This window comes from Equus asinus, chromosome 4, assembly GCF_041296235.1.
Source record: "Equus asinus isolate D_3611 breed Donkey chromosome 4, EquAss-T2T_v2, whole genome shotgun sequence".
NCBI lineage: Eukaryota > Metazoa > Chordata > Mammalia > Perissodactyla > Equidae > Equus > Equus asinus.
The window spans coordinates 46,909,783-46,981,871 of NC_091793.1; the positions used below are offsets into that span (position 1 = coordinate 46,909,783).

The window sequence follows — 72,089 nt, forward strand, 5'->3', positions numbered from 1 at the left end:
CGGATTTCTACTTTTGGGAATTCTATTTTGCTTTCGCTGCTAGCTTCTAGGAAATACATTCTCCCCTTTAGGCGATTTGAAAATTTCAAACTATTCAAAGCAGAAAGCCACTCTGCAACACTTCTTTTAAACTGACAATAGTCTTGATTACCTCACTTGTATACTGTTTCTCTCTCTTATTCCATGAACTTTTACTAGGATCCTTCTGGATGTATAGACCAGTACAATGTGTTAAGAATTTTCTATAAGGTAATTATGAGGCAAACATATTGTAAATAGCTATAGGTTATAAAAAATTAAAGTTAAGATATTATAAACTTTATGCATACCTTTGAAGTTAGAAAAGCAAAACCTATGCATAATTTCTACACTGCCTAAAATATTATGCTAAGACAAAGAACAGTTATAAGGAATTTGTTTATACATAAAGACATCAATGTTACGTCACAGAGCAAGTGCGCTCAGATAGGGTAGACAGTGATGAACAGAAGACATACGATCTCTGCCGTCATGGAAGTCACAGGTGGATTGCAATGTAGTAATACAGCAGATACTCTTAATTGATTGAGTGATCCATTGATTGATTGAAAAACATAAACCCTTTGAGCAGGCACTGTGCTTACAAAGATTAAAAAGACATAATCCCATTCATAAGTCACTCACACTCCATTGGAAAAGACAGACCAGTAAACATATATTACAATACAATGTACAATATAATGAAGGTTATCTTCAGAGTTTTATATGGGCAACCTTAAACAATGCCATTAACTTTCTTGTTGGAATCAGGCAATTTTTTCCCCAAAGTGTATCACATTTGACAGAGACTTAAAAATATAAGCAGATCATTTTCAGATAGAACAGAAAAGATATTTCAGGATGAGAGTTGCAATATGAATGTGAGCTTAGGAGTCATGGACTGCAAAGGCCAGATGGCAGAGAGTGAGCAGGAATGAAAAGGATGACAGGAGATAAGGCTGCCTTGGGTCCAGATGTTAAAGGACTGTGAGTGCCCTAAAAGAAGGTTAAAATCTTTCTCTATCTCAGTTTTGATGCAGATAATATTTTTAAAACAATATGACTGAATTTCACTTGAAATTTTATAAATGTTTGTCCTATAGCTGGGGCTCCATCTTATTCTTCTTTGCATTCCCAACCCTGAGCAATGCCTACATCACATTCTAGTGATGTTTTATTGTGGTTATCTTTAATAGAAATACCGTTTAGGGCACCCTGGATAAGCAAGGCTTCAGTGTGCAGTGTTAACACCTATGAGCTGAACTGAATGTGAGTCAGGTAACAATTTGCACATATTTGCATGGATGGGCTGAGAAATGGGTGAGAGGTCACAAGTCGCTTTATGTGTGAATGGGATTTTTGCCCAGTACATACTTATCTAAATAGTTTGCTCCTCACTGGGAATATAGTAGCTAAAACATAAAAATAGCTCTTCTGAAGAGAGGGAGAACATGGTGAATTGGTGGCTTTTTAAGAGGTATTATTATTGTTATTATTATTAACATTTTGAAACTGTTGGGCACACTCTACAATATGTTAGAATTAAAGACATTTTCCCAAAAGCTGGCCATCTCATTCCCGTAGAAGAGAAGCTGCCTTTCTGTAATCAGATAATTACTCACACTGGTAACTGAACACTTGGCTGGTGAGATCCTCTCCTTGAATTATTTCAAAACCTGTAGAGAATTGAAGAGTTTCCTCTTTTCTTTTATGTTAAGAAGGGCAGACAAAGGAGAGATTTTATCCATAGTCATTCTCTGTGAACACAATTCTATGAATCTTCCTCCTAGGGCGCTGACTTACTTTGCTCTTTTGTAACAGAGAAGATTGGAAATAATGACATTATTAATTCACAGCTTTTCCTTTTTTGTTTGTGTACTCTATTTTCAAATAGAAAGATCACCACTTAGTGAGAAGTAAGATAGTAAGACTTAGAGTATGCCTTGCTCATGATCTTTCCCTCTTATGTAACATAAAGATTATATCTTGAGAGAGAAACGGTCCAAATCATGCTTTTTCTAGTGACAGTTTATCAGTCTGTAATTATTTTTCCAGATGGAGAAAGAATTATCGAGGGCAAATGGTCAAAAAGTACCCCTGATCTGTGAGGCAGGAATGATGTAGGTTCCACTCACACAATGGTTCAAAGAACTCTTGATCTTTAGTGGTACCTGGCTTATTGTTAGGCTTTGCCACATTGTTGGGGAAGTTAAATTTACTCTATGTCATGTAGCATGGTTCTCCAGCCCCACGGTCTACTTTTGAGACAGGGCCATTTATAATCCATCCTCAGTGTAGCAATGAATGATACATTGTACATTAATCATGACTTTGTGACATACCTGAGTGAGATTTATGGTCAAACCAATTGCTCCAGCACACTGCCCTAGAGTGTCCACCTTGGGACTTACTGCACAGTAATTGATGAAAAGGTACTGATGGCCTCAGGGATCCAGAGCCTAGCCACATATTTCACAGATGGGAGTAAGCTGACCTGTTTATCCACGTATCTGGTTGAAATGCCCACTTGGATCCTAATAGGCATATTAAATATAACAAGTCCAAAATGACCTCCAGATGTTATCTCTCATTTCTGCTTTATCATAGACTTTCCTGTCTCTAGAAATGGCAATCTCGTTTTATTTTTGGCTCAGACCATAAAGCTTGGAATCATTTTTGACACCTTTTTATCTTCATTCTCCACATGTAATTCACCAACAAATTCTACCTAACTTTACCCTTCAAAATATATCCAGAAGTTTAAAAAATTCACCACTTCTCTGCAGCCACCTTCTCTCAAGCAGCTATCATGTGTGACTGCATTATTTTAATAGCTTCTCAATGTATCCCTCTGTTTCTCGTGTTGCCCACCTTTGATCTGTTCTTAACCTGGCAGCAGAATTACCCTGTAAAATATTTGCCTGATCATTTTTATTCCTCAGCTCAAAATCTCCAAGAGCTTGCTGACTCTCTCAAAGTGAAAGTAGCAGTGCTCATGATGACCTACCAGTCCTTACATAATTTATTCCCTTATATTCTTTCATATCTCCACCTCCTATCCTCCCCTCTTCCCTCCATTTGTTACAGTGACGCTGGTCGCCTTGCTGTTCTTTGAACTGACTGGTCATGCTCCTTCCTGAATGCCTATATACCTAGTAGTCCTTGTGCCTGGACTCCTCTTCCCCCAGATATCAACATGACTTGTATCCACATCTCAGTTCTTTACTCACATGGCGCCTTCTCTGTCATCTTCCCTGGCTACATTCACCCTTGTTTACAATTACATCTTACTGCTCTACCCCTGCCTACAACTCTTCCTAGCCCTAATTCTGGCTTTGATTTGTTTCCAGATGTGCTTATTACTACCCAGTATACTACATAATCTAATAATTTACTTCTTTTCTCTACCTTCTTCCCTAGAATGTAAGTTCCAGAGGACATATTTTTAACAAATATCTTTTGTTGTTCAATATTGTATCCATAGTGCTTAGAACAGTTCCTGACACATAGTAGGCATTCAATAAATATGCATTGAATAAATAACTAAACTTTAATGATCCATATCCTCAAATGTTCATTAAGAATTCCACATTTACATTTAAGATTTTATTTTGTACAATGTTCACTTAAAAACAGTGCTTTATGTAAGAATAAGTTGAGGAATGAGATACGCAGCTCACTATCATGTCCACTAATTATTTTTAAGTATACAAACAGAAATAAATATTTCATAGGAATACATACAAACATAAAGGTACACATATTAAAGAGGCTAGCTACCACGGTTGCCTGTGGGAGAATAGAGGCATGAGAGTGAAGTAATAGGACAATAGGAAATAGAGAGAACGAAAGAGGAAAGTTGTAGAGTTTGGTGATAGTGGTTAACTCAATCCTCAGCACTTGAAGATGTATGTATATGAGAGAGAGATACAGAGAGATAGAGATGGAGATGGAGATGAGAGAGAGAGACAGAGGGTGGACAAAGTTGTGGCCGACACTGAAGTTTGGCCAACGAGACCTTGATATTCAGCTCCCTTCTTCATTGCCCGATTCTGCTATGGAGACTGCAAGGCTGCAAATGATAAAAACGAAAACAAAGCACGTTAAAGTGAGAATTTTTGCACATAGTGGTGAGATGTTACATTCATTAAATTAAGGATATATATGTGAAATTTCATGGGAAGGATAACTCTTCCTAAAGAAAAAGCCAGATTGGGAGAAAGTCTTCCACTTTTGCACTCTGACGTTTCCTCTACTTCTTGAGAAATACAGACAAACTGCAGCCAGACTGCAAACTTGAGGACAAAATCCAGACAGTAAAGATTGTGTAGCACAGAGATAGAAAGAGCACAGGTCTTTTTTTGACGTTCTTGAACAGCTGTATAATCACAGGACTGCTTGCATGTGAAGTTCTTGTTACATGGAAAAATAAACCCTTATCTGTTTAACTCCTTATGATATTTTCTTCTATCACTTGATGTTTCTATCCACCTAGTTAGTTTACTGAATATCAGTGCTTCCTATTATTAAAATCTGATAACCATATCATTCACTGTCAGTTAAAATGAGGATTTATTTTGGCTCAGAGTCTCAAAAATATTACCTGTATTCGTCAGATGGTGGAGGAAAGCTTGATTGAATTTACTTGAATGACATGGATAAGCAGAAAGAGCAAAATGTGGACAATAAGTTTAAAATGCAAATTAATACAATTTTATTCCATTTCATGGTTGATTATTTATAAATATAAATAGATATTGAATAAATTTTGGAAAATTGCTGTCATGTAGGATAAGTTAGGTTGGATCATTTCTCCATAGCAGACTAAAATAGGCACAGATTTTTGACATAGATGATAAAGTATTTTGAGAGCTCCAAAGTCAAGAAAATATATACTTTGAACTATCTTTTTCTTGCCAAACTGTTTGAATATGTAGCTACTGTAAAACCATTCAATTAGATTTGTCCAGTGTATCTTCAATTGCAGTTTACCCTCCCATTATGCACAGTGTATGGCCATTTTTTTAATCTGATGTATTTCATTATGTATAACTTACAGCATCTCTAAAGAGAAGATGCAAATTTTATCAATTTTAGTCTAGCGCAAAAGATTTCATAAGTACACACTTTTGATTTACTCAATGTCAATATTTTAGTTTGTATGTACATTTTGCATGTAGATGTTGATACTGTGTATTTGAATGAGTTAAGGACTGTAAAATTTTTTTGGCCACTAGGAGAAAATAATCCGTATGAAAAATTGGTTTTTACTTTAAAAACATTAATGGGACCAATAAAGACACATTAGAACTGTTTTCTGTCCTTATTTAGTTAAAAAAAAGTGACCTAGGTGCAATCCAGCACTTACATACAGTCTGGACAAAACTGTATATTCACTTTCATTGCATAATATTTTTATGGATATTTATTTTATTTCTGTAATTAGATGCTGAATGTTTAAAGAAAAATGCCCTCTAGCTTGTCTTTCTTCTGTATCCTCATGAGAAGTTCATAAATTCACAAGAACTTCTATTCATATTGAAATTGGAGCTACGGTGCACTGTGAATATGGAAACTACACATTAACGTTCATTCATCTATTCAAAAATGTGCCAAATGAAGCGAAATGCTGATAAATCAGAGAGATAAAGAACCTGTCTTCATGGAGCTTCCAGTGTGGTCAGGAGGCAGCCATGTAAAGAGAAAATTATGCTACTAGGTAATTAGTCATGAGAAGGGAAGTCCGGTGTTCTGGAAAATTTAAGAGAAGGAACCTAATGTGGAGTTAGGGTAAGGGAAGTTTTCATGGGGAAAAGGATTATAAATTAAAATTTGAAAAATGAATAGGAATTAGCAGGGCAAAGGCAGGGTGGAATTGTAAGGAAACGGTTTCCATGTAAAGGTGCACCATAACTGAAGTGTTGGAGGCAGGAGAAAATATTGCTCTTTCCAGAAAGTGAAAATAATTGAGCACGAATGGAAAGTAGATAGGAGTTTGGAAGTGGGCTGGACAGCGAGGATAAAGTCTGATCATTTCTCCAATAACCAAGATTTCTGCATCCTGCCATCCTTTCTCTTCACTCTTCATCTTTAGTCTTTTCCTATTTATATTGGTTTGACTTTTCTTTAATCACTCAGCATTTCCTCATTAATCCATAGTTCCTTTTAAATTGGATGACATTACAATTTCATGCCAAATTTGAGCACATGGGCTTTGCCAAGTCTGGCAGCCCTGGTCCTACTGTTCAGAGTTACACAAAAGATTCCTGTCTACTCTCTGGCTTCCACAAACCGGGGATGTAAGTTTGGTATCCACCCTCAACCTGCCTTTAGGGAAACAGAAAAATGCTGTCCTTTTCCTGGGGATGCGGGTGAGGGCAGCAATGCTGACACCCTCCAGTTGTTCTTACTAACTCTGTTAACCCTAGTAGAGCAAAGTTTAGAATCAGACTGGTTTGAGACAGTCTCAGTCTTACTACTTGAAAACTGTGTAAACAAAGTCAAGCTAGTAATTTCTTTAAGGTTCAATTGTTTCTTCTGTAACAGTGGACACATAAAACCTACATCTTTGTGTTGTCATAAGATTAAAAATAATATATGGACAGATCTTAAAACAATATCTGGCAACTAGAAAGAGCTCAATACATAAAGGTATTGTTGTAAAAAATTTTTTCTGAACTTTTGTTTCTTCATCTTTAAAGTAAAGGTAATGTTGTCTGTATCAAATCACTATTGTGAGGAATAAAAGAGATTAAGACAGAAAAAGCACAAAAACGGTACCTGGTATGTGGGAGACACTCAGCTAACATGAATCTTCCTCTCTTATGCTTAGAATATAAAAAAAAGATGGGTGCATTCAAGGCTGGTCATATTTCTCATATGCCCAATAATCTGGGAGTAGCGGAAAGGGTATATGTAAACAAATATAAGAGTAAATGAGACTTGCCCCAGGGAATTCACGGAAGTGACTACTCATGCTACCTTCACTGCTATTAATTCTAACAGTGGGTATAGCTGTAATTCCTCACTTGTCCAAGCTGTTGAGTGAAATAACTAGGATGTGTAAGTCATTTGGTAACCCTGGAGCCATTTCTATGAAATTGTACAAATTAGGGAAATTCACTCTATACTGGCTAATTTATTATAAAATGTATACTAAAATATGGAGTGTTAGATTGACTGTGGTTAATTAGAAAATTAACTGAATAGCATGCTTACAAATATTTTATCTTAAAATATTAAAAATATCAACTCAAATTTCATCTGAATTCTAAAATATGTGGAAATGTTTAGTTTTCCTCCAATGCTGCAATCCCCTAAACTTTATGATTTCATCCCGAAACTGCCCATAGGAAATGTACAGGAAACTTGCCAAAACACAAAGACAAAATAATTCTCTGTGATTATTTTACAGAAGTGATTGTTCATACAATTTGGATCACATTAAAAATATAGCATTGCCAAATAAAATATCATTATCTGGCATTTTGGATATCCTCTGAATACTCAACAAAGATTCTTGATCTTTAGTGTTTCTTTTCCAATATTAAAAACCACAAAGCAATTTGTGATCACTCAATTTTGCTGTTGTTCACTTTTCAGTGAAAACATGATAAAGAAAGTCATGCAAGTCAGTTCTGAGAGGCATTCACAGATTTTCTTATAGTATAAACTGGGCTATAATCTCCATCCGAACACATTCTAATTTAGAAGTCGTGGCTTCTCCATAGAAAACTAAAACAGTGCTGGGAGATATTCTCTATCATATCTTTTCAATGTAGAAGATCTATTGGTTGATATTGGCCACTGGTAGATAAAGGATAACTATCCTCAATCCTATTGATGGATAATATCATTGGATCTAAAGTGAAATTTCAAACAGCCTCCCCACGAGTAATTTTCCAAACTTAGTTTAAACACTTTTATTTCTTTTTTGGCTCAAATCCCTTCTGTTGATCTTTCATAGACACTGCATCCTTTTTGAATAGTTGCGGCTCTTTAACACCCCATCCCTGTATGTAAAAAAAAAAAATCTGTCTGCTGAGGTGGCAGGAGGCTTTAGATTAGTCTCCTTTTACTTGCCACTGACCAAATGCCCTAATCACAAATCAAGTTGCAGTATGTCAGAAGTTAGCAGATTCTGAGAAGACCCCCATTTCAGCAATATGCACACATGGTTTCGCACACGTTCCCAGGAGAAAATATGGGACTCACAGTATTAGAAAGAGCAGCCAACAGCCTAGCTTGCCGGAACCTCTAAAATCTGGAGATGGATTTATGCAAATGAGACATCCTGTCTAGCAGTCAAAGAGAAGGGGAGGTAGGACTGTTTAATCTGAGTTGAATAAAAGTAAAAAAAGTTGTATTTTGTTGAGTTTTATATTTAGGTTGAACTAACATCTGGTTCTAATTTGCTTTCCAAGCTGAGCTTCTTTTTTACCTACTTCATACTGGTCCAAAGTTGCCATTTTTAAAATCTTGCATTTTTAAAACAATGATATCATTTAGAAAATGAAATGCTATTGTTAATCTCTGCACACTGGAGGGCACTAAAGTATCCTAGGATAAAGTGTGATCAATATTTTACCTTGCATTGCTTTTGAGGGAATAATTATCATAATTTTTAAATCCTTTAAGAGAAACACAGGGACAATAATAGGATCAGTACATCATGGTAAATATTGGCTTTGAAAAAATAAGATTGTAATATTATTCTTTAAAGTGACAATTGCATTAAATTTCCCTGGTAAGGAATACGTCTCTGAATATCAGTGTCTCAGGATATTTTACATGAACCTTTCCAAGCCCTTCTTATAACTAACCTTCTCTTTTCTGAAGTTGTAATTGTCAAATAGATTTTTAATAGATTTTTTCATTGATCCATAATAGTAACTTTTCCAACCATCTTCTTATAATCACATCAATGTATTACAATGTCATTGAATGCTCAACAATCTAACATTTTTAAGGCTGAGAAACATTGACCATCTATTGGCTGGATAGCTAATGTTCAGAACAAGCATATATATATTTTTATTTTATAATTTTGATAATGTGCTTAAAAACAAGAATTTCTCAAACAGTCAATAACATAATTTTAAAATAAACAGTTTTTTCCTTATCCCTATTTTTGTAGTCTTTTTCTTCTTTATCCATTGTACTTCTTCCTCTAAGCACTTTGATAGTCACTCTTAAATAGCTTCTTGTGAGTGTTAAAAATAAGACAACAGCAGCCAGCCCTGGTGGCTTAGTGGTTAAAGTTTCACATGCTCCACTTCAGTGGCTTGGGTTTAGTTCCCGGGTGCAGAACCACACCACTTGTCTGTCAGTAGCCATGCTGTGGCAGCAGCTCACATAGAAGAACTAGAAGGACCTACAACTAGAATACACAGCTATGTACTGGGGTTTTGGGGAGGAAAAAAAAGAGAGAGGAAGATTGGCAACAGATGTTAGCCCAGGGTGAATCTTTCCCAGCAAAAAAAAAAGGGGGGGCCCAAAATGGAGTCACTTACACTAAGCACCATGTCGCCAGACTGAAACTTGACTTAATTACAGTTTCAGCTGTCCCAGAAGTGGAATCTTAAACCAGCCAGTCAGGAATTGCCTGATCAGCACTAGTTAGGTAATCTGTCTGATAGTCCCTGCCATCCCCTCTAAGAAAGTAACTTTGCAATAACCAATGCACTTTTTTGCCTGGTGTAACTTCATTATTGCCACACCTTTCTGCCTATAAAAGTCTTTCATTTTGTACAGCTCCTTAGAGTTTCCTTCTATTTGCTAGATTGGATGCTGCCTGATTTTTAATTCTGTCTCAAATTAAGAGCCAGTACTTTTAATGTCCATCTTCTTTGAAGTGTGCATGTGAAAATGTTAAAGGAGCAGAATTTAAAAGTAAACTTACAAGCAAGCAAGTGGAAAGACAACAAAAAAGGATGATAGAAAAACAAAGAGATGAAAGTATTGATTTTATAATTTATCATTTTGAACTAGAAGTGCTTGGTTTTGGAAATTGTGAACAGAAGGAATTTGTCTTATCTGGAAGATAATGTTCAAGAAATTTGGCTTGAAGTATACTCACAATAAGCACACACATCTGAATACATCTGTTGTTTTCAGGGACACAGAAAAATAAACCGAAGACTACATCAACTGATATCACTTGTATGCCCATGAAAAAGAGCTTTTTCTATGTACTGCCTTTAATACATTTAATGCATTACGGTGCACCACCACCATTACTTGTGAGAATAACAGCTAGTACTTAAAGTTATAATAGTTTATCGTAGGAAGTAACATTTAAAAAATAATATTTATAAAGATATGACAAAATAATTTATAATCTGAAAAGTGGATGTCCAAGCAATTCCTAATATGTCAGATCAAATCAAATGGCGGATTTGACATATAGGGGGACGGTAGTTCCAACCTCAAATGGTGTACATAAATGTCTACATAGTAATGGTGTATTCTGGTTGAATTAAATTTATTAATTTGGGCATTCTTCTTTTTATCCCTAGGTTTCCCCCTCCACCCTTTTCTAAGTTAGGTAGATTCTTAAACATCAGAAGCAGCACACCATGGTGTCTTAGAGTTTGTGCTCTGGAGCCTAGCTGTCTGGGTGGAGTCTTGGCTCTGCCTGTTACTGGGGGTATGAACTTCAGCGCATTGCTTAACCTCCCTGTGGCCCAATTTCCTCATCTGTAAAACGGTAATAATAGTGGAAGTGGTGTTTTGAGGATGAAATGAAATTATTCATCTAAGGAGTTTAGATCAGTACTTGAACAGTAGTATACCGTGTTTATTAAATATTTAAGGAGTAGGACAATCTGAATTAATGACATGTTGAGTTATTTATGATATGTAGAGAAATGGCAATTGATATTTTTCAATTTTATATACCTCCTTGAACTAAAATTGTTCTAATGATTAGATAGCAGCTAAGTGAAATATGCATAGCAAAGTAAGATCCTAAGCACCCTTGGCTTTGCTATCTATTTGATTGTAAATGCATTTCCAAAGTGCTTAAAAGCATTTTATTCTTTAATCATTCTTAATGTTACCTCTTTACATCTAGATTACACTATGGATCTCAACAGTAATCATTTGATTATACACCATATAAATATGAATTTTAGCCCAGTCTATCAGAATATAAGACTTCCCAAATCTTTTGATCCTCATTGTTGGCCCCTATTTTATATAGCACTTAACACAGGTTGCCTTTAGTTGAAATTATTTGCACATATATATTTCTACCTATGTATTCTATGAAGTCCAGATATTGATAGATTTTGAAATGAGTGAAGTGGAGTTTTTTGTTTGTTTTCTTGCTGACGAAGATTCACCCTGAGCTAACATCTGTGCCAATCTTCCTCTACTTTGTATGTGGGTTGCCGCCACAGCATAGGAACTGAATCTGGGCAGTCAAAGCAGAACACGCCGAACTTAACCACTAGGCCACTGGGACAGCCCCTAAGTGAAGTTTTTTTAAATATTGATCTTCGTTATCGTGAGCGTGTGTGATGATTTTAACTTTCTTATTTATTTTACCTCTGATTCAGTTCAAATTACAAAACAAATCTTGTGCATTCATAATAACACAGCAATAGGCTAGATTCCATGGAGAACACAGATGAAAAAGACCTACAGGAGACACATAAGTAGAAAGCCATTTGTGCACAAGATTTTAACTCAGGACAATGTGCATTGCGTTACATCTAATAGATGCCAAAATGAGCCATGGAGATTGCAAGATATGAGAAGTACACTCAGAGGTAATGATGCTGAGATGGACTTTAGATATAAGGAAGAAAAGAATTTCTTCCAAATGAACCAACTTGGTCAAAGGTAAAGAAGTGAAGAAATGTAAGACAGACTTCTAGTTTAACAATACCAGTGACAACTAATCAGATATGAATCAGGCGCCCCCTGAAGCAGATTCTACGTGTTTACCCCATTAATCCACATCAACCTGGTGAGAGACATTCTCATTATCCTAGTTTTATATATAAGAAAATTGAGCTGTTCAGAGTTATTTCCTGTGTATCGGATGTTCTGATGTTTATGATGCTGCAAGAAAAAGAGAATGCTATGAGGTATAATGAGAAATGAGTTCCGAAAAGACATGCACAAAAAGTAACATTATAGAGCATTTAAATGTCCTTTTATAACCCATTCTCTTTAACTCTCTAGTGCCATCCCCTTATATTTTACTCCATGATCTTGCTAATATTGAACATCATCCACTTCCTCAAATGGCCCGTTTTACGCTTAGTTCTGAGTGTGTAGAACTGTTGTTTCCTTTACCTGGAACACTTTCTTCCCACAGACACCGACATAATTCCTTGTCATCAATCTGGGCTCGATTTAGATGTCACTTTCTCTGGGAAGTTGCTTCCAGTATTCCCTCTCACTATCTGAGCTGTATATAGAGCCTCGCCCTGAGCTAGCAGAGGACTCTTTACTCTCCTTTTATGGAAACATCTACATTTTTGCTCTAATTACATGGTAAATTGTGTCCTTTCCTGGACTTAAAAATTCCTGAGGACAGATACCTAGCCCAATTGATCCATCATGGTAACCCCTGTGTAAATACCATTATCTAATACTTAGTAGGCCCTGAGGAAATATTTTTGAATAAAAGGATTTTTGTTTTCTGTATGTAATAATAAAAGTAGTTTTTGAGATAGTTTGTGATATGTACAGAACGGCATTATGGAAGGATAACTTGATGTAAAAAAGAGATTTGGCAGAAATATTAAAGAGGAAGTGAGCACATTATATTAAAGCAGGGCCATTTTTTAAATTATATGTGTGGAAAAAAGTGTGTGCTTGAGAGTTAGGTACTAAAGACTATATAGGCATTTTTTTGTTGCTTTTGTGCCCAGAATCCATTTATCTCTATTTTGGTTGTTGTACTTGATCTTCCTTTTGAGAACCATTTTTCAGGGATATACATACATGTGACTAAAGGCCAATGGGAATCAGTTCTGGGAACTTCTCCAGAATTATTGGATAATGCCTTTACTTTTTACCAAATTCATCAAGCTGAGAGAATATCAGCCTGGATCTGTCCATCGGCCAATGGCTATCATCCTCACTCTGTAGGTAGAGATGACCTGATGATATCTCCCCAGGCAGGGTAAAGCTGAATCAAGGCTCAGAGAGGTCTGATGGCCTTCTGAGACTGTTGGTCCCTGGACCCAGCAATATCTAAAATCAAATACCCCCTTGTGACTGACTTATTATATGAGTTAGTAAACGTTCTTTTCTTTTTTGTTTAAAATAATGTGAGTTGGGTTTTTTCTCACTTGCTACCAATAAACATCTGTAAAAGGTGAGTATGAGGTGGGGAAGGATGGAAAAATGCCAATTTACTCTCTCAAATAAGAAGAAAGAAAACATGAATGACAATACACAACAAGTTTTGAGAATCCATGCATCATTTATATTTTGCAATGTTATGTCTAGCATAATGAAATGTAATTTTAATATACTATTTACTGCAATTTATCAAAATTAATTTTATTTTTAAAATACATTATATTTTAACAATTTCATATCAATGCTTTTTTTGCATTGGAATGCTGGATTTCATAGATATCTAAAAATGATTCTTCCCTATCATTATTTCACCCAATTATATATATATATATTTTTTTGGGGGGGGGGGAGATTATCCCTGAGCTAACATCTGCTGCCAATCTTCCTCTTTTTGCTGAGGAAGACTGGCCCTGAGCTAAGATTCGTGCCTATCTTCCTCTACTTTACATGTGGGATGCCTACCGCAGCATGGCTTGCCAAGAGGTGCCATGTCTGCAGCCGGGATCCGAACCAGTGAACCCCGGGCTGCCGAAGCGGAATGTCCACACTTACCCACTGCACCACCGGGCCAGCCCCCACCCGATTATATTTTTATCAATTCAGTATTATTTTTATCTCAACATTAACTCTGCATTTTATTTATACATAATGTTATTATATCTTAACAATTCCATTAAATTATATATTGAAGTTTATAGTTGTAATTTCTTGGTAATCTATGTAAATTTTTGAGTTTATTTAGTCACCTAAATTGAATACTACTAATTACTTTCAATTTCTCTTTGGAATAATGTTGCACCTACCCATTAAAAAATGTTTACATGTGCATTTTATTAACCTCATATTTACAGACGAGGATTGTCATAAATAATAAGTTGTTTCTTAAATAAGTGCACTCTTCTTAATTTTAAATTCCCTTAAATTTAGCTAAAATAAAATAATTGTGTATTTTCTTTCAGTCAAAACAAATTCACAGTATGTTATCTTTTTCCACTTATGAAGATTGTAGAAGATCCTTAACTGATTTCTCCCAAGATGTCAGGAAACAATGTTGTTCATGTTTTGATTAGGTAATATATAAAAAGCTTGTATACAAAGATTAAGATTTTATTTTTCCTCAGGAAGCAAGTCTGAAAAATATTTCTCTTAATGTGCTTTCGGCAAAATACTTCCAGGTTGGAAATAATTCAACATGATTAGTATTTGTAAGTGGTTTTGGCTGCAATTTTTCTCTAAAAAAGATTTCACTTATTAATATTTTTTACTTGCATAAAACATAACAAATAAGTTATAAGCATAATACTGTTATTAAGCATAGCAATATAACTATGGTTCATGAACTATCTAGTCAACCTAAGAACTAGAAAATTTACAGTAATTTGAGTCCACTGATCAGTCACTTCCTGAATCCTTTCTTCTACCTCCTCTTTCCCAGAGATCTAAATGATTTCCCAGATTGATTTTGCCTACGAAAACAGTAAAATTTACAATTTTTGTTATAGAATATCTTAGAACAAACTATCATTTGGCAGATAGAATGCAGTGAATTTACCTTAAATAAAAATAGACAGAGTAATTTTTATTTACTGGAAAACAACATTTTTTACATAGCAGAAAATCCAGGATTCATCTTTCCCCACATATTGAATCAAACTTTGGGCTTTATAATAGCAAAATGAAACAATAATTTCCTGTTTACCTTGGGAAGTCTCATAAATAGCAAAGTTTGAAAGATTGGAAAATTTATTACTTTTCTAAGTTATGTTGCTTATGAATGTTCTTTGGTAAATTTAATAGGCATGCAGTTCCTAGTTCATTGCAAATAACATTTCTCCCCAAATTGTACAAATTCCTGAGTGTATAAACTGATTGAGGTTAAATGTAGTCTTAGATTTTTAATCTTACAATATGTTCTGTTTTGGCTGCCAAAGTAACTCAAAGGAATAATTCTGATTTGACAGCGAAGAGTTCAAAGAGCCATGGATCTAAAGAGAAATCTGCGAAATGTATAAAAGTTGAAAATGGCATGGAGTCTTTTTAGCTCTGATTTTCATTTTAGGATTATTCACATCACTCTCAAGAAATTTATGAAGGCTCTAATAGCCTTTAGAGCATATCTTTATTATTTTCCAGTTATGTGGATTGTGGAAAATCCTCTGCTGATTACTCCCAAGTTATCCAGGAACAATGTTATCCAATTACATAATAACATCATTCATTCAGGCAACAAATATCTTATCCAAAAATATTTATTGAGGCCATACTCTGTACCAGGCTTTATTCCAGGCTCTGGCAGTCTAGCAGTGAAGAAAACAAATTTTCTGCCCCATGAAGCATCAATGAACCAAGCTGACCACTATTTAAAAAATTCAGTATTAAAACAGTAATGTAAATTCCAAACAGAAAATATCATTTTTCTTTTAGCTTTTCTTTTGAATGATTGGTATTTTATAGACAAAGTCTAAAATTACCCTCTATTAAAGGCCAATGATTACTCTTGAAATCATTAAGTCATTTGTTGAGTAATGCATTTGAGAAGAATCCATGGCTTTAAGGATATTCAAGAAATAGGTTTAAGGCAGACATTGTCCAATTTAAGACTTGTGAATTAATACAGGCTTGATTCTGAAAACATAGGTCTCTATTAAACCAATATGAGATATTGAATAGAAAATACTATTAAACGATTGAAATATTAATATCATGACAATTTTCTTGCCTATGTGGTAGAATTATACTTCTTTCTAGATTTGAGATTAAGGGGATTTTACTTCCTACTCATCTTTAAAAGATTCATAATTATGTTCTGCAAAGCTGTATTGAATAGAAGTAGATTTTAATATCTATTTGCACTTTACATTCATGTTTTCAAAATTTTTATGAATTCCCATGGAAGCAAATGCATATTATCACCCAGATATGTCTGTGACTCTATTTCCCATTAGCGAGGTGGCTGTCTAAATAGAAAGGTCCTTACTATGTTACTAGACAATGTTACATTGTTTGAAATGATAAGAACTGTACAGGATCCAATAGGTGATTGAAGTTTAATTTGTTAATGTGCAACTCATTGTCCTAGCACTGGTAAAATGTGGTCAAATTGATAAAAATAAAATTGTTTTTATTTAGCATGTATAGTTGCCTCTTAGTTCAGAAATACAAAGAAGATAAATATAGATGCATAATTCCTGCATATAGATGATTTTGTTGGTTAATGAATGTAAAAGAAATTTATGATGAAATATGAAAAAAATGTATCATAGATTCTAAAAATGGTCACAATCCTTTATCTCTCTCTTATCTGTATCCTTTGTGATGTGACTTTGCAGTCCCTGTAACTATAAAGGCAAAGCTTTTCCCACACTGTGAAGTTGACCTGACCTTGTAAACTGTTTGGCCAATGAATGCTGTGGACGTGGATGCTGTGGAGTGGATTCCCACTGTATACCTCAAAGGCTGTGTGTGTATTTCTGTTGCCTCTCTTGTGCCTCCACCATCCCACCGTGAGAACATGGCCAGGCCAGTCTGCCATAAGATGAGAGACCTATGGAGCAGAGCTGACTCATCCTAGTCACCTCGCAGATTTCAACAGCTATCTAACAGGCAAAACATGAGTGAGCCCATCTTAAGTCAACAGCACGGCCTACCTGATGGCTGCAGAGGAGTGAGAAATACACATGCATTGTAGTATTTCATAGGAGCTTTGTGGCTATTTGTTATGCATGATTATTGTGGCCTTAAATAATTTTTTTTTGAAGAAGAACATTAGCCCTGAGCTAACATCTGCCGCCAATCCTCCTCGTTTTACTGAGGAAGACTGGCCCTGGGCTAACATTCGTGCCCATCTTCCTCTAATTTGTATGTGGGATGCCTGCCTCAGCATGGCTCAACAAGCAGTGCATATGTCTGCACCTGGGATCCAAACTGGTGAACCCTGGGCTGCCAAAGTGGAACACGAGAACTTAACCACTGTGCCACCGGGCTGGCTCCTGAGGCCTTAAATAATTGATTAAAAAAAAGCTATTTAAAATATTTTCAAGATCTACCTTAATTTTTTGAGGGTTAAAGTATGAACAAATTAATTAATTGTAGAGTGTTCATATAACTGATCTTTTAGGTTCTGAATTCTAAGAGCTTGAATCATGTTGTTAGTTCTCTTTTCATAATATGTCTCAGAGATTTATGCTTGAACAAGTTAGCAATAATTCATTAGTGATATGAGAAAAAGTAAATAAAAATCTATAAAAACTCACAAAAGATTTTCTATGACTACAATCCCCTCTGTTTGAATGAAATAAATGGTTTCACAAAACTCAGAACAATTAGTCCTTAATTTACATTTACTTTTACTAAAATATTTTTCTAATCTAGACAGAATTGAATGTTAACAGATTCAAGTATCTTTTAATAAAAATTCTTTTAGTTTAGGGAAACCTGGTTCTGGTATGCATATCTTTTTAGATTTTCTTCAAAACTCACAAGTGCAACTAACATGAAAATGAATTAAATTCATCTTACTTCATCCATATCTAAACAAGACAAAAACATAATCACTGAGACAGTCAAATGATAGAATAAAATGGTATAAAATGCAATTCGAGTTTTATGAACCAATAATTATGAGGGTTTCATATCTGCAACTCTTTTTAACTTTTGAGCCAGGCTTCCTAATGTCATATTAAATCTGTAATTACAAACTATGTTCTTATAGTATTTCAATAAAATATTCACAATGAACCCACTGGAGGTTCTTCCTTTAAGCCCTAAGCCACAAATAGATGACAGGAATTATCAGTGAGAACTCCTGGAATGATATGGTGGTGCAAATAGATGCATAATTTTCCATGTAGCTCAACTGACTGCATAAATAACTTTATTCAACAAAAAAAACTTGATCAGTAACAAGTTTAAAAGCTCACTGCAGGAACTTGTCTTCTGTCTAATTAAAAAGCTTTTCCAGGCCATTATTTTGGTAAGGAGTCTGCTGCTCAAGGGTTCATGTGAGTTTGGTAATGAAAGCAGTAGATGATAAAAATGCTTTACTTTCAGAGGTATACAAGTGAAAACTATTTTCTCCTTCCTCTCTTTAATTTGTTTTATTCTTTGAATTTTGGCTATGAAAATGTTTTCATTTTTCTCTCTTTTAAAAATAGCCGTCTCATAACGTATTTGTTTCCCAGCATTTTAAGGAGTTTGCCAATCCCTGCATTTTTTTGTGATTAGCTCCTCTGACAATTGCTTGTTTTCCCATTGGAGTGTGCTGGATTTTTATGCTTTGCTCTACTGCCTTAGGCATAATGTAGACTAATTCGAAAACGATGTCATGTTTCTTTATATGTTAGCAAAAAATAGAAAAATTAATACAAAGCTAATGCCTGGAATTTAGAGAAGCAAATATTTTTACTGATCATTTCAAAATTATTAACTAATTTAAACAAAGATATTTCAATATATTAGCTACAGTCATGTCTTATAGCACTTAGATCTGTAGTGATAACTAGTAATAAAAGCTATTTATTATTTGCTTACTCTATTCCAGGAAGAGTGTTAAGTCAATTATTCTATAAAGCCGGTCTTAAGGAATTATCTTTATTTTAGGAATGTGGCAGTTGAGGCTGTTACAAAGGAAGAGTGACTTTCCAAAAGTTGTGGAGCTGTTAAGTAGTAGAGCCAGGATGTCACCAAAGTGTGTCTGACTACTTACAACGCATTCAGTCACCATTGTCTCCAAGATTTTTTTTCCTGATAAACTTCAGCGTCATCTCCATACCCCTCCCTCCAGAATCAGCATGTATACTTGTTTTTCTAGTAAATTCATCTTGTTAGTTAAAAGCCAGATAGTCTTTATTTTTGTAGCTCTTCTCCTATGATAATATAGCAGCAATCTCAATTTTAAGACTACGGAGTACCAGTGTGGTGTTTTAGGATAGTGATATTCACTGGAAAGAGGCCAATTGGACATTGTATGATGATGCTAAATTAAGGAAAGGATTAACTTATACATATTGTCAAGATGCATGAGGATACAGAAGAAAGCCCTTGAATGTTGACATTTAGAAAAGAAAAAAAACACCACACACAATAAACACAATGTCACTCAAATGGCTAGTGTTTAGTTTTTAAATTAATGATTTCCATGCCAGAGCTGACCCACAGCATTGCTTGGCTTACTTTAAGAAAATGAAAAGAGAAATCAAAAAGGTTGCTCTAATCGTAGTTTCATCATAAACTAGATTTTTGGAAAGTCATTTGATTTTGTTAGAGCATCAGGATCCCCATCTATAAAATGGAGGTTTTCATAATTTTTGTACCTCAGCTGTCACAGCAATGCACTCTATTCAAATCAACTTGGTAACGAAGTGATCATCTACCATGTACAAGGTTTAGGAACTACAAACATGAAGAAATTTCTAGCCTTTTTTTCTGGGGGGACTGATTAGGTGGAGTATTCTGGCCTGTCTGGGTCATGTTCAATCCTTCATGATGCTGCCATCCTGTTAAGTATCTGAGCTATCATTTGTCCTCTCCAATGGATATGTTTATGCCATTTTAAGCAAATTGTAATCAGACAACAACACACTTTCCTTTTGTAGTCAAATTATGTTTTCTAGTGGGTGGAGAAATCAGTTCCAACTATAAGTCAGGTAGTGACAATTTGTAGTTTCACTCAAGTGAGAGCAAAGTTACTTTTCCTCTTACATCTCCTTATCAGTTTTGTTTATGATTCTGTGCAAATATTCATAATAAAAAATAACAAGCAGGGAAGGAGATATGCCTGACCTATAAATGTATAGACATGTTTACAACAAAACATGTTTTCCTTCCTTCTTGCAGCCTGTCAATTTCCCCTAGCCATTATACATAAAACTTAAATATTAATTTCTAGGGAAAGGCGACCAACCATCCTAGTTTGCCCAGGACAAAGGGGTTTCTCAAGATGCAGGGTTTTCAGTGGTAAAACCAGAAAAGCTCTGGAGAAAGTGGGAAGAATTGTTCACCCTATTCTATGTGGAGATAGAGAAAAAGAGAGAGAGAGAGGAATATCCATGAGATGGAGAGAGAGAGAGGAATATCCATGAGATGGATTGAGGGCCATTAGTATTGGGAACCTTCCTCTGTCACTAGGGGGATCTGGAGGGAGAGGGGACTTTGGAAGCAGGAGGAAGAGAGAAGGACTTTCTTCTTCCTTCTTATTGCTCTTCCCGTCAGCATAGCTCAAGCAATGGCACTTCACTTGGGCAACAATAGGTGGTTCCAGGTTTTTGACACCCTCAGCAGAAGCCTCATCGTGCCCTCTCATAGGAATCCTCACAAGCTGGACAAAGCTACCTCCTCAGCAATTTTAGCCCCAACTCTATAGCACCCCTCCTCTAAGCTCTGAGTTACTAAGATCATCCAGGCAGAACTCCCTCCTCAGAGGTCTGAGTGCCAGCTCTGTCTGGCCCCTTCTCCAAGCTTCTAGATTCTCATAGTCCTGCTTCCTATGGCTGGCCACTACTTACTACTGTTACTACCTTTATGTTGCCACAATGTTCCTTTTTGCTTTTTTAGCCCTCTACAAGTAGAACCAAATCACTATATTAAATTCTTTGTTGAAATATGTAGCACAATTTCCATGTCTCTGCCCAAACCTTGACTGATGCAAGCAGTAATTTAAAAATAAAATTGAAAACTTCTGCAAGAAATATTATTAGATTCCTTAACCAAAAGCTAAATTAAAAAATTACCAACCAATTAGCTTTTAGCTAAGATTGTTTACTGTATGAGGTTTCTTCCAAATATGATCGTGATTTTCTAATAACTAACTAAAATGAGGTCCTAATTTAGGAAAGTCCAATAATGTCGCTTTAAAATTTCATCAGATATTTATATAAAGAGGATAAATAAATTTAGGAAAATGCTTTTATCTGACTAACATAAATGTAATTTACTTATTTCTTGGAAATTATATGAAAACACAGAAGTTTTAGGCTCTTTATAAAGATGAACAATTTCTTTAGAGAACTTTGAAATTACATAGTTTATTTATTATTATATAAATATAAAGGAAACAAAAATAGAAAATTACATAAGGCATTCTTTAGTTTTCATCCTATTCAAAAACAAATCATGATTCCTATAGCTCTCTATCTACTAAAAAATAGATGTACTTCCATATTCATTTAGTAATATTTTATGCTTTTTTTAAATAAGCATTTCTAAATGGTTAATTGATAACATGGAGGGCTTATTACTCTAGGCACAATTGTAAACTCTTTAATTATTAATTAATTTATAATTTAGTTACTCCTCTAAGGTAGGATTATTATTATTCCCACCCTACAAAGAGGGAAATGGTGGCACACTTACCCAAGGTCACGTTGATTGTTGGAGACAGTAGCCAAACCTATGCTGGCTGGCTCCTATTAATGGATGCTCTATACCATTCCAATATGTTGTTCCTCATCCAGGTGGATGCTATGAAAAGTTGTCTATGTCTGGACATAAGGAAGAACGGAGTCAAACACTCGTCACCTTGGATAATAGTACTATAAGTAAGCAAGAACAAACACAAGAAAATAATATTATTGATCATTTATAAGAAGTAGATAGTTTTCATTTTAACTTAACATTACTCTTCATGAAACAGAAATATTTGCATTTCCTTTCTCTACCTTCGTTATTCTGCTGCAGAAGAAAATAAATCCCACCAACTGGGGTAGAGTTTTGCCTATGAATCTGGCATATATTATAGCTCAAAATTGATGGGATGTTTTCATATAATTTCTTCAATGAGTGACTTTAATTTATTAGGCAGGCAGAAATTTGGGGGAGAATTGTTTTTCAAGGAAAATAATTTTTGATTAGTTTCCATTACCAATAAAAGGAGCATGGACCAAAAATATAAATTCCCTAGTAAGAATCACATGTCTGTACCCTTAAGATATATTCTATTATATAATATATACTAAATATTAAGTTTAAAATGGGAAAACAGAAATGAAAAGCCTCTGATTTTAATAAAAAGCCAAAGTATTTGTATTTCATTAACAACATTCATTAACATTTCATTCATTAGGTTAACATTTATGGCCTATTACAAATATAAATAAGAATTTTTTTCTGATCTTAATTTGCAAACTCTCCACCATGGTTAAATAAAGAGGAGGTGGTATAAATTGTGGGAAAGTTACTCCTAGAAAACTTGGTATATTCTAAGAATGTGAGGTGGTGTGGCACATAGGACACGAGTAAAGAATTGAACGTCAAATTGGTTTTCTTTATATCCCTGGCTATTCCACTAAAAACAGTGTGACAAGTGTGACTCATAGTTTCCTCTTCCGTAAATGATGAATTCACAAGGTACTTAAAGTCCTCTCTGTCACAAGTTCTCCTAAATAAGGATGGCTATTTTATTGTTATGGATATCTGAGGCTAGAGACAGGGAAAGCAAGATGGAATTTTCTCACATTGTAACCTGAGAACAGTAGATACTGAATTGAGAAGAAATAAATGATTAGAGGCTGTGATTTTGGTCTAAAGTCCTATTCCCCATCCCCCCATTTCAGACTTCTGACTTTGTATGCTATGCTTAAAAGAGCTGTGGTTTCTCCTGAATAATTTTAGAGCAACGTTTTCAGATAGAACTTTCTGTAATGATGGAAATCTTCTCTATTCTCAGATGAGGCTAGAGAGCATGGGAAATGTGGCTTGTACAACTGAGGATCTGAATTTTGTATTTGATTTAATATTATTAATTTAAATTTAAATAGCCACCTGTGGCTAGTAACTACTACATTGGACACTTCAGCTTTGAAGGGTTTACACCTGGGTAGAAAATACAAGTCATAGTAGGGAAGCTGGCAGGAAATTTTGGGAGTCCACTAACCTCAAACAAAATTCTAAGTACTGAGTGTTCTATAGATGAATACTGGTTTTGAGCAAAGAACAAATAACATGATAAAGCAACAAATGACCTCAGAGACTTGGGTTATAGCTTCATGAAATTATAGAATGTAAGAAGCTTAAGAGACAATTTATATTAAATGTCTCATTAAATATTTAAATATAAATTAAGTCTTAGACATTAGTTAACTCACCTGGGGTCATTCAGGAACAGAATTATAAACAGACATTACTGATTTGATTAAAATTTCAGTAAACAAGAAGAACAACTAAATGTCAGTTGATAATCAAAAGCTATGTGAAAGATGATATGAGTAGAGCCACATTAAAATAAAGCCACAGCAGCCATTTCAGAGGAATTGCCTTGCACATCTTGTTTTCTTTATTTTTCTAACCACTAAACCACTAACAATCTAAGAAATCAAAAAGGACAAGAATATCCTGTTTGTAAGGACGGGTGAAATTGGACTTTGTAGATGATTGAATCACTAACCAATCAATGAAGTGCAAGTCTGGCCTTTTACCTGATGACTGAACCTCAAACCAATCTATGAAGTACAAAGCTAGCCCTACCTCATCTATCACTAATGAACTCTTCTTAATACAACTTACCTCATCTTCCTCCTTTTTTCCCATAAAATCCCTGAGCCACACTCCTGTAGTCAGGATGCTAGTTGGGTTTCTACCTGAATCTGTGCTCCCCAAATTGTAATTCTTTGATCCCAAATAAACGCTTTGCCTCTTAAACTGCCTTATGTTTTTGTAGGTTGACAGATAACGTAAGCTACCTTACATGATAAGCATTATTATTTTCCTGTTTACAGAAAACTCGGAGAGGTTAAGTAATATTCCAAGGTGTGATATTGCAATATAATAGTAACTACATATTTTGGTTTTCACCCCAGCTCCTGGCCACAGCTCCTAAAACCTTTGTAATTTCCTAAGTGATAAGAGTAATAAGAGCATCTTTTGTTGTATAACTTCCCTGGCTCCTGAAACAGCTCTGAAGGAATAAAGTTGAATTGAGTGGTTTTTGTTATTCATAAGAATCCCTTTTCAACTGTATCTGAGCTTATGTTAACGAAGTTACTTTTGGAAAGCCCCCAAGGATGGAGGGCCAGGGGAACCAACCATATGATTAGAGGGTTGGAACTTTTGGGTCTACCCTGGATCTCCAGGGAAGGAGAGAGGCTGGAGGTCGAGTTACTAACTGATGGCCAGTGATTTAACCAATCATGCCTATATTATGAAGGTGTCGTAAAATCCTAGTCAGAGAATTCAGAGAGCTTGTGGGTTGATGAAAACATCCATCTTTTGTCAGGGTAGCACACTATAACTCCTCTGGGACAGAAGCTCTTGCACTCAGGACTCTTTCAGATCTCACTCTGTGTATCTCTTTATCGGTCTGTTTGTCTGTAGCCTTTAAAATATCCTTTGTAATAAATCCATACTAGTACGTAAATTGTTTCCATGGGTTCTATGAGACGTTTTAGTATATTATCAAACCTGAGGAAGGGTTCATGGGAACCTCTGATTTGTAGCCAAGTTAGATAGAAGTTGTGGGTAACCTCGGGACCAGTACTTGCAAATGACATCTGGTGGGGAGCAGTCTTGTGGGACAGAGCCTTTCATCTGTGGGGTTTGTGCTAACTCTGTGCAGTTAGTACCAAAAGTGAGTTAAATTGTAGGACATCCAGTCAGTGTTTGCCAAGAATTGGGAAATTGCTTCATGCAGAAAACCCCACACATCTGGTGTCAGAAGTGTAGGGAGTAGAGGAAGCAATGAGCTTACTTTACAAATTTACAGAGATGATAAATGAGGGAACTCATAAGCAAATTCCAGTGTGACTTCAGAGATGTTTCTTTCCTTTTATATGAATTGCCTCCCGGGACTCTGAATTCCATAATGTTAGGGACTGAACATTTAGGGTCAACTTGAAGTCCTACCCGGGGAACTGTGGGCTGCTTTAGGTGGTTCACCAGGGATAGATCAAGAACTCATCCATAAGGAGCCCTCGATGAGTTGCTGTAGTACAGAGGACAGAACCAAATGTTTTGAGTTCTGTCTCATAACAGTAAGAAAAAGAACAATCATTTAATTGAGTAGCGAAATCATTTCAGTTTGTTAAAAATGTTCCTGGATTGAATAAAAACTAATCACTTTCCAGGTGATCTAATGGATTAATATCCTAAATTGTAGCATTCCCAAAGTGACATAGATATTTCTGCTTTAGTTGTGAGGATGTCTAGCAGTGATGTGCTGGACCTGGTATTTACTGGCCTGCAAGATGTGAATGTTTAATTTCAGGAATTTTGCAAGTCAGTTGACCCATATTGGTAGCTTGAAATTGGCAATGGTGGCAGAATTGACATCATGGAAAACAACAAATGTTATGGATAACCAGCCTTCTCAACCTTTGAAAAGCCAGTTGTTAAATATGTACCAGCATACCTCTGCCCTTGAGAGTCTGTGACTAGTAAGAGCTACCAAAGTCTGTTTATTAATAAACTTTAATTGCATCTTCCGTCTCTTGTTCCAGGTTGTGATTTAATTCTGTCCTTATTTCTTCTGTGCCTCTGTGAATGCTCTTTCCTACTTTTCCCCTTCTCTACCAACACAAATCCTACTTATCGTTTGTCAGAAATTTTCCCCACCTTCTTTAATTTATGATTTTCACTATCTTCTATTATTTCTTCTAATCTTACAGTCGTATCATACAGTTTTTCACTTCATTTCACTTAGTTTCATGTCTATTAATCTTTTCCAAATAAATGAAAATTGTATTTATTTTTTATATCCTACAGCACCAAGAATGGGTTTGTAGGTCCTAATTCGTGCTTGGCTGAGAAATTTAAATACACTGGAAAACTCAGAACATTTTTTGTTTATTTGCTCTAATTGATTTTTATTTACTTTGACCTGCCAACATTCAACTTCTCAACATCTAACAGATATCTAGTAAGCCAAGGTCTCTGCCTCCTCATCTTCTATATCCACGTAAGCGGAAAAAAACACACAAACATGCTAATTGGTCGGCTAAACTTAATGGAGCCCTTGAGGCTGCCTACCTATGTACCCTATTTCCTTTGTTCATTTCTTCTACTTGGATACATAGTACCTATCACACATTTAACATGTCCAAAAATAAGCTTCTAGTCTTCATCTTTAAAAGTGAACCTCAAAAAATCATCCCCATCAAAGTTAATAGTAACTTCATTGCTTCAGACAGCTTTTGCTATTTAACAACCTCCCCACCCCAACCCACCCCACCCCAACCCCCAATGTAGAGGTTAAAAACAGAAGTCAATTACTTAGCTAACATTTATGTGGGTTGGCAGTTTGGGCAGGATCAGCTGGGTAATTATTTTAGTGCTCTCAGCTGGGCTCACTCATGCCTCTGAGGTTAGCTACGGATCAGTTAGATTGGTTCTGCTTTGAAGGATTGACGGGTTATTATCAGAGACAACCAGAGTTTCTCATCATCTGGACTCCTGTTTGGGCTTGTTTGCATGGACATTCAGGGTTCCAGGTGAGCAAGAGGGCAAGCCCCAATATGCAAGAACTTTTTAAATCTTACATATTACCCTTATATTGGCTAAAGAAAGTCACATGGCCAAGCACAGATTCAGCATAGGAATAAAGAAATATCTTTGTATTCAAAATATATGGATAAAGGAAGGTAAGAACAAATTGGATACATTGGTGCAGTTAATTCACCTCGTCAATCCTTTATTTACTCAAGCAAAATCTTAGGGTCATCTTTGGTGCCTCTTTGTCTCATACCCCACATTAATCCAGAAGGAAATTCTACAGGTTTTGTCTTTAAAACATGTCCCAAACCCAACCATTTCTCACCACCAGCACCGCTTCCCCATGGTGTGAATCATTATCATCTCTCATCTAGTTTGTTATAAGCTCATAACTAGTCTTTCTTCTCCCACCCAACCCAACATCAACCTGTTCTCAACATTACAACCAGAACAATCCTTTAAGATATAAATCAGATCACGTCGCTGCTCAAAGCCCTTTGATGATTTTCTACTCATAGGAAAGCTGAATATGTGAAAATGCCCACATTCCCTACAAATTTTGGTGAACTCGTGTCCTTTTGATCTCATCTCCTACCACATCCCTCCATCTACCTCAGCTCTGTCTACGCTAGTCTCCTGCTGTTCCTCAAACTCACTCGGCGCATTCACATTCAGGGACTTCTCACCTTATATTCTCTCTTCCTATAGACACTCTTGCAACCAGAGCTCCACATTCGTCCCCCTCATTCCTTTTGGTCTTTCTATAACTTTCCAAGTGAGACCTTTGTTGATCACTCTATTTAAAACTGCTGCCCTTTGTCTGTTTTCATAGAAATGATCACCATCTAACTGCTGTACATTTAACTTACTTTGTTTACTGTCTCTTCCCCATCATTACAATATGAGCTCAATGATCCCAGGAATTGTTGTTTGTTTGTTCACTACAGTATCCCAAGCATCTAGTGTATTTCAGGCACATATAGTCATACATTGCTTAACGACAGGGATACATTCTGAGAAATGCATTGTTAGGTGATTTCCTCATCGTGCAAACATCATAGAATGTATTACACAAACCTAGATGGTATAGCCTACTAGGCTATATGGTACTAATCTTATGGGGTCACCATATGCATGTATGCTGTCCATCATTGACTGAAACATCGTTATGTGACTCATGACTGTAGTAGTAAATTTTAATAAACGAATGTTTGAATAACCACTGAATGAATGAAATACTAGTAAATGACCAAAATTACCCTACGTACAGTAGTCCCTCATTATCTTCAGGGGACATGTTCCAACACCCCCAATGGATGCCTGAAACCGTGGAAAGTACTGAACCCTATATATACTTTGTTTTTTCCCATACGTACATACCTATGATAAAGTTTAATGTATAAATTAGGCACAATAAGAGATTAACAATAACTAATAATAAAATAGAACAATTATAACAATATACTTTAATAAAAGTTACCATATATCTTAGCAATCTCAGCATGCAATTTTTTTTCTTATTAAGTCGAGAACTTTCACCTTTTCACTTAAAAGAAGTGCTTTATGGCTTCTCTTTGGCATATCTGAATTGCCAGCATCCCTGCTCTTGCATTTTGAGGCCACTATTAAGTAAAATAAGGGTTAGTTGAACACAATCACAGCAATACCATGACAGTCGATTTGAGAACTTAGATGGCTACTAAGTGACTAACCAGTGGGTAGCGTTTACAGTGTAAATACACTGGGAAGAGGGATGATTCCGGAAAGGACAGAGTGGGATGGCACAAGATTTAATTATGCTACTCAGAACACTGCAATTTAAAACTTATGAATTGTTATTTCTGGAATTTTCTATTTAACATTTTCAGATGGTGGTTGACCACGGATAACTGAAATCTCAGAGAGTGAAACCACAGATAAGGGAGGATTACTGTACAAGCCGTGTAGTGGTGAATGTCAGACTAAGTTCTTGTTACTATTCTTCTTCCCCATTATTTGATGCCCTCCCTCTAAGAGGACTATAATTCTTACTCACTGTCATATGACTTGCAGTGTGCATCCAAGTAGGAAGACAACATTTCCTGTTCAATTGACATCAGGGTTGGCCATGCTATTGGACATGACCAATGTCATGTAAGCAAAAGTGATATATGCCATTGCCAAGAAGAGATTTTAAGAGCCATGTCGTTTTCTACTATTATTCTTTTGTTTGTGTCATGAGAATGACATGTCTCAGATAGTGACTGCTTCTTCAGTCTGAGATCCAGAAGGAATATATATGGAGCAGAGCCACAGCCAACATATAATGTGAACAAACATAAACTTTTTTTTTTAAGCCAGTGAAATTATGGAGTTATTTGTTATAACAAGATGACTGAGGAAAAGCTGACCAGTACAGTTTCTGACCTTATGAAGTTTACAGACACAAAAGGAAAGCAGTCAAACCTACAGGAGTATTTCTTATATTCTACTTAATTAAGTTTAAATCATAAGGGAATCTACTGGACATGGAAACCTTATACATTGCAAAGAAAACAGAATTCAGCTGTCTCTGAAGAATGCTGGGCATCTTGCCCATATTTCTTTTGATATGTCTTCATTCTGGCCAAACTCACACTTTCTCACATCTGTTTATTTGGTGTCTTTCTGTTCTTCAGAGACTCTGTGCAGAAGCAAGTCACTGAGATGAGGAGGAAGAAGGAAATTTGACCAAGTTGTTACAGTTTAATGTGCTTCAGAATTCCTATTCCACTGAGTCATTTAAAACCTTTAAACTACTCTTTTATTTTATAGATTTTGATGTAAGTAGCTTATCATGGAAAAAATTACAACATTTCAAATATGAAAGAGTCATGGTTTGAGCCTAATAGCCCAATTGAATTTTTGTGAGTAGAGCCCCATAACAACTCCCGTGTATAAGCAAGTACAGGGGATAAAACAGCAGGAGGGAATGCATACAACTTCCAGCTAGAAAAAATGTCTATAAACTTATACCTCAAAGTCCATTCTCAGTGGTCAAAGCACAACTGATTCCAATAACATGCTTCTTTGTTCTTTGTTTGCCTGTGTGTGCCAACTTTTACATTTAAACCTAAAGCAATGTGTAATACATTGTGGCAAAAAAAAAAAAAAAAAGGACTTGACATTCACAAAGTTACATTGCTTTTCTGGTAATTCCTTATTATGTCACTGAGTGTTAAAATGAACTAAAAGTATATCTATGTCCCTGGGAATGAGCAAGAGAATAAAAATCTGGGTAAAGCTCAGTGATAGGAGTATATACATGATGGAGAGTAGTTAGAAAATTCAGTTTCAGATGTAAGCTGAAAGGAAGAGGAGTGTGATGGTGTCAAGGATTTTATCACGTTGTAGAAATATTATGCATCTTAATTTTTAAAATCTTTTGTAAATGTATTTATAGGTAAGGTCTTCCAAGGAAAAATATTTCTTGAGATCAAGATTTGTGAGTTTTTTTCTTTAAACATAAAATACTTCATAGATTTCATATACACATAGTAATTAGAAAATAATATTTAATCAGTATGGTTTTTGGAATTTTATGTAATATTTGAAACTTAAAAGAGAATGTATTTAATACCATGTAAATTATGAAGTAGAAATAGTAAAATGAATCCCTGGGGTCTGACTACCTAACACAAGCTAGTCATTCCAAGATAATGCTGTCCCTACCATCTTGCTCTCTTCTTATCTCATATACCTATTACCCCCAGAGGTCACATTTTCCTGGAGTTTGGCTTATTATTTCCTGGCCATTAACTCTTTGCTAAATACCTATTATTTGTTCCGCCACCATGTTTGAGAGAATGGCATATGAAAATGCTCTCTCCAAAGACCTAATCTTTTTCCATTTTGTGCCCTTGCTAACATATCTGTCTTAGTTTGCTCAGGTGATGTAACAAATTACCATAGGTTGTATGGCTTAAACAACAGAAATTTATTCCTGGTGGTTCTTGAGGCTAGGAAGTCAAAGATCAGGGTGCCAACATGGTTGGGTTATGGTGAAGGTCTTCTTCCTGCTTCACAGATGGCTGTGTCCTTGCACGGCAGAGAGCGAAGAATCAAGCTCTTTCTTGTCTCTTCTTACAAGGATGCTAATCCCATCACGAGAGCTCTACCTTCATGACCTAATTACCTCTCAAAGGCCCCATCTCCAAATACCATCACATTGGAGACTGAATTTCAACATATGAGTTTTGGGGGGATACATTCAGTCCATAACAGCACCTGAATTAACAAATTATTATAATTAAAAGTAATATAAATGTGCAATCATAATAATGTTGTGATTAAATGATTGGCTTTTGATCTTTACTAACCTTCACAAAAACTACATGAACCATACTGAAAATGTATAATTTTATCTCCAACTTAGAATTGATAGTGTTGATTATCAAAGATAAGTGATCTTTTCAAAGTCATGTTGCTAGGGGCATAGCCATGTTCAGGCCCCAACGTACCTGACTAATATCCTGGTGGTGAACAGTTAGTGGGTTCCTATTATTTGCCCAGAGTCATCATTAGCTTTTGCCAAGAAAGTTCTAAGGTATGTATTATTACTATCCTCAATTTTCTGTGGAGGAAACTGGGACTCAGAGAGGCTAAGTGATTCATCCATGATCACATAGCAAGAAAGTGGCAATGATGATATTTATGGGAAGGTCTGTGTGACTAAAATATCACTTAATTTTGTGACTCTTAAGCTATTTTGTCAAGTTTTTAAAATATATATATATCAAGCATAGATGTGATAAGATTTCAGTGAAGAAGGGCTCAAAATAGGTTAATGTGATAGGAAAAATTTTCCAAGGAGAAAGTATAAGATTTAAAGAAGCTGGAAAGAATAGAAGAAGAGAGGGTACCATAAGTGAAATAAAAAGATGAAAAGTAGCTCAACTAGGAACACAGAAATGAACAAATAATGAGCTGATAACTGAGTAGATTAGTTATCACCTTTACAACTCAGAAGCCATGACCTCAGTTATGACGGTTGATTGATTGTGAATAATTTTGCCCATTACTTGATTAGTTCTATGTATGTATCAGGAATCCGATCTTCATTCAGGTAAGCTATACAGTAGCATAACTACATGTGAAAACTGAACTCAAGCCATGATCATTGGCTCCCCTATTTCCCCAGACTTTTATTTCATAGGGACATAACAGTATTTTTAGCCTTCTGTGCTTGTACAAAAGTCACTGTAAACGTCTTCTTTAGAATCCAGCCAGCTGGATGGAGGGGTATTCTTCAAGCCCATTTTCTCTTCAGTTAGTCACTGGATCCTAACGTGGTCAGCACATCTCATAGAGGTGTTGTTTTATTCACAATCCAAGGTGGCAGTCTTGAGCCCGCAGTGGTATAAGCTGTACCATGAACTAAAGTTTTGTAAGTCACAGAAGTAGGAGGATAATACTATAAGCCATGGCAATAACAGAAGAAATAGAAAGGCAAAGAAGTGCGGGGATAAATATTCGGGAGAATGAAGACTGATACAAAGAAAGATTTAAAATGACCCAGTGAGTATTCTGAAAGTTAGAATAAAGGAAGTCATTATGTATAAGTAGGGTTGTGAAATAACCCAATTTCTGTGTTAGGAAGAACTTTTCTCATCAAAATCTTTTAGAGAGAGGAGATGTTAAAGTCTCAAGTTCTCTTTGTTTGCAAACTTTTGAAATGTATTCATTAATCAACCAATATTTAGTAAGTACCTAGTATATGTCAGACACTTCTATGCCTCAGTGAAAAGATAGATATGATTCTAGTACTTGAAAAGCCCATAATATAGTCAGAAAAACAGGAATTAAACAAATAATATAAGTTGAAGGAGTGTTATAAAAGAGATTCAAAATTGTTTGGGAATATAAAGTGAGGTGATATTTTCTCATTGGAAACTGATGAAACAAGCTCAATATTGAATATCTCATGATTCATTGCGATCATGCTTTTTGGAAACTCTGACAAAATCATTAGTTGTGTTTCTATTCCAAATATCGATTCACTCATTTTATCTAAGTAAGTTTGTAAGAGTCAATTACCATACGTGTAAAGCCAATGATATTTATAATGGCACTATTTATAAAAGTCATGCTCAAACTCAATGGTAAAGCATTTAGAAATCTCAGATATAAAACTATTGGGAATAATTGAAAAATGAAAAAGGAGAATTATAGTCTGATGGGGCAGGACAGAATATTTGGAATAATGGAAGCAGGAACAGAAAAAACAGGAGGGCTTTGAGCTTCATTTCCTTACTTATGAGGAGAAAAAGGCTTGAGGTGAGTGTGTGCAGAGGATAGAACATTGTATGAGAACACATGGAGAACTGATGTGAATGTGTGGATGTATTATTTCTGTGTATTCCAGAAATTCTTTATATTTTTCTGTATATAAAACCAAGGATAGCATTATATTATATTATGTGTTTATCAGTCACTGCCTAAATTGTTGGATTGTGAAGTCAAAAACCAAGTTCAACACATGTGCAGTTTTAAAAACCACATTCATAAAAACACATCCTAGTATGAGAGAGTTGAGAATAAAAGCAGAATCCCTTCTCAGCCTTTGTAGTTATGAGGCAAAGAGATTTTAATACCAAAGAGAGAATTAGATGTCCTTATGAAAAGGGCACAAGTTGTCAAATTATTTTTCCAGTGCTTCGCTAATCATAAGAGGCATTGATAAAACCTTGTGACCTAGTAATTAATCTGTACATCTGCCAAGAAAGGTCCACCATCAATTTTGAATCCAACTGATTTTTCGAAAAGCTTAGAGGATAGTACCCTCAATAAATTTTTACTGATATGGTAACCAATTAATAATTGATAATGTGAGCATGCTCAAAATTGTCTCAAGGGAGGTGAGAGAACGATATTAATAATTCATAAAATAATTTATAATAAGAATCAAAAAGTCAGGCTGTCATTCTCTTCTATGTACCCAGGATGGTCAGATGCAGTTGACTGTTGCTGTTATTGAACCTTTTGCCTGTCCAAATACAGCCAACAATTTAGACATGATTTGAAAACTGAAACACTGAGAGACATTTGATAACTGTTGGCGTGAGTAATTTGGGTATTCTTCCACACCTCCAGGTGGGAAAGTTATTGATGTTCTTACAGTAGATCTTGTTGGCAGGTACACTTGAGATTTCAACTTGGATTAAAAAAAAATCATTGACAGAATTAAGGAAATTAGGAAGGATAACACCAATGAAAATGAGTCAGCATTTCATTTCGTGAGTTTTAAAATCTAAGATTTGGAGAAAGAGTGCATAAGAGAATAAATTTCATAGTTTTACAGTGCACTTCCTTTTGTTTTAGCTGCCTAGCTGCCTTTGTTTTAGCTTTTTCTTCTTTATGATCATCCTTTCTTCCCCCTCTACCTTATAAATTAATACTGTATCTTCAAGGTGGAATAATAATTGCCTTCAGCATTATTGTTTATATACATTTGTTATCACTACTGGAGAGGTAGGTCTTATGCCCAGTTCACAGATAAGAAAACAGAAGCTCAGAGAATTTGAAAAGTTACCAAAGTCAGATAGCAAGTGGCAGAACCAGGACCAATTCAAATGATCCTCTCACCACACCCCTGCAAATCTTTCTTCAGCCACAGGTTTTCATTTCTTCTGTGAGTTATCTTATTTTTCCAATTAGTGTAAGAATTGACCTTTTGGCTTTGAATTCCTGTCACATTACTTTTACTGCACACAGTGTCCTCCTCCCAATCTCCTCCATGCCCCATCTTCGTCTTGCAGACTGGATAACTATATGCGCTAATGGAGGTAGACTTTCACTCACATGGTCCCAGCTGTGGGTTCCTTACTAAAAATTAGTAATTATAAAATTAATCATATTTGATGTTTCACGGAAGTGAGATTAATTATTTCTTTACTCTGCTAATTTTGGAAGAGAGACAATTTGAATATGGAATATCTTTCAATTTAAAGGCTACCTGAAACACATACAATGAACTTTGACACCTATGTGAATGTGTAAGAAAAGCATGAATATCAGCAACTCCATGGTTTGGACTTCATCTTCAAATCTTTGGAGAAAAAAGAACATATCAAATAAAGATGATTAAGTGTTCTTCAATTAGACAAATAGATCTTGTTGAGTTTCATTGCATAAGATTTTTTCTTTTTTATGTGACCAAAATGGTAAGAATAGGGAGAATAAATCTGATCATATATGATTTCATCAATGTCTTTCTACTTAGATGATTTACAGTGAATATATGTGTACGCTTGTGTGCGTGCGTTCGTGTGTGTGTGTGTTTGCCACATATTCTTAATCTGGTAGCAATAAAAAAAACAATTCTGTAACTTCCTTTTGAGAAACTCTCTGTCCAGATGCCTCACATGGGATTCCACCCTTAGGACAAGAAGGTGGGAGACTTAAGTCTGACCAAATGAAATCAAACGCTCTCTTGCACACAGTGATAACTAAGTGATAAGCTCCCAAATAAAACCATGGAGATACAATGGGATGCTTTCTGGGGCCACTGAGAGAGAACTAGAGACACTTCTCTGTTGGACTTAAACCTAAAAGGTTGGGGGGCTGAGAACAAAGCCAGTATAGTGTATTTAGAGCCAAGACATGTAGAGAAAATAAGTCCTGTTGACAGTATTTGAGGCTCTGGATCAAACTGCACCTGAAAACTTACAGCTGGACATTTCAGTTACATGAGGCAATAAAATTTGTTGTGTTGTTGTTTAAGCCAGTTTGAATTGCATTTCCTGTCATCTGCAAGGAATAATATTAACCAATACAAAACAGATGACTTGGATAGAGTGACCTAGCAAAACCCGGTTTATATTACCAGCTTTAAAACTCAGAATTTCTAAGAAAAGGAGTCGTGCTTTGCATAGAAAATGGAAAATAGTTTGGAGATGGGGGTATGTGGGAAGGAAAAGAGCTTAAAGAGTATTCACATCCGTACAGACATTGGGACATCAATAACAATAATACTTACAAAGCATATTACTATTTAAAATGACAAGCAAGTCAGATGTGGTCCCTCCAATAAGCCTCTCAAGGGGCTTATTGGAGCAAATAACAGTAAGCAATTTGACATGTGAGTAGAGTTTTGATGATTTAGGTAAGCATAGTTTTGATGAGTTGTAGGTGGGTTAAATTATGCAATGAAAACACTTGAAAAGCTTACCTGAAACATGGTAGTCAAGCTGCCACCAGAGGATTTGAGGAGTAAATTTAGGAGAACGGGGATGGGAGATGGTCATAAGGATAGGAGCTTGAGACAAGTATGGGGAAGACTATGTGCCAGGAAGGAAAGACCAGCTTTAAAGGGTTTAAAATCCCAGTGTAGCTGAGACGTAGAGGCGAAAAAGAAATGAAAGGACAACTTGACCTGCTGGACCAAAGAATCTATACAAGGATGTAAGGAAAGTCAGGAGGCTGCTGGTGGATAGAGAAGGAGAGGAGGAATCAAAGGCTAAGAGGTCCCAGTGAAATTGTAGACCTGGGGATGTAATAGAGAAAGCTCCATTAGAGTGGAAGGTGTGATATTGTGGTTCCAGAAAAGGAAAGTTTGTGGGAATGACCAAGTTCAAAGTATGGATAAGAAGATTAATTACCAAGATAAACAGGAAGGGAAGTTTCTTGATAATAATAAAGTTCAGGTCTCAGCAGTGTTAGAGGAGTCATCCACAATGATGCTCATACCACCCAGTTTGATGGTAGGAATTGGAATGTAACAAAGACAAGTCAACCAATGCCAAGTGATCAAAGAATTAGGAACATTTGTATATGACATATAGCAGGAGGCAAATAAAATATTGAGAGCTACTTATTCAACACAAAGTATTAAGCAAATGCTAACTATTTTATTTATGTACATTATTTTAATTAAGATTCACTTTATCTCTATCAAGTAGGTACTTGACGCTTTTGATTTTATAGATGAGGAAATTAAACTACAGAGCAGAGTGATTAACTAACTTGCCAAAAGTCGCATAGCCAGGATTTGAACTCATGAATTTTGACTCCAGAACACACTCCTAATACATATACTCCACATTAAAAGTAAACTGCATGAGTGTCAATAGAGGAAGTGACAGTGGGAAGACAAAAGATACTGACCAGGAGGACTTTTAGAGCTATGTTAGAAAAGAATGTAGGGAGAAAAAGGAGAGGTACTTACCAAGCAGTATGGAGATGCCAATAAGATAAAGGATGAATCATTTGATTTTGTTTGACACCTAAGACGTCTGGGACCAATAGTCTTGGGAAAGTTGTTACTTTTTCTTGTGTTTGGCAGATGTAGACCCTGTAGTGGACAGAGTGCAGGCTTGAGATAAGAAAAATGAATTTGAACTTTAGATTGCAAAATGGTTGCAATAATTTACCTCTGGATATCTACCCCCTTGGTAGTCTCTTCCCATTCTGACTATGTTCTTGGCCATGGGACAGTAACCAACGTGATCGCGAGTTGATTGAGCTAATGGGGCAAAACCAACAGGATTCAAGGAGAGACTTTAAAAGTGCTTGCTCATTAAGATTTTCTCCCTTTCATGGCTCTTGGGAACCTTGCAACAACCACCATGTGAAGAGCCGCTGCTAGTTTGCTAGGTGAAGAGAGCTATATGTCCCCTGTTTAATAATGAGTTTTTATTAATTTTCCGATGATTTTTCATTGACTTTCATGTAAAAAATTACCTACATAGTGGTAATTGTATGCACATTAAACTTAGAGAAGTTAGAAGTAACTACTTCAGCTTTTGACTTTAGGATAGGATGCGGAATTAATTTCATATTTCTTTAATGAGATAGAATATCTATTATTTATTTATTTATTTATTTGTTTGTTTATCTGTGAGGAAGATTGGCCCTGAGCTAACGTCTATTGCCAATATTCCTCTTTTTGCTTGAGGAAGATTGTCACTGAGCTAACATCTGTGCCAGTCTTCCTCTATTTTATGTGGGATACCTCCACAGCATGGCTTGATGAGCAATGTGTAGGTCTGCACCTGGGATCTGAACCTCTGAACCCTGGACTGTTGAAGCACAGTGCACTAACTTAACCACTACGCCACTAGGTTGGCCCCACTATTATTTTATTTTGACGGCAATATAAAAGTCCGTATTTGATTAAATCTTGTATATCACTCATTAAGCTAATCATAAATATTTTTAAATATATAAAGCTAGGTCATTCAGAATATTAATAAATCATTCAGGGAAGGTGCTAGCTCCATCTCTTGTGTTAATTTTACACTCTGAGATTTATTCACAGTATTTTACAATTTTTTAGACTATTTAACCTCATATTTTCAGAGGAGGAGGAGAAGTCAAAATGAACTGTTTTGTATCTTCTCCCAGCATGGAGCAGTAGGAACCAGAAGAAAGGTCCTGAAGAATAGTCAGAATGAGTGCTCAGTCAAATGCTTCATGAACCACTAAACTGGCTTAATCACTTTATGCTTTTAAAATATGGAAGTGTAAGAGATATAAAGATTTTTTTTCCCTCTTCTATAACTCACAGCACATTTGGACAACGATCATTGAAATACAATCAGAAGAAAAAGAACACAGTGGTGCCAAGGGAAATAGAATGACAAACTAAGAATAATTACAGAAAAGCACACATCATTACTCTAAAACTAGTTCAATTAAATAGACAGAGAAGTATGCCAACTATGAACAATTGGTATTATTTCACTTTGTGTTTTTCCTCTCCTTAATTTTCCTATAAAATGGAGACTGATCATATAAACAAGATACATTAGTCTTTCAGTATGTTTTCTATCCTCTGTTTAAAAATGAGCAATACAAATAAACATACAAACTAAAGCTAGCTTCTTATCTGCAATGCCCAGGGGTTAGTTCAGAGTAATCTTTATTCGTCTCCCAGATGTGTGAAATGTCACGTCTTTTGTTCCCTAAGTGTGTATTTTGTGGAACGTAAATCTCAGGATGTGCTCCAAGACCAAAAGATCGGGGGGGAACATGATTCCATCGTTCAATGCTACTCTTTTCTTGAATATTCACAGTTATATTAGCCCCCTGAAGATACCTAGAAATCTTTTGATTTGGTAAAGAAGCTTGTTTTGCTTTGTTAACCCAGTGTTTCTCAAACTTATTTCTCTTTATATTCTTTCCTAGATATCACTCTCTTCACAGACAGTATTACTTGGCAATAAAGTGGACCATGGGGTCAGAATGCCTGGGTTCAAATGTGGGCTCTGCTACATGCTAGACGCACCTTTTAGGACAAGTTACATACATAACATAGTTTTTAAAAAATGTTTAAAACAAAACTTTTTGTTTGTTTGTTTGTTTTTTACAGATTTATTTTTATTTTAAAGTAAAGAGAGATGGTTCCGAATGACACTACTACTTTATTTAGACACACACACGTGTGTGTGTATCTCTATCATCTATTTACCTTAGAATTTCACATTCATGTTACCAGAGCCTTTGGTCAAATGATCAAATTAATATTTTATGCTATAACTTTCTAGTTAACATTTATGTGAAAAAAATGGGGACAAATGATCTAGACCGATAAACTAAATTAAAATTAAAAATTTTGTTTCAGTGTGAAAAATGACTTGTGAAATTGTTCCAAAACTTTTTTTTTTACATTTTATTGAGATTATGATACTTTAAAATATTGTGAAATTTCAGTTGTACATTATTTGTCAGTGTTATGGTAGGTGCATCGCTTCACCATTTGTGCCCACCCTCCCACCCCCCTTTCCCCCCTGGTAACCACTAATCTGTTCTCTTTGTCCACATGTTTGGTTTCTACGTATGAGTGGAATCATACAAAGATTGTCTTTCTCCATCTGGTTTATCTCACTTAACATAACACCCTCAAGGGCCATTCATGTTGTTGTGAATGGGACAATTTTATCCTTTTTATGGCTAAGTAGTATTCCATTGTGCGTGTGTGTGTGTGTGTGTGTGTGTACATATATACAGTATCTTCTTTATCCAATCATCAGCTGATGGGCACTCAGGTTGCTTCCACGTCTTGGCTATTGTGAATAATGTTGCAATGAACATAGGGGTGCATGGGTCTTTTGAATTGCTGATTTAAAGTTCTTTGGATAGGGGGATGGCTGGGTCATGTGGTATTTCTATTTTTAATTTTTTGAAAAATCTCCATACTGTTTTTTCCATAGTGGCTGCACCAGTTTGTATTCCCACCAGCAGTGTATGAGAGTTCCTTTTTCTCCACAACCTCTCCAACATTTTTTATTTTTTGTTTTGGTTATTTTAGCCATTCTAACTGGTGTAAGGTGAAATCTTAGCATAGTTTTGATTTGAATTTCCCTGATAATCAGTGATTATGAGCATCTTTTCATGTGCCTGTTGGTCATCTGTATATCTTCTTTGGGAAAAGTGTCTGTTCATGTCCCTTGCTCATTGTTGAGTTGTGTGAGCTCTTTGTAGATTATGGAGATTAACCCTGTGTCGGATACATGATTTATAAATATTTTTCCCAGTTGGTGTATTGCTTTTTGTTAAACAGTGTTTTTAATTTTAAGAACAGTTTTAGGTTTACAGAAAAATTGTGAAGATGATACAGAGTTCTCATATACTCTGTTCTCAGTTTCCAGTTATTAACATTTCATATTAGTATGCCACATTTGTTAGAATTAATGAACAAATATTGACCCATTATTATTAACTAAAGCCCATACTTCAGTCAGATATCCTTCGCATTGAGCTAATGTCCTTTTTCTGTTTGAGCAGCCTATCCAGTTTACCACGTGACATTGAGTCATTATATTCCCTTAGGCTCCCCTTGACTTTGACAGTTTCTCAGACTTTCCTTGTTTTTGGTGACCTTTCTTGATGGTGTTAAAGAGTACTGGTTAGAAGTTTTAAGACTATCCCCCAAGTGGGATACGTCTAATGTTCATTTCATGATTAGATTGGGATTATGGGTTTTTAGGAGGAAGATGACTGAAATAAAATGCATTTTCATCACATAATATCAAGGGTACACACTATCAATATGACTTATCACTGTTGACATCGATTGATCACCTGACTTGAACTAGTCTGTACACTTCTGAAGGAAGTCACTATGTGCAGCCCACACTTAAGGAGTGAGGAGTTATGTTTCATGTACTCGAGAGCAGAGTATCTACATAAATTATTTGGGATTCTTCTGTACAGGAAATTTGTTTCTTCTCCTCCATATATTAATTTATCTAGTTGTTTTATTTATATCTACATAGACCCAAGAATATTTATTTTATTCTTTGGGTTATAAAACAATACTACCTTATTCATTTTATTGCTCAAATTGTTCAACCTTTGGCCATTGGAGGCTTGTTCAGTTGGTTTTTGCGTCCCTTTGACATACCCCCATCATTGTGGGCTTTTTTTCTTTGAGCACTTCCCTAATTTCTGACACAAGAGGCTCCAGGCTCAGCTTACATATTTTCTTCCTCAGTCCTAGAATTCCAAGGAACTAACGGTTCCCACCCTAACAGTGATAAAGGTGGCTCCCAACAAACACCATTTATTTACTTAATTGTTCACTTCCAGAATATGTGTACAGTGATATCAGAATTGTTAACCGGTACCCTTATGGAAAAAAATTTTGTCAGTGTAGTGCTTATATATGATTTCTTTTGCCTTTGGTCTTATAGAATCCTCCCCTTTCCAAAGTTACTTGGCTCAGCACATATTCCCTCTACACCCTTCTGTGTGGTTGTTTCATACATTCATAATGCAGTTAGATTCTTTTGTCATCTCCTGCATTCCATACTGTTATCCCCTGACCTCCTAAATATTTTTTAAAATTGGTGTACATTAAGGTTCACGCTTTGTGCTGTAAAGTAATGAGATTTGACAAATGCATAGTGTTATGTATCCACCATTACATTCTCAATATAGAATATATTCACTGCTCTAAAAATCCCCTTATGCTTTACCCTCCCTCATTCCCAAACATTTGACTATGATTGATCTTTTTACTGTCTCTATAATTTTTCCTTATTCACAATGCTATATAATTGGAATAAAATAATGTGTAGAATTTTAAGACTGACTTCTTTCACTTATCAATATGCATTTAAATAACACCTACTTTTTTTAATGGCTTGGTAGCTTATTTCTGTTTTTATACTGAAAAATATTCAATGCATGTATGTACCAGAGTTTGTTTATCATTTGCCTGTTAATAACATGCATCTTTTCTGAGCACAAAGGTATGAAACTAGAAATCAACTACAGGAAGAAAACCAGAAAAGCCACAAAAATGTGGAGATTAAACAAAATGCCACTGAACAATGACTGGGTCACTGAAGAAATCAAAGGAGAAATCAAAAAATTCCTGGAGACAAATGAAAATGAAAATACAACAGACCAAAATCTATGGGATACAGCAAAATGGGTTCTAACAGGCAAGTTTATAGCAATTCAGGCCTACCTCAACAAACAAAAAAAAATCCCAAATAAACAATTTAACAGTGCATCTAAAGGAACTGGAAAAAGAAGAACAAACAGATCCCAAAATCATAAGAAGGAAGGAAATAATAAAAATCAGAGCAGAAATAAATGAAATAGAGACTAAAAAAACAATGGACAGAATTAGTGAAACCAAGAGCTGGTTCTTTGGAAAGATAAACACAATCAAGAAACCCTTAGCTAGACTCACCAAGAAAAAAAGAGAGAAATCTCAACTAAATAAAATCAGAAATGAAAGAGGAGAAATTACAACGTACACCTCAGAAATGCAAAAGATAATAAGAGAATACTATGGAAAGTTATACGCCAACAAATTGGATAATCTAGAAGAAATGGGTAAATTCTTAGAAAGATACAACTTTCCAAAACCGGACCAAGAAGAAGTAGAGAATTTTAATAGACCAATCACCAGTAAGGAGATCGAAACAGCAATCAAAAACCTCCCCAAAAAATAAAAGTCCAAGAACAGATGGCTTCCTTCGTGAATTCTACCAAACATTCAGAGAAGATTTGATACCCATCATTCTCAAACTCTTCCAAAAAATTAAAGAGGAGGGGAGGCTTCCTAACTCATTCTATGAAGCAAACATTATCCTGATACCAAAACCAGACAAGGACAACAGAAAAAAGGAAAATTGTAGGCCAGTATCACTGATGAACATCAATGCAAAAATTCTCAACAAAAGACTAGCAAATCAAATACAACAATATATTAAAAAGATCATATATCATAAACAAGTGGGTTTCATTCCAGGGATGCAGCGATGGTTCAACATCCACAAATCTATCAGCGTGATACACCACGTTATCAAAATGAAGAATAAAAATCACATGATCATCTCAATAGATGCAGAGAAAGCATTTGACAAGATACAGCATCCATTTATGATAAAAACTTTAAAGAAAATGGGCACAGAAGGAAAATATCTCAACATAATAAAGGCCATATGTGACAAACCCACAGCAAATATTATTCTCAATGGAGAAAAACTGAAAGCTGTCCATCTAAGAACAAGAACCAGACAAAGATGCCCACTGTCACCACTCTTATTTAACATAGTATTGGAAGTCCTAGCCAGAGTAATCAGGCAAGAAAAAGAAATAAAAGGGATCCACATTGGAAAAGAAGAAGTGAACCTGTCACTCTTTGCAGATGACATGATTTTATATATAGAAAATCCTAAAGAATCCACTAGAAACCTTTTAGAAATAATAAATGAATAAATGAAAAGTCGCAGGATACAAAATCAACATACAAAAATCGGTTGCATTTCTATACACTAACATCGAAGTAGCAGAAAGAGTAATTAAGAATACAAGCCCCTTTACAATTACAGCAAAAACAATAACATACATAAGGAGCAAATTTAACCCAAGAGGTGAAAGATCTGTACACTGAAAACTATAAAACATTTTTGAAAGAAATCGAAGACACAAATAAATGGAAAGATATTCCATGCTCTTGGATTGGAGGAATTAACATAGTTAAAATGTCCATACTTCCTAAAGCAATCTATAGATTCAATGCAATCCCTATCAAAGTTCCAACAACATTTTTCACAGAGATGGAATAAAGAATCCTAAAATTTATATGGAACAACAGAAGACCCTGAATAGCAAAGGATTCCTGAGAAAAAAGAACAAAGCTGGAGATATCACACTCCCTGATTTCAAAATACACCACAAAGCCATAGTAACCAAAACAGCATGGTACTGGCACAAAAACAGACACAGAGAACAATGGAACAGAATCGAAAGCCCAGAAATAAACTCACACATTTATGGACAGCTAATATTCGACAAGGGAGCCAAGAGCATACAATGGAGAAAGGAGAGTCTCTTCAATAAATGGTGTTGCGAAAACTGGACAGCCACATGCAAAAGAATGAAAGTAGACCATTATCTTACACCATACACAAAAATCAACTCAAAATGAATTAAAGACTTGAACGTAAGACCCGAAACCATGAAACTTCTAGAAGAAAACTCAGGCAGTACGCTCTTTGACATTGGTCTTAGCAGTATATTTTCAAGTCCCATGTCTGACCGGGCAAGGGAAACAAAAGAAAAAATGAACAAATGTGACTACACCAAACTAAAATCTTCTGTACAGCAAAGGAAACCATCAACAAAACGAAAAGACAACCTAACAATTGAGAGAAGATATTTGCAAACCATATATCAGATAAGGGGTTAATATCCAAAATATACAAAGAACTCATACATCTTAACAACAAAAAAAACAACCACCTAATTATAAATGGGAAAAAGATCTGAACAGAGATTTCTCCAAAGAAGATATATGGATGGCCAACAGGCATATGAAAAGATGTTCAAAATCATTAGCTATCAGGGAAATGCAAATCAAAACTCCAATGAGATATCACCTTACTCCATTCAGAATGGCTATAATTAACAAGAGGGGAAACAACAAGTGATGGAGAGGGTGTGGAGACAAGGGAACCATGGTGCACAGCTGGTGGGAGTGCAAACTGGTGCAGCCACTATGGAAAGCAATATGGAGTATCCTCAGAAATTTAAGAATAGATCTACCATATGATTCAGCTATCCCACTGCTGGGTATTTATCCAAAGAACTTGAAAACACAAATTCATAAAGATACATGCACCCCTATGTTCATTGCAGCATTATTCACAATAGCCAAGACTTGGAAGCAACCTAGGTGCTCATGGAAGGATGAATGGATAAAGACTATATGGTATATATACTTAATGGAATACTACTCAGCCATAAGAAATGATGAAATCTGGCCATTTGTGACAACATGGATGGACCTTGAGGGCATTATGCTAAGTGAAATAAGTCAGAGGGAGAAAGTCAAATACCATATGATCTCACTCATAAGTAGAGGATAAAAACAATGATGGGCAAACACATAGCAACAGAGATTTGATTGGTGGTTACTATAGGGGAGGGAGGTGGGGAGGGGTCAAAGGGGGTGATTGGGCTCAAATGGGTGGTGATGGACTGTGATTGGTCTTTGTGTGGTGAACATGATGTAATCTACACAGAATTCGAAATATATTATGATGTACATCTGAAAACTATAGAATGTTATAATCCAATGTTACTGCAATAAAAAGAGAAGAAAAGATGATATGAAAAAGCAAAAAAAAGTGTTGAAAGAAAAATTAAAAAAAAGGGATGTCTTGCTTGTTTCCGATTTTTGGTGAATGTTATTAAAACCCTTTAAACATTTGTGTGCAGGATTTTGTGTGAACATATGTTTTCACATCAATTGGTGAAATAGTTATGAACATGATTGATGTATCATACAATGACTTTAGCTTTGTAAGAAAATACCAAACTGTCTTCCAAAATACCTGTACCTTTTTGCATTCCCCCAAAGCAATTAATAAGAGTTCCTATTGCTCTGCATCCTAGACAGCAACTGGTATTTTCAGTTTTTTGGATTTCAGCTATTCTAATAAGTGTGTAGTGGTATCTCATTGTTTTGATTTGCAACTCCCTAATGACAAATGAGGTTGAACATCTTTCTTTATGCTTATTTGTTATCTGTATATCTTTGGTGAAAAGCCTGCTCAGATTTTGCTCAGTTTTTTTAATGGGCTTGTTTGTTTACCTATTGTTGAATTTTAAGAGGTTTTTTTTTGCATATTTTAATACAAGTTCTTTATCATATATATGTTTTGCAAATGTTTTAATACAAGTCTGTGGTTTGCTTTTGATTCTCTTATGAATATTTTTCACAGAAGTTTTTAATTTTAATAAGGTCCAACTTACCAGTTTTTTCTTTCATGGATTGTTCTTTTGATGTATCTAAAAACTCATCTTAAAAGTTCTCATCATAAGAAAAAAAATTTTGTAACTATTTATGGTTAGGGATGTTAACTGGGCTTACTGTGGTGATTATTTCGCATTATTCACAAATATCAAATCATTATGCTGTACACCTGAAACTAATACATTGTACGTAAATTTTACCTCAATAAAAAAAGAGTTAAAAACTCATGACCAAATCCAAGATCTCCTAGACTTTCACGTAAAGTTGTTTTTCTGGAATTCTTTTATTTTATCTCTTACATTTAGGTCTATGATCCATTTTGAGTTAATTTTTGTGAAAGGTGTAAGATCTGTGTTTAGGTTCTTTTTGTGAAACATGGATATTAATTATTCCAGCTTCATTTGTTGAAAAGACTATCTTTTTTCCATTGAATTGCCTTTGCTCTCTCATCAAAACTGTTGACCATGTTTATTAAGGGGTGCAATAAATTATATGTATAGTAAATAGATGTTAGATCTTTAGCCAAAAGTTTTTATATTTCAAGTCCAGTGTATTTTTCCATTTTGTTCTATCAAAAGAGAATAGATCTCATATCTGTCATAAAATTTCTTATGCTTTATACACAATTTTATCATCTTCCCTTCTACTTCCTTCATATTATCTTTATGTCTCTCCCTTATTTATTTAAGTGAAAGAACCAATCACTGACATTATTAATTATTATTTACACAAATAATATGAGACTTCTCCAGCCACCAATGTTAATAGTATCTTCTATTCTGCACATCAGTTTGAGAGTAATCAGTGTGCCAGTTTTCTTCACTGTGTACTGCTTCCTTAAGTATAAAGAATAAATCTCTACTTTTTGCTCTTGTATGCTTTGCTGAAAATGAAGGATTATGGAACAGTGGAAAGAATGTAGGCTTTAAGTCAATTTTGGGCTCAAAAACAATTCAGTCAATTACTGGGTATGGCATCATTCTAATTTTTTTTACACTGAAGTTTAATTTTCCCATCTGCAAAATCACAATAGTTATATGTGACACTCGGAGATTTTATGGGAATATAAGAGAAATACATAAGTAAATGGGAGGTATCGTCACTGGTACAGAGTATGTGTCAAAAAGAGGGCAAAGAATACAACATTTATTACTATATGTCACGGATTTTATACTTTTTTTTTTTAAAGATTAGCATCTGAGCTAACATTTGTTGCCAATCTTATTTTCTGTGTTTTCTTCTTCTCCCCAAGCCCCTCAGTACATAGTTGTATATTCTAGTTATAGGTCCTTCTGTTTGCGCTAGGTGAGACGCTGCCTCAGCACGGTTTGATAAGCGGTGCCATATCTAGATCCAGGATCCAAACCAGCAAACCCTGGACCACTGAAGCAAAGTGCAAGAACTTAACCACTTGGCAACAGGGCCACCTCAGATTTTACATACATTTTTAATAACGACACCATAACAATCCACAGTTGTTCCAAGAATGATGGGAGGACCAACAGGTACACACGTAGGATAATACAGATTTATGAAAGAAGATGTACATCATGTAGATAGCTACATAGACTAGAGGACAGAGCAGGTTCTCACAGTGCTTCCCAGATTCCAATGGAAATGCCCTGATTTGGATGAAGGACCCTTAAGTATCTCTGTTTGCCATTCTCAAGGGGGTTTTTGGTTTTAATACCCTCTTCTATTCTCTCAAAGTTTGGCCACATGACTGCCTACCAGGTACCAGTAGCTGCTATGAACTCTGTTAGCCTGAGTGATAGTTACAAGAACTGGTGAAACATGGGTTCATGTTCCAGCCCCATTACACCCCTAAGGATCCAGGCCAAGGCACTTCTTGGTGTCTTTTCTTACAAACTTTACAAGTTTGAGGTATCCCCGTTGCAAGGTGAATAAACTGTGTCACAGAAGTTATGCTACTTCTCCAATAACAGTATAATTGAATTTTAAATTTAGTTTAATCTATCTCTGACGGCTTGTGTTTTCCACTACATTCTGGAAGATATTAAGTAATAACATCCTCTTCCCATTAGCATAGCTGGCTCATAAGAAATTTAAATTTACTTTTAAAGTTATCTTTCTTGAAAGATTGTTTTCAGTTAATGGGCTACAAATTGAAAACTATTGGGGTTTTTTATTTAATTTGGACAAATGAGAATATTAAGAACAACTGACTAGTTAGATTCCGTTGTATGTTGGTAAGCATATTGGTAACTTTCTTATTGTCTGAAAAATTCTTAAGAAATCTTTCAGATTTGTTTTCCGCTTTTATGAAAATAAGAACACTTAGAGCAGTCAAATGAAGTGATAGATGAACTGGTTTGAACTTCATGGAGTCTAATGCAATCTTGGAGAGAAAGGAATGGATGTTAATTATACGTTTAGAAAAGTGAGTACATCTTTAAAATATAAGTAAGTTGAATGCAGAAGAAGATTTCAGTATTCTTGAATTCTAGACTTTGAAAACATATGAGTTAAAACAGAGTCTTAGCCTATTTACTATAAAGACATATCTTGTAAAGATTGTAGTCTCTTATCCAATATTCCTTAGCATTTCAGAGAGATTTTGAAAAATGTTGGCCTTTTGGGACTAGTAAAGGTATGGCATTTTATATTCTGCAAAGCAATTTGGCCTTAAATTGAACCATTTATTTTGTCCTTGTTAAACGTCACAGTTGTCCTTTCCCTTGAGTTATTAGTTTTATCACCTACAAGTTCTTTTTGGGAAAAACTAGTGGATATCATAATGGACCAAAGTAGAGAACTGATTTAGTCTGAAGTCTGGACAACTAGTAATTGGAAACCAATAAAGTATCTTGGCCCTCAAAAGAGCTATTTAAATTTAAGATTCTGGACTTGTAAAGAACTGATTCTATTGAGTCATAATATGTATTGAAACAAGAAAACAGACTTCTCACTTCATCACACAGACCAAAACCCACTGAAGAAATTTTCTAGGACCATTGTTGTTAATATTCCTTCTTCCTTCAAAAATTTATAAAATCAGATTATTCTTCAGGAATAAAAGACTAATTATTCCCTGAAAGCAACATTATCTCTCCTCAATGATAGTCATAAACTACAACAATCTAGAATGCACTTACTGTGGTTTGTAGGACAAATCCATTAATCATGGCTTAACACATATTACATTTTTACATCTTCTTTCCTTTGGCCGGATCTTTGCTGTCTTTGAATGCGAATCTCTTAAATTTTTGTTGTGTAAATAAATTTATTGGATTATTTTTCATAGTGATTTTTGAGAAGAGAGTGAATAATAAATATTGGTCTCTAAGGGAGGAATAGAAAGGACTGAGGTGTGGACAGCCGTGGAAGACACAGAGAGGAAGAATCAAAATCCAGTATGTGTATACTTAATAGAGACTCTGAAGGAAAAAAATGAGTAGAAGGAAAAGGAGAAAAATCAACATAGACTGACACAATTTTCAATATGAAAGCTAGAATAAATGATCAAATTGCCTAGAAAATGTAGTGAAAGACATATTATTCATGAAAGATATTGTGTTGGACAACATGTGTTTGATACAGAGGATATCAGAAGCAGAGTTTGACCCTGAGGAGAAGTACTAGCAGAGATTATGAGAAGAGATCAGAGCTCTCAAATGACCATGGCAGAATCTAGAGCCAAGTGAAATCCTCGTAGGGAACTGAAGAGGGATTATATGCCAGCAATTTAGTCAAGAGATTGACTGCACCCCAGAGATATATAGAGAAGCTGCAACCCAGTGCTCCTAGCAGCGGAAGAAACTATGTTTAACTCACTTCTCATTGAATCCCACCAAATACTCAGGAGTGGAATGAGAAGTCTAGTTCCAAATCCCACCTTACACAAATGAGAGAGTAACCTCTAAAGTGCCATTAAGCAGTTCTCAGTGTTTCAGGTTCTGGCCGTGTGAGCTGAGGTAAATTGTGAAAGCTTTTAGCACACATGGCTGGCAGATAAAGAAAAGGTAAAGACTGAAAAAATCTCTGAGTCCTTATAAAATCTCTCCTTTATTTCTGGGAAACTACTAATCCTGTCAGGGTTTATATAACTCTCAGTATAGTAGACATGATGCAGAGAAACGGGCAGTTAAACTAGCCTGGGGAATGCATGAAAAGAAATGCCTTAAATTTAAATGGAAAACAATCTAAAATAGTCATCAGATTAGTTATGAAAAACAAAACGATAATAATAGCTGTAGAAAATAACCATATTGAATAGAAGCTTTTGAAAATATTCTACAGGAAAGATAATTTCATTTACTGAGATTATTTTAAGTATATAAAGGATAGACATTAGACTTTTTAAATTTTTCTCAATTTTCAAAGTACTCACAAATATATTTTCCTCCATTCAGGCTGCCAACATATGTTAAATACTCTTTAGCAAAATAACAGATTATATATATTCGAAAAAATTTACACATCTTGAAGAGAAAAATGATATAGGTGTCTACTTAGATTTCAAATCAGAGAAAACAATGAATAACATGAAATGAAAATATAAAAATCACAGATTTTGTGCGTTAATATAAAGGAATTGATTGGGAATTTGTTGAATCTTTAAAAATCTCTGAATGCTCTGAAGAGAGTGGAATTTAACAAAAAGATTCAGAATTTGGAATTGGGCAGCTGTATGACCTTTGCTGAATTGCTTATTATCTTGATCACTCACTTTCGTCTTTAGTATAAATGAGGAAAACATCTCTATCTAAATATTTTGAATATTAAAAGAGATAATATAACGGATACTGGGAACTGCGTGAACTCTGTTCATGAATATAACAAGGATGCTTCATCTGTAGCCGTTGGATAGGGCCTCCCAGATGTGTAGTTGCATAAGAACCTTCACAGGATAGATATCATCCTGTAGGAAGAGAAAGGCATGTAAATTTTGTCTACTAATAATGCTTGCCTGGTTGCAGAGCAATGAGAGTGAAGGATACACTGAAAGTTGGTTGTATCTCCCCTTAAATTAGAATATTGTTTCCTGTGCACTCTACATGGTCCCAGAGAAGGAAATCAGCTGCGAGTTGTCTGTTAAATAGAGACTTCCCAAAAGGATTCCCTGGGGTGACATCAGGACTCCAACGAAGAAGTGACCTAGAAGAAGCCAGAGCAATAGAGAGCACTCAAAAAGTTACTGGCAGGAAGAGGCAAAGGCACAGTCTGTGTTAAGCAAACTGTGGTAGAAGATGCCAAGATGCTAAGAGGTAAGGCTCTGAGGACTTTCCAACAGCCCCTGTAGAGGAGATGGTGGATTGGCACTCCTGTACTGTATGCCTCCCTGTAATATCGAGGCTGAAAAGCTCAAATTTACACTTTCTAGACTCTTTTATGACTTGGTTGCAGATAAAATTTAGATTTGGCCAACCACATGTATCTGTGTGAGATATGGAAGGTGAAAGTTGGGTGGAGCTCAAACTTCCGCTGCTTCTGTGGTTTCTACTGACATGCACGATTGCAGAAGCCATTGTTTTTCTGTATTAATATTAGCAAAGTTTCAATCACTAATTTAGGGACATCAAGAGGGAAGACATGGACATCAACTTTGCTGATGTCACCTACTTTTGGAGCACACATAGTTTTCTGAATGTGATAGGCTTCTGATATCATGGTTCCTCATTGAAGCCACAACAGTGCCAATATTCTCTGAAGTACAAATAAAGCAGTGATAATCTGGTGTCCTGCTTCTGTGATTTATGGCTTTGGGAAACATTCCTAAAAGCTACTCTAAGAGTTTGCTCTTTCTTTTGCTCCCTTTTTCCTGATGTAACATTTGATACCAGAAGTGGTCACAGGCAATAGGCCCTCCAGGACACGGCAGTCTGAGACTGGTTATCTTTCTGGCTGAGTTTGAAGTGCTGATGTCCTCAGGAATGTCAGAAAATGGAGATTGGTATTTTTATAGTACATTATGGCAAAACAGTTACTTTAGTTTGTGATGCTGAAATAAAATGCCTATTGATGACAAGTTTTTGGTAGACTGAGAGTGTTCTACAACAGATTGCAAATTATCATTACAATAATCTGACTACTTCTAACTGAGCTGTAGAATTTAACCATTAAAAAGAACAATTCCAGGGGCCAGCCCGGTGGTGCAGGAGTTAAGTTTGCACGTTCCGCTTCAGCGGCCCGGGGTTCACCAGTTCAGATCCTGGGTGTGGGCATGGCACCCCTTGGCAAGCCATGCTGTGGTAGGCGTCCCACATATAAAATAGAGGGAGGTGGGTACGGATGTTAGCTCAGGGCCAGTCTTCCTCACAAAAAAATAAAAGAAAAGAAAAAGAAAACTGAGGGCGCTTCTGTGACTGCCCTTATTCTTATCTCTGGTCATAGGAGTCAACAGATTAACACAGATTTGCCTTGTCTGTTAAGTGAGAATTAGGACTTTGGGAAAGAGAGGGGCACAATATCATTTCTGTGTTATTCCTAATTGTAAGGAAATATCACACAAATCCAAAGTGAGGAGAATTCTACAAAATAACTGGCTTTCACTCTTCTAAAATGCCAACTTCATGAGAGACAATGACTGATGAACTGTTCCTGATTTAAGGAGGCTGTAGTGGCAGGAAAGCTAAAGGCAATGTGTGATCCTCTTTGGACCATGGTCAGCACAGAAAATTATCTTATTTATAAAGGGCATTACTGGGAAGACTGGCAAAGTGTTTATGATCTATGAACTGGATAATTAGATTAAAGTTTATAAATTAATAAATGTTTATATTAATTGTATTTAGATTAAATTAGGTTAGATTTTGTGATTTTCATTATTATACTAGAGTTATGTGTGAAAATGTTCTTGTTCTTAGGAAACTTACACTGAATTTTTAGGAATAACATAGCATGTACATCTGCAATTTATCCTAAAGTCATTCAGAAAAATCTTATGCAGATATAGATATGCAGATATCAGTGTATGCTCAGATTGGAATGGCAATTAATATAAAAGAGATAAATCTAGCAAGTGATTGGCATTTGCTGAATAGAATTCCTTATTTTCATTACACATTTATGCTGGCTTCAATACCAAATATTTATGTAATATTTTTGTCTATTTAGTCATTCGAGAACTCACAATATGTCATCTAGTGCCAATAAAATTGACCATTATGCTCTTTAACAGTAAATTAATATACTACATTTTTAGATAACCAATAGAAGTAGTTATATTTTGGGCTGAATAATTTTAATAATATTCCTAGGAATAAATAAATTTAGTCCAAAATGTCTAATAATCATGCCACAAATTAATGAAAGAAGAAAATAGGAATATAAATTTTAAAAAGTTCACAGCATTACACTAGAAAAAAATATTTCCTTTATTTATCTTTAGTGTTTGAAAAACTAGGCTGGATCATTGAAACTTTTGTTAATCTGTATTTTTATAATTTCAATCCATGTGGGATAAATCATTCTACAACCCTTTATTTTATTTAAAAATTTTCTAATCATAATATCATGGTTATAGTACATTATCATTGAATGTGTTAAGTGCATAATTGTGAAAATAGTGAATATATAGTATATAAAATATGCCGACCATATTTTGGAAATGCAGCAAGTTGGTTTCTATTAAATTAAAATATTTCGAATACAAGAACAGACCATGAAAGATGCAGGGGACGATATTATTGGCATGGGGCAGAAAATAGTGTCTTACGTAAAATCATTGTGCCTTAGAATAATTCCTTATTAATTTTCTAAATTAACAATTCTACCAACATAGAAACACAGGAATGAAAAGAGGTACAAAGAAATCATGATGCTAATCATTTATGCATTTGACTTCCAAGTATCATTGAACCATTTCTCACAATTTGAATGTGATTTTAATTTCATGGATACTAAAATTTTTATGCCACGTGTTGCAGTATCTCTTTGAAAAAAAAAATGCTCAGGCAAATATTCCTCCAAATCTCAAAAAAGTAAATTGGTTAACGAAGGTCATTTCAATGCTTTTGGCATTCAAGTAAAATAACTTGAAAAGAAAAGAAGAAACATAATATTTAGCTTTGTATGTTATGAATAAAGTTTTTACATTGGAATTTTTAAGGCAAAAAAATTCAATAAGTAGACTTTTTCCCCAATGTATTAAAGACTGCTAAAAATCATTAAGGATAATAACAAAGGGGTGTCCATAGATTATAAAAGGCTAGAGAAACATAAATAAAATCATGTAGTAATGAACTCTGTAGTCTTTTTCATTCCAGTGAGGCTAGATATTAAAGCTCTAACAAGAAATGTCAAATTTAAGAAAAACAGATACACACTGTTTGTTTTATTTTCCAATACTGAGTATATCTGAAACCACATCTCTTTCTTCTTTCTTACTCTGCTTCTAAATGTCATTTTAAATAAAATAACACACACATTTGCCTGCCCTGTCTCTCCTCCCTTTTTGAGTCTCGGCTATAAAACATATCATTTTGTGAAAAACATATTCTCCATAGATGAAGCTTCCTGAATGGTTCTTTCATTATTTCTAAAGGGTATATATATATTAGCCTGAGCCTTATAATTTACAGCCTTATTCTTCTTTGCAAAATGTCCTGAAAATGTGGTGACAAATATAACAATTTCCTGTGAAGCATTAGGGAAAGTATCAAGGGAATTTTAGGTTTCTTCTTTACAAATAATATACACATGATTTCCATACAATGGAAGTTTGATGATTAGGTACACTGAGGACAAAAAAAACGTTCTTGTATCTTAGATTTAAAATGAGCTTTGGAATTAGGAATACTATGTAGATTTTTATAATTAAAAGAAAGTCATGCCACCCTCATTGCCCTGTTTTCTTTATTTCCCTAGCTGTTAAGGCTATGATGCGAATGCATGCGGATGCGTGCTTATATATGTGTATGTATGAGTACCTAAGTGAGTATGTACATGTATATATGTAAATGTACAAGTAAACACAAATGCATATGCATGTGTCTGTGTCTGTGTAGTTCCTCTCCAATAAAAACAACTTACTTCTTTCTGAAGACAAGGTGGGTGTTTCTTACTTTGGTTGATTCAGTCCGTTTACCTGGAAAGCCCTTCTTCTCCATCATTCTCCATCCTTGGAAACATATTGCTTTGGGGTTCCTAATCTAATAATGGCATGTGATAGAGCTGTTCTTACCTATCTTATCTTGTTGCTATATGTTGCTGCCTTGAAGTTAAGAACTTGATTTCTTCCATCTTATTTACCGCAGTGTCTCATAATTGGTAGTTGCTCAAAAACTGTTTGCTACACGGGTGAGTGAGTTTTGCCCACATCATCTAAAGTGCCTTATTTTCTTTATCATCAGGGCTAGAAAACAGGTTTGTAGTTTGACGCAATGTTCCCACAGATGTTGTGAGGCAAGTGCTCAATAAAGCCCCCTCAGAAGGAAGATTTATAACTGTTTTTCATTTCTTCTGCTGCTGTAGTGGATTAGTTGGGAAGGCATATAATATAGCTTGAAGCAGTGTGAGACCCTAGAGTATCATAACGAAGAGTTTGAGCTTCATCTCCGTTTTTTTATGAGCAAAATAAAATAATATGTCTACCTCATAGGTTTTATAAAAGAAAAATGAAATGATGCATGTAAAACATTTAGCACAGGACAAGAATGTAATAAGCAGGCAACAATACCAGAATAATAATAAAGAACTTTGTTTCTTAATGAATAAAGAAACTTTATTCTAGGCAAAAGAATCTGAGAATTGCTTCTGCAACATCCCTTATAATTAGAGTGACTTATGGCTCCCTTTGTCTTGGACTGTATGGTTTACTCATATTGTTGCTGGATAATTACTAATAGTATTCTTTTTTACTCTCAAGAAGTTTTCAAGCCCTCTTTGTATTTAAAAGTATTATTAAGCCATCTACAAATTATAGAACTGGCAAATTCCTGTAATTCAAATAAGCAAAGCATTACTGCTTTCTTTTTCCCTCTCTATAGGAAGAAAATAAACAAAGTTTTATGTTATGCCATAGGAAAATATCTTGCTATGTTTCAGGAATAATTATACTCCTCTATGTTTCTTAAAAAGTAATTTTTAAAAAATGTGCATGCCTCTTTGTTTTAATGTTGAAAATTGCATCCTTTCACTACATGTTTTGCTTATTCCAAAATTGAAACAAAAGTATTTTGTACTTAACATCTTTGAGGCTTGATTTTTCAGAAACATTAGATAGTAAAAAAAAAAAACCGATGAAAACAAATAAAAGCATAATCAAACAAACAAGAATATAACTACCTAAGAAATGTCCAAAAAAAAGACTCACGTGTCTAGAAAATGATACCTAAGATGAGCAGGAGTACAACATGTACATTAATCATTTTTTAAAATGAAGCTCGACAAAGTATATATTTTTTAAAATTTACTCATGACTCCTCTTAAACATCTTACGAAGATATAAAAGTGTATATTTATATATTTAATCAATAATTATCATAAGTATCTTCTCTACGTGAAATCAGGCATTTATGAAACAGCTCAGAAAATCTAGAACTCAATGACTGTACAGATAGGAAGACCACTTCCAAAAAGTAAGTCTGCCTTCGACTGGAAATGGACTGGGCTTTATATTTTAGGTTTCTTATTAGATTCTTTGTTTCTTTGCCTCTCCCGTTAATCCCAACCAGTGATCACAACATTTGCCCATCTGCGCCTGCAAAATCTAGCATCAAGAAAAAAGAAATAAAGTTGAATAGATGGTTTCTATATGGGCATTCCTTTGACTTTGATGGTAAAATATTAATGCCTTATACTGGGCTATCTGCACACTTGGTCTTTACTAAGCGATATTGCTTTTAAAGTTAACAATTAGCCCAAAGTAATTATTTCCCACTCTGTTTTTCTATACTCTACACATTTGGAGTAAAAAACCTCTAGTGTATCCAGAGAAAGGAAGAATTTTACCTGTGAAATTGGAGAATTGCCTAGAAGGCAGACTCAAGCTGAGACTCCCAGAAAAAGCTCACTTGTTTAGTGGTAGATATTTCTGTAACTAAGCCTTTTCCTTACACTGCTTGATTTTTGTTTTTGCTTTAGTTGGTTGTGTTCGTGGACATGAAATGAATATTTGCTTGGTTAGAAATCATCTTATTTTTAAAATGCTGTGTTATGATTGCCTAATAATCCTTCACACATTGTATGGATTAAGAAAAAATTTGCTTTCTTACTTACACTGAGCGAATACATGTGTTTCTCATGTCAAGAATGGAGAACGTTGGTAATTACAGAGCATCTTTGAACTTCATCGTAGAGCACAATCCAAATGACATTCATATTGGGGATCTTATAATAACAAGGAGCATAAGATAGAAGCAGGTGGTAGGAGAGAGTTACCAAAAGGAGAGCAGAGAGAAGCCGAAGCCAAGCCACTTTTCCACATTGTGACTCTGGTAGTGGGATATTGTTGGGTAATGAGGACAGAGTTTCCATGGTTGGCTTCTGTCCGTGGATTTAAAACTATCCAACAGTAAGATCATTTTTACATCAAAAATCTTACATGCAAAATTTATATTTATAATAAAAACAGAATTCCTATGAAACTATATTTATCATACACTGTAAAAAGACACTGTTTGTTCACCTTCCTGGCTTTCAGAAACCTATATAGGAATCTGCCAACCCCAGAAAATAAATTATGATATATGTAAGTCAGTATTCTCCAAGCTATGGAATATGACCAAATCACGAGTCACAAAATCAATTTAGTAGGTCAGAACCAATTTAGACTGTAAAGAAGATATCAGTGTCTTTTTACAGTGTATGATAAATATAGTTTCATTGTTTTTCTCCACTTTCATTGTCTTTATCATTTACCATTTGCCTCTCCTTTCCTAAGTCTCAGATCTTAAGTGAATATTTGCATTACTTATATTGTGTTTACTTCACTATTACTAGATAAACTTTCTACTCTTTTACATCTTATTTCTGTTTGTTTGTTTTTTTAAAATAAATTGTGTTTAAGATCAGTCGTTTCTTACTCAATTTGATCTTGAGGCTACTAGTTAACCAGATAGACTGATTGTGGGACTCTCAGCATCAAGAATATTAATTTCATCAAACTTCAGATATTATTAATCTGTAAGCATGACTTCCCTTTAAGTAGTTATTTTAAAATTTCTTCCAAATCCTTTCCTTTGCTCTATTAAATTATGGATATCCTAACATATTCCATTTTATTTATTCTTACTCTGTACTTTGCAGAATCATGAGCTATGGCTTATAAAACATATTAATTTTCATGGTAAATAGAGTGAAGGTGGAATTTAATTTTAACTAAGCTTGGTGTAACAAACATTCCACTCCAGTGAAATAGGACAAAGCACCAGCTGGAGACCAGCTGTGTCCCATGCTCTTGACTATAGTGAAATCTTACTACAACAAAATAAAGCAGATGCATCCTTGAAGGTTTTGATAAACTTTACAAATCTTCAGATGAGGTCTTTCATACTCTACTTTCTATTAGCTAAAAAGAAAAAGAGTTCATTCTCTTTGGAGGCTCATTAGCTTCTCTTTGAGGCTCTGCCAAAAATTCAGGTCTCTATCAACAGATGGAGGTGATGCAGCATCTGACTACTTTGGTCCTAATGCCATTCCTTCAATATAGATAACTAAAGACATCAATGATGTATACACCAAAATACACTCTTTAGTGATATACATAAAAGAAAAAAATATAATAGTTTTTTATACAAAAGGATAATTTTTAAAACTAGAAATTTAGATACTGGAGGTTCCTCCCTGATAAAAACAAGATAAGTAATTCACCAGTCTCAAGAAGTAAATAATTTACATATGATAAAACTCCAAGTAGAAAGTGAATAGTAGTAAAATCATGAGTTATATTATCTAACAAAAAGAGCAGAAATGGTGATATGTTCATATAATTTTTGGTAATAGGAAATTTAAGTTAATAATTTCAATGCCATAGATTTGCACAGGTGTCAAAGTTTCATGAACATTAGGGAAACCAAATGTAACTGAAATATTTGACTCTAATTAATCAAGATGTGATCCAAAATTATAGATAGACTCCTATTCTAGACTTAACTACAGGCAAAGCATGGTTTTTATTCATGTCTATATTCTTAAAGCCTAGTAATTTCAGTTTTGGTTAAAATCAATCCCTAATGGTTTAACATATGGTTGGTTCACATAATTCTATATTTAACCTATGAAAAAGGCACAGAATGATATATATATCCTGAGTTATAAATTTTAGCATAAAAGTATCACAGGGTGCAAATGAAATACAAATGAACTCTTATCTTCTTCTTTTTTTCTTTTAAAGATTGGCACCTGAGCTAACAACTGTTGCCAATCTTCTTTTTTTTTTCTGCTTTTTCTCCTCAAATCCCTAAAGAACATAGTTGTATATTTTAGTTGTGGGCCCTTCTAGTTGCGGTATGTGGGACGCCATCTCACTGTGACCTAATGAGTGGTGCCATGTCCGTGCCCAGGATCTGAACTGGCGAAACCCTGGGCCACTGAAGCAGAGTGCACGAACTTAATCACTTGGCCACAGGGCGGCCCCCAAGAACTCTTTTCATAAGCATTGTAGGATATTCTTGAGTGATTTGAATTTAGCTCCAATAATTATGGTGTATTCTATTTAAATATGGTGTATATGTGTGGGAAAGGAAGGTAAGAGGTTTTCAGGCAAAATGAGGAGCATGAAGTAGCCAACTGTTTAATTGGTAAGAATGTTGTGTAAATAATGTCAAGATTCTAAATTCAGTTTGGATAAGCAGAATGTTTTATTCTAGAGATTTAATCATTTGTAAATTAAGCAATTATTTCCAGCATGCCTATTTTGTACTAAGTATTATGAAAATCTCTAAAAACATCATCCTTTTCACTAGTGTCATTGTGCTTAAAATGTACTAAAGTCACATGCCATGTGAAGTTACATACAGTTGGGTCCAAAATCCAGATACATTATTACATGTGTGAACATCAAACTTTCAATTTACTTATAATTCAAAAGATAATAATATTATTGAAAAAATCAATAAAATGATAAGCATGTGTATGCACATGTGTTTATCTCTAATGTTCTTAAGTGCTTAGGTATTTAATAAATAATAGATATGAAGCTTGTGTTCAAGTAGTTCTTGTTCTAGTTTGAATAGTTCTCTCAGTAATTAACACAATGCCTCATTATTAATCCCTACTTGCTGAATGAATGGATGATCAAAGAAATAAATGAATTATTGGATACATAAATCTTTTCAAATACATATCAATGCAGTAATAAACACAAGATACAACGAAGGGACGACTTCTTTATTCTGAAATGACAAGAGTTGCTGGTCTCAGACTAAGCCTCCCACTGAGACTGTACAAAACTTTGAATAAAATATAAAAATTTAGCAATATGAGGCATTGGAGAGCATCCAAGAGCGATGAGATTTGTGGAGGAAAGAAACTTGAGGCAACAAAATGCATTAAGTTGATCCCTATATCAGACAATTTCTTTTCTCTTGGAGGAATTTTCTGATTCCCTGCATGGGGCATAAGGAGGTACAGTCTAGAGTCTGCGGCACTCTCAGCATGCTTTGAGAGAAAAAAAATGGAATTTCAAGGACAGCAACACAGGAAAAGTCTGATATAATGGGCAAAATTTCCTTTTGAGTAATTTGCCAACTCTGAGACTTAGGACAGAATGGAAATGCTAGTAAACTAAAATGCAGTGCCTTTAACAGTACGATGAAACTCTGGTGACTATCAATGAATCTGTGTCTACAAAGGAATAGGTTGAGACCCTTAAACTCTTTCTTAGGAAACTAAATAGACTCACCCCAATAGCCTAACATCAAGTCTGAATCTGATCAAAAAGAGTTGCTAATAATGTAACTGTAAGCTAGAATTAAACTCAACATTCATTAAAGGAATTACAGAATTGAAAGTCACCCAAGTGTATTATCAACGATATCCACTTTATAATAAAAAATTACTGGTCAGGCAAAAAAAGTAAGAACTTGTGACACACAATCCAGAGGTAAAATGATCGATAGGGCCAGACCATAGATTGCTCAGATGTTTGAGCAAATAAAGACTCTTCAATAAGTATTGTAATATGTAAAGAATTTATAGGGAAAGATGGATATGATAACTGAAGACTTGAAGAACTCAGTAGAGAAATGAAAATTCTAAAAAGAAAAAATATAAATTATATAACTGAAAAATACATCTGAAATCAAAAATTCATTGGATATTGCTAAGAACAAATTAAACATTACAGAAAAAAGGGCCAGTAAATATGAAATCAAATAACACTTTTTCCAAGCTGAAAGTCAAAAAGAAGAAAGACTTTAATTTTAAAAGAGCTTCTCAGACATATATGACAACATCAAATGTTTTGCAATTTGTATAATTGGAGATCCAGATGGAGAGCAGGAATGCAATGGGAAAGAAACAAATGTTCATGAAATAATGAATGAATGTTTCTTGAATTTGAATAAAAACATTAACTCAACAATAAAGAAAAACAATAAAATCTAGGAAGAATAGTTTCAAATAAAACATACACCATAGTCAAACTGGTAAAACAAAGTTAAGGGAAAAAATTACGAGTAACTCAAAAGACATATTACAGAAAGAAAAACATGAGCTATAGCAGACTTCTCATTAGTAGTATATGGCAGAAGTCAACGGATCAATATACTGTCAGGGGAAAATGCTAATCAAGAATTCCATATTCACTGAAAATATCTTTCAAAAATGAAAATGAAATAAAGAAATTTTCATATAAAACAAAGCTAAGAGAATTTTTTACCAACAGATTCCCATTTCAAAAACTGTTAAAGGAAACTGAAGGAAAATCCTTATGGAAATTTAGATGTACAAGAATTAATGAAGAACACCAGAAGTGATGAATACGTGGGCTAATTTAAAAGTTATTATTTTATTTTCCCAAATTTATTTGAAACCAAATTGACCATTTAAACAAATTATATTTTATTAGGGAAGGTTATCACATGTAGAACAAAATATCTGACAAAATATCATAAATGATAGAAGGGGCTAAATAAAATTATACTGTTGTATGATTCTTAAATTAAATGTTAAGTAGTATATAATTAATTCAAGATAGGCTGTGGCAGAGTGCATTTGTAATTCCTACATCAACTAGTAAAAAATACCAAGTCATAACAATAGAGGAAATAAGATGCATATCAAAAATACTGCATATTAAAGTAAAAAAAGAGAGGAAAGGAGAAACAAAGGAAAAAAGAACGCGTCAGACAAATAGAAAACAGAAAAAAGGTATGCTTAAACGTTGCCATATAAATAATTACACTAAAAGTAAATCTAAACAGCCCAATTAAAAGGTAGCTATTCTCAGATTGGGTAAGAAAGCAAGACCCAACTGTATGCTGTTTACAAGAAACACATTTCACATATAGACTCAAAGACAGATTAGAAGTAAAAGGATGGGAATCTTTTATTTCTTTCACATAATAAGAATAAAACTCCTTTAAGAGATAAAAAATCAGTGTGAAAAGATAGTGCTGGAACAACTACTTATATATAACTAGATTCACACCTCTTATGCTATATATAGGCTAGACTGCCGTAGTTAAAAGTGAATACTACAACCCCTAAAACAACCACTAAAGTAACAAATGAACGATTATGCTTAGTAAGACTTCAAAGAAGATAAAGTAATGAAATTATAAAATAATTGAAGAGACCAAAAAAAGCAAAAAAGGAATAAAGAACACATGGAACCAATAGAAAGCAAATAACAAGATGATTTATTTAACCACAAAATATCAATAAACACATCTAACATAAATGGTGTAAATAATGCATTTACCAATGATCCATTTTCAGATTAAAGAAAAGAAAAAAAGACTCAAATATACGATGTTTACAGAAAGAAATTTCAACTATAGTCACAAGTAGGTTAAAAGTATATATAGAAAAATATATACCATGATAGCACTAATCAAAAGAAATCTGGGGGCCGGCCTGGTGGCATAATGGATAAGTTCACATGCTCTGCTTTTCTGGCCTGGGGTTCGTGGATTTGGATCCTTGGCATGGACCTACACACTGCTTATCAAGCCACGCCGTGGCAGCATCCCACATACAAATTAGAGGAAGATGGGCACAGATGTTAGCTCAGGGAGAATCTTCCTCACCAAAAAAAAAAAAAAAAAAAGAAAGAAAGAAAGAAAGAAAGAAAGAAAGAAAGAAAGAAAGAAAGAAAAGAAAATGGAATAAATTTGGAATGGCTATTTATATCAGATAAGGATAAAGAATATTAGCAGGAAGAAAAAATGTCATTTAATAATGATAAAGGGGCCAATTTATTGAAAAGGCAAAACAATTCTAAACTGTTATGTACCTAACAACAAAGCTCCCAAATATATGAGATACAACATGATAAAACTGTAAGGAGAAATGAAATTTATGTAAAATTACAGACGGCATTTATATACTACTCCGTGAATAATTTACAGAACAAGAAAAGATAAAATAAGGATATGGAAAATTTAAACAAATATCAACTTACAAAATGACATTGACATTTATGGGACATTCTACCAAACAATAGCAGCATACACATTATTTTCAAGTACACATGGAATATTTACTTACATATTCCATATTATATTCCTGGTCAAAAAAGAAGTCTCAAAAATCTAAAAGTGTTAATGTCATAGCAAATTGTCTCTCGACTATAATGAAATTAAACCAGAATTCAATAACAGAAAGATACCTGGAACATTCCTATATATTTATTCTAAGTAACACACTTCTAAGTAACTCATATGTTAAAAGAGTAATCAAACAAGAAATAAAATGTATTATGATCTGAATGAATATGAAAGCATAGAATATTAAACTTTGCAGGTGCCACTACAGTAACGCTTAAGGAAAACTTATAGTGCTAAATACTTCTTTTACAAAGAAGGTCGGCCATGATTCGATGGCTTCAGTTTTCACCTTAGGATACTGCCGGATGCCGTCCTGCAACTGCTGCAGCCCAGTGACACAGTCTGGGCACACGAAGCATGGGAGTTGCAAAGCAACCCTGGCAGGAACGGCCGAAGGTCCTCCTTGCTCAATCTGCTGTTACTTGTTGCTGTATTGGCTCTCTTCATGACGCTTGTGCTTACCTAGGGGAATCTTCTGGGAAAGGTGACTCCCACTGTAATAGACAAGAAAGACCCTCTTCTGACTAACACTCCTTTAACATCCCCAGGGCCCTGCCGAAGAAAGAGGGTTAAAGGGTCAGATGCCTCAGTGTGGGAGTTATATAAGAGGACGTGGGGACCTGTATGTGCCTGGTCTAAATGTACCTTGGCTCAAGGCTTTGCCCCAAGGCTTGTTCCGTCGTCCAGCATAACCCGAGTCTCGCCCCCTGCAAAGAATACTGTAGAGATCTATAAATATTAACTGTACTTACCCAGAAAAGGAAAAGAACAGCTCTTTCCCAAGACTGAATAAGGGAAATAACCTTTAGAAACTGCTGATGACCCAAATAAAGTAAGGAAGTAAAATGATATCATGGGGAAAAATCAAGCTACTTCAGGGGAGAAAATAGATGTACCCCAGATGCTTATGTAATCCTCAAAATATATATAAACACACGCTTGACAATAAAGACTTCAGACTTGCTTCCACCAACTTGGTGTGCAGTCTCAATCTCTTCGACAACGCCGTTCACCCTCAGGAACCTGGCTCTGCTGGAGCTGGACCCCGGCAGGATACCAGAAAGATAAGAGAAAATAAGGACATGAACAAAATAGATAATAAAGTTCACAGTGGAAATTAACAAAAAAGAAAACAGTAAAAATAGAGAAAATTAATGAAACCAAAAGACGTCTCTTTGAGAAGATCAGTAAAACTGATAAACCTCTACAGAGACAGATCATGGAAAAAAATAGAGAAAACACAAATAAGCAATGTCTGGAATGAGAGAGAGGACATCGTTTGTGGTTTTACAGATAGTAATAAGAAAATGAGGGAGTGTTTTAACAACTTTATGCCAATAAATTGAATAATGTTGGTAAAATGTGTAAATTTATTGAAAGATGCAATCTATTCAAACGCATTCAAGAAGAAATAGGTCACCTAAATAACCTTGTATTTATTAAAGTAATCTAACTTTAATTTTATATATTACCACAAAAAGCACCAAGCCCAGGTGTGCTCTGCTGACTTCTATGAAATATTTTATAAATAATTAAAACCAATTTTACACAAATTCTTTACAAAAATTTAAAAGGAGAAAATATATTTCAAAGTATTCTGTAAGGATAGCTTTATGCTTGATACCAAATCCAGACAATCACATTAAAAGAAATGGAAATTACAGATACATATCTTTCCTGGATATATGTGCAAAAAATTCTAAACAAAATTTTAGAAAGTCAAATCCCACAATACGTAAAAAGAATAATACTTTATGACTAAATATAGTTTATCCTAGGAATGTAAGATTGGTTTAATGTCTAAAAACTAGTCATGTGATCTACCATATTAACAAACTAAAAGAGGAAAACCATATAATAATCTTAGATTCAGAAAAAGCAAATGACAACATCCAACATCTATTCATGATAAAAACTCTAAGGAAGGTAGAAAAAGAAGATAATTCTTTCTACTTGATATATGCTTCTTCAAAAAACCTAGTGCTAATATCGTATGTAAGAGAGAAAAGCTAAATACTCCCCCCAAGAACAGGAAAAATACAAGGATGTCCACTCTCACCACTTCTGTTCAACATCATTATAGAGGTGATAGTACATGAGGGTAAGAAAAAGAAATTAAAATATTAGCCAATCTTACATCTGATAAAGGACTTACATCTGCAATATATAAAGAACTTCCAAAACTCAATAATAAGAAAAAAAAATAAAATGGCTGAATGATAATTCACCATAGAAGATATATAGATTGCAAATAAGCACAGGAAAATCTTCTTGTTGATGTTAATGATTAATATCAGTAGACATTAGGGAAAATGCAAATTAAAACCACCAGATATGACTATACACCTGTTAGGCTAAAATTTAAAAACACTAACCACAGTCACTTTTGCAAGGATAGAGAGGAACTGGAATTCTTATATACTCATTGTGGGAATGTAAAATGGTACCATAATTTTAGATCAGTTTGGGATTTTCTTAAAAAGATTTTAATAAAGTACCGCATTTACCAGCTATTTCACTCTTAGATATTCAGTCAAGAAAAAGGAAGGTATATGTCCATATAAATATTTACCTATGAATGTTCACAGCAGCTTTGTTCACAATAGGTCAAAAATGTAAATAAGCCAGATGTCAACCAATATATTGGATAGACAAATTATGATATATCAATACAATACAATAGAATTGTACCAGTAATAAAAAGAATTGAACTATTGATACACATAAAACATTGATAAATATCACAATAATTATACTAAGTGAAATAATTCAGACAAAAAGAAATACATACTGTATGATTCTATTTATAAAAATTCTAGCACCCTCTCTATAGTGATAGAATGCAGATTTGTGGTTATGTGGGGAGTGGGCCAGGTCTTGGGTAAGCAGAGGAAGAAGAGAGGGATTATAAAGGGACATGAAGGAATTTTGGATGATAGATGTGTCCATTATCTTGATAGTGGTTATGGTTACGTCAAAGTTTTCACAAATCGTACATTTTAAATATGAATATTTTTTATGTTTCTATTATATCTCAATAAAGCTCTTAAAAATAAAACCAAAATAAACTAATATAAAACAAGAAATCATTAGAATCATATAAATATCTAACAAAATTAAGAAAATACATGATGTCAATATCTGAACAGGAACACAACATTCAGTAACGTACAAAGGACCTCCCTATGTGGTATGTAGCAGTAATTTGGAAGTATTTGACAGTTGAATTTTCCAGATTTTTCCAGACATTTTACATAACAGAGATAACTAAGCTTAGATGATTATAGCGAAATTTGTTAGACTAAAATACCAGTGAGGAAAGTGCTGGGAAGGGATAAGACTATAGCAGACAGGCAAGAAAAACATTTAATGTATGAATTAATGTAAATGTAATATTATAAAAATAAAGAGGCTATGTTGAAATAAGCAAAAAAAAAATAGTATTGCAATGACAACTGGAAATGCCCTGTTGTCACAGAATTATTCTTTCTTATTTTCAAACAAACCACTTGTAATTATTTTGACATGTCACTAATGATTATGTTGAACTTGTCACATATATTCTTTTGAAATATTTGATGCTATCCAAGATATTCCTATTATTTATTTTCTTTCAATTGGAGTCAGCAGGAAAGATGAGCCAATAATAACTTTGGTTGAGATATTTATTTTGTCTACTCTATATAGTGTTACAATTTTCAAATGATGTTAAGAAGTAACATTTGGGAAAAGTTTATTAATTTTTACTAAATCCATACTAATCTTCAAAATAGTTTTAAACATAGCTTTAAGCAATGAAGCTTTTATTCTTATAAATGGAATTTTGTTTCCATTCATCAAAAAAGGGCATGTGATTTCTTATTTCTAAATAATACTTCAAATAAAACTCAAGGGTTACAAAACTTAAAAATCCAATTGGCTACCCAATTTTTGCTTTTTATACAATTACTTTCAATCAGACTCACAACAGGAATAGATGAACCATGAATGACTTCTGTTGAGAAATATCTTTAAGGTATTTATTAATACCATAGTAAACTCTAATTCCTGTTCACCTCAATGACAAATCATTATTTATCTCTAAATGGTATTAAAAATAAATTAAAATAATTAAAAAAGTCCATTTACCTCACTTTCAACTTAATTACTGTATTTGACATCAAACCTTTTGAAATTATTGTGTTGCAAGTGAGCATGAATAATGAAGATATCAAGTTACTTAATATATACTCAAACTTCTTGTTTGAATCCAATTTGATTTAATTCTATGTGTTTAAATCATATGTGCTGCATTATAAATTTTCCTTGTTTGAATAACAGTTATAGTAGAAAAATACAGTAACTCCATAGGAAAATACTGATGGTTTACACTCAAGGCAATCAATTCTACAAAATATGCTATGCAAGAAATTAGCATGCTTGAAATAACATCTCAAATTTCTCAAAAAAGACTGTAAAGTAGTATCTTATTTTTGATGCTAAAATTTCTGTCTTGTTTTTCATCACAAATGTAGCCATTGCTAAAGCTGTCTGTTGCTTCCAAAATGAAATATTGCACTGTCAATAAATGTGAAAAATGTGATGTGTTAGACACAAACAAGACGAGAGGAGAATAGGAATGAAACAGAAGAAAACAGTAAAACATATGAAATTGTACAAAACTTTGAAAATGAGTTTTGTATTTTGCAAATCTGTTCTCCAATGGTATGATATCAGCAGAGAACACAAAGTATTTCTCCTAATAAGCTTTTAGTACTACCTGCTTTAGCAGAGGCTTTTTCCGTTAATACTGACACCTTGGAAAAGCAATTTGCTTTGTGGAATAAAAAGGAATCAGCAGAACCCAGACAGAGAAATCCAATTTTATCCTCAGACAGGCACAAAGCTGAATGCCTTCCATTTTAATGACTGACAGCTTCTATTTCTTTATATAAGAATCATCTGAGGAATGAACACAACTGCCAATAGAGGCACGATCCAGCCTAAAAGCACTAGTGGCATCTTCTATGCGGGTAGTCGCTGGATTCAAGCCCAGAGAAAAATATTATAATCTCATCAAGTTCTACACAGAATTTACATAATAAAATGAGCAATGTTATGTATAAACCATTGTTTCTTTGAGGAATAGCGGTGGATTTATAAGAAAGAATTTCTCGACAAACTGTGTGTAGCAGGACCTGAGATTCCCAAGTTAAGTAATTTCTCCCTGGGACAACATTTGCACATATTTTTGAGTCTGTGTGTGTGTGTTTGTGTGTGTGTGTGTGTGAGAGAGACAGACAGACAGACAGAGACAGACAGACAGAACAGGAAGAGAAGTAGAGTCGAAAGAGAGCATTGCACAATTGCTGTTATATGACTCTCTCTGAGTGCCAGTTCTTCAGTAAAGTTGCTAAGAAATGTTTGAGGGTGTCCTTGTGGCAGCCAATGAAAGAACTACGTTTTGCAATCCAAGGAAGTATCTAGAGCAGAAAATGGACAGCAAATGCAGACAGGAGTAGAAAGAGCAAGAGAGTAGACAAGGAGTCGTGGGCAGACCTTGAAGTGATTTGCAGAAATTAACAAAATGGTACAAAACATAAGGGACTGGAATTGAGGCTTAGGGCAAATTTAAACTTTCTTGATCCTTTTCAAGAGCTACCAAAAGTGACCGTAGACTACATTATATTTTATATTGAATAATTCAATTTGTAATATAATTTCATTTACTATTATGATTTTGACCTCCTTAAATTGAAAAATTTAATTGCCAGCTCCTGCACACATGAAATCAATTTTGTTAGCATAAGCAATTAGATAGTGAGAACTGGAAAACAGTTTGAAAATGGGGATATCCTTCAAGACTTATTATTTTGTTATGCATATTTGTATTAATGAGATGAGCATAATTAAAGTAGCACATTACATTTTTGTTTCAAAGTGAATAGATGTACATCTCTTATGGAGCTTAAATTTCTTTCTGTATTCCAAAGTAATCTGGGGGCTAAGTACACGATTTTCAGCTGACAGTTTCATTTCATACCGTATGTCATGTTTAGTTTACCTCTTTTGCAGTGGAAGCCAAATTTTTCATATAGTTGAGATCTTAACTCAAAGAAATGACACAGAGGCTTGATATGACTTGGTCACTAAGCTGCCTTCCTCTAGACTACTTTTTACATGATGTACCTAAATATTTTTACATTTATTGTCTTATAGATATAACATACATTATGGGGTGGAGAATACCACCTAGAGATTACCTAATTACCCAGAAAAAGGCACCTTAGCACAATACAATGCATGTTATTTCAGTAAAATGGGGTTTTAGACTTTTAATGGAGATGTGCTTATAATATATTACTATGAGGAAAAATGCATAATTTTATAGAAATATCATTGTAACCATGTGAAAACTATATAGAAAAAATCAGAAAGGAAATATGGTTTTAGATAGTGGAATTATGGGTGACTTTTTCTTAGTTTCTTTCATTCCTGTAATCCCAACGTCTTGTTTATGAGTGCGTGTAATGTCCAATAAGCCAGAGATCATTGCTACTGATGTTATTCAGGGTTGGAACATTTAGCTTGCCACTCAGAAGTGAGAATCCCTGAAAATATTTCAATCTATTAAAATAATTGATGATTATATCTATTGCAATAATTGATTATTATAATAGTGTACTGCAATTACTAAGAAAAAATCAGGTTTGGTGTTTTTAAGAGAGCAGAAAAATGTGTTCTTTTATTTAAAAAATAAGCTAAGTGAACAAAACGGGAGGCATCACAATCCCTGACTTCAAAACATACTACAAAGCTACAGTAACCAAAACAGCATGGTACTGGTACAAAAACAGGTGCACAGATCAATGGAACAGAATTGAAAGCCCAGAAATAAAACCACACATCTATGGACAGCTTATCTTTGACAAAGGAGCTGAGGGCATACAATGGAGAAAAGAAAGTCTTTTCAACAAATGGTGCTGGGAAAACTGGAAAGCCACACGTAAAAGAATGAAAATTGACCATTCTTTTTCACCATTCACCAAAATAAACTCAAAATGGATCAAAGACCTAAAGGTGAGACCTGAAATCATAAGCCTTCTGGAAGAAAACGTAAGCAGTACACTCTTTGACATCAGTATTAAAAGGATCTTTTCGGACACCATGCCTTCTCAGAGAAGGGAAACAATAGAAAGAATAAACAAATGGGCCTTCATCAGATTAAAGAGCTTCTTCAAGGCAAATGAAAACAGGATTGAAAGAAAAAAACAACCCACTAACTGGGAAAAAATATTTGAATGTCATATATCTGACAAAGGCTTAATATCCATAATATATAAAGAACTCTCGCAACTCAACAACAAAACATCAAACAACCCAATCAAAAAATGAGCTGGAGACATGAACAGACATTTCTCCAAAGAAGATATACTGATGGCCAATAGGCACATGAAAAGATGCTCATCATCGCTGATCATCAGGGAAATGCAAATCAAAACTACACTAAGATATCACCTTACATCCGTTAGAATGACAAAAATATCTAAAACTAATAGCAACAAATGTTGGAGAGGTTGTGGAGAAAAAGGAACCCTCATACACTGCTGGTGGGAATGCAAACTGGTGCAGCCACTATGGAAAACAGTATGGAGACTCCTCAAAAAATTAAAAATAGAACTACCATATGATCCAGCCATCCCACTACTGGGTATTTGTCCAAAGAGCTTGAAGTCAGCAATCCCAAAAGTCCTATGCACCCCAATGTTTATTGCAGCACTGTTTACAATAGCCAAGACGTGGAAGCAACCTAAGGGTCCAGCAACAGACGAATGGATAAAGAAGATGTGGTACATATATACAATGGAATACTACTTAGCTGCAAAACAGAACAAAATCATTCCATTTGCAATAACATGGATGGACCTTGAGAGAACTATGTTAAGTGAAATAAGCCAGCGAGAGAAGGATAATCTGTGTATGACTCCACTCATATGAGGAATTTAAAATTATGGACTAAGAACAGTTTAGTGGATACCAGGGGAAAGGTGGGGTGGGGGGTGGGCACAAAGGGTGAAGTGGTGCACCTACAACATGACTGACAACATTAATGTACAACTGAAATTTCACAAGATTGTAACCTATCAATAACTCAATTAAAAAAATTATAAAAAATAAATAAAAAATAAGCTAAGTGGATAATTTAAAAATATTTATTAATATGTAAAATTGACATATGTAACAACTTATTTCCCTATGGATGGTAAATAAATGATGTAGCCATATTAAATACAATGAAACCTCTTAAAATAGGGTATTAAGAAATAAGATGAACAGCCACACTCTAAATAAATGTTATTCATTAGCTCTTTATTAATTATGCCATTTACCATGGCTGTTTCCAGAATGGTTTTTAAGGCACCTGTTCATTTTATAAATGT

The 72,089-nt window shown here is 34.7% G+C and overlaps 1 long non-coding RNA gene across 1 annotated transcript; it reads right to left on the bottom strand.

Moving 5' to 3' along the window:
- Window positions 1–3,462: 3,462 nt before the first annotated feature.
- Window positions 3,463–56,997, bottom strand: LOC139045172 (uncharacterized). Its single transcript, XR_011503060.1, has 4 exons — window positions 56,909–56,997; window positions 36,941–37,066; window positions 21,691–21,869; window positions 3,463–4,090 (listed from the first exon to the last, which is right to left on the bottom strand). It is a non-coding gene; the product is annotated as an uncharacterized lncRNA (long non-coding RNA).
- Between the last annotated feature and the right edge of the window lie 15,092 nt (window positions 56,998–72,089).